General features: G+C 39.0%; 2 protein-coding genes and 1 pseudogene across 2 annotated transcripts; 2 read left to right on the forward strand and 1 right to left on the reverse strand.

Moving 5' to 3' along the window:
* Window positions 1-7,925: 7,925 nt before the first annotated feature.
* On the forward strand, window positions 7,926-8,981 carry LOC149991652 (melanoma-associated antigen B4-like). The gene has a single exon (XM_090264132.1). The coding sequence runs from the start codon at window positions 7,926-7,928 to the stop codon at window positions 8,979-8,981; it is 1,056 nt and encodes a 351-aa protein (XP_090120258.1).
* A 4,080-nt stretch (window positions 8,982-13,061) lies between these two features.
* Window positions 13,062-14,041, forward strand: LOC149991653 (melanoma-associated antigen B1-like). The gene is given in 2 exon segments (XM_090264133.1): window positions 13,062-13,221; window positions 13,224-14,041. Coding segments are annotated over 2 exon segments (978 nt in total).
* Window positions 14,042-44,428: 30,387 nt separating this feature from the next.
* LOC149991654 (charged multivesicular body protein 5 pseudogene) lies at window positions 44,429-45,259 on the reverse strand (annotated as a pseudogene).
* Between the last annotated feature and the right edge of the window lie 26,830 nt (window positions 45,260-72,089).

Genomic DNA, 72,089 nt, shown 5'->3' on the forward strand with positions numbered 1-72,089 from the left:
TAAAGCCCCCCTCACTCTCCCTTTTATCCCCATTTCTCCATGCTGGATACTCTGGAGTTACAATCTAATGCGATTATCTAAATGCCCGTTTTGTGATTTGTAAATATGCTAATACTGTCAACTTCCTTCTCAGAGATCCTCTAATTACATTTGCCCTTGAGACCCTCTAATTATATTTGCCCTTAAGACCCTCTAATTACATTTGTCCTTTGTTACTAATGGTTTTCTACCGGTTTGGGAGTCACTATTTCCTTGTTTCTTACACTACCACATTCTCCAGCAGTTCCACTATTGGTTATTTACGTAAAAATGAAACCACTAAGGTGAAGAGATTCTGTACCTCCATGTTCACTGCAACATTCTTTACAGTTGCCAATACATAAAAAAACCTACCTAGCCACTGATGAATAAATGGATAAAGGAAATGTGTATACAATTGCACACACACACACACACACACACACACATACACACACACCAAGGATGTGCCACTCAGCCACAAACATAAGAAGTCCTTCCGTTTGGGACAGCACGTGACGAACTTGAGGACATTATGCTAAGTGAAATAACTGGTAATTTTTAAAGGGTGTTCTTGCAACTTGCAGTGAAAGACAAATGCTATGTAGTATCGTTCATATGTGGAACCTTTAAAATACATAACACACACACAAGCAAGTGAACTGAGGTATGGAGAACCGATGGTGGTTGCCAGAGGTGGGGATGAGAGGTGGCCAAAAGCTACACACTTCCAGCTATGGATTAAATAGGATGGAGCGAGTCATGTACAGGAGGAACAGTAATATTAATACTGTATTACCTGTGTGAAAGCCGACCTAGAGACACCTTAAACGTTCTAATTACAGGAAGGGACAAATAATTTCATAAAAAGTTTGTGTTGTTTAACTTTATAAAAAATTATTGCAAATTTCACAGCTTCGCATCACAGACTTTTAGTATCTCACAGCTCCTTAAGTCAGAATTGAGGGCACATAGAAGCTGGGATTTGTAGGTCAGAAATCTGAATCGCTACAATCAATGAATCAGGCAGCTGGGTTCTCACAAGGACCTCAGAAGCTCCATCCACTTCCACGCGTGTTTGGGGCAGAATTCACTTACCGGAAACTGCAGGACGAAGGTTCGCATTTGCATGCATGCTGTTGGCTAGGGGTCATTCTCGGGTCACCCTTAGGTCTTCGCTCTGCTATGCAGCTCCTTCCATCTTGAAAGCCAGGAAGGGAACCGCCTCCTCACACTTCGGACTTACTTGGCCAGGAAAAACTCCATTCCATGTAAGGACTCACTATGTCTAGATCGTGGAGGATAATATCCCCATTTTAGAAGTATCAGATTTCGGACCTCAATTACATCTCCTAAATTCCTCATAGCAGTACCTCGATTAATGTTTGATGAATAACTGGAAGATGTACACCATGCATCAGGAATCTGGTAGGACCTCTTGGAATTCTGACTGCCGGTGTCCTTGCGGTATTGTGGTTATGTTTTTAATTAGGAGCTTTACCCTCTCAATGTTCATGGTAGGATAAATATTGTCCCTGATGCTTGCCTCAAAATAACCTAAGTGCTGAGAGTGGATTTAGATGAGATAAGGTTGGTGGTGTGGCGATTTAGCCAGAGCTGGGAAATGAGTGTGTGGAGCGTTGATTACATTATTCTCTCACTACCGCAAATGTATACACTTTGTCGCATGAATTATTCCAACGCACAGAAATTAAAACAAAACTTCCAAACTTTCTTATTAAATAAGTATGACAACATTATTTAGACCAGGTAGAGGTAGATCATAATTAATTTATTATTAGATAGCTTAACAATACTACTCGATTCCAATATTACTTAAGAACATTGAGACAAACATTCTGAAAATGCAAACTTGCGGGTTTGACTATATATTAAGAAAACTATGCATTTATCTGTGACCCAGTAATTTCATGTTTTTAAGATTACCCTGAATACATGCCCCAAACAACAGGAAAATACGTAAATGTTCATCAATATGTTTATTTAAAACACATCATCGTAAATACACACTGTACTCCACAGTTGTAAATAAGCATGAGTATGATCTTTTTGTTTTCTTATATATACATGTAATTTGTGATTTTTTCGGGCTAATGTCCATGACACCATGCTCGGTGTCTTCCCACTTCCTTATGAGGAGGTTTTAGAGAGAGAGAGAAATGGGAGAGCACGAGTCAGAGCTGAAGCCAGGCCTCCACTACTGCTGCCGTGGCCACTTTTCTGTCCAGAGCATGTCCCGAAACTCCTCCCATCCCTAGTGAACTTCTGAGGTACAGTGTCACTTTGCAGTTAAAGAAAGCAGCCATTCTGCAAACAAGTGAAGAGCTAAGACAGTGCATAACATCTCTGTGTTTCTGTACAGAACGGGTTAATTGGAATCTTACCTTCTCTTCTATCTTAAGCGTTCTTAATTTCATTTAGAGGAATACCTACCTTGAAAACTTAAGTTTATAAATGCATTGGATCACACATTTATTGGAGATTATCTGGTTGAAAAATAGGAATTCTGCTGTTATGTAAGAAATGAAAAGCCTTGAATAATTTCCTGTAATTCCATAACATTGGAATATGGGTTTTTGTGAAAAAGGAAATTATTTCACCGTAAGGTCTGTGTGATCATGAGATGTGAAAAAATTCAACCTGTAATCAATCCTTGGTTTGTTTTATTCCATTCAGTTTTTTTTTTTTTTTTTTTTTTTTTTTTTGTGAAATTGCAGTATATGGACCTGGATTGGCTCAGCTTATTCAAGAATGTAGAAGAAATTAAATCATAGTAAGTTTGAGTTCTTGTACACTCACTCTTTACAGGTCGGGACATAATTTAGCATGTGCTGTTTAAAAGGCTTCTGACTACTACTAGGAATGCTCAGAAAAATAGAGCCTACCTGCGCTGCCCATAGGAATTAGAGTCTAAGAGCAGCTGTCATGTAGAAAGCGCGGTGACATATTCAAAAGGATTTAAAGGACCAGTACAATTAGGGGTCAGAAGCAGGGAGGGAGGTTCCAGATCAGGGGTCTAGTTAAAGAGGCTGTAAGGAAAGGAAGCTAGAGAACGGGAAGCTGAAAGTCGTGAGATGAGAGGTGATGTGACATTCACAGCAGGGTGGGCTACAGGAGGCTGCAATAACGGTGAGCAGGGGCCAGACCCTCACAGAGTGGCTATCAAAGGTGAGACACTCGCAGAACGAAAGCTCCCCTTACCAGTTACTGTGTAATGATGAGTAAACCAGAGAGAAGGCAGCACTTGGGACAGCAATGGAAGGCATCCTTTGCTCCTGTCCAGTACAGTTTACCCTATTGTACAGAGTAGGTGTTTCATGCATATGATCTCCAGAGCGTTTCTGTGAAATATAGTGGTAATTTGTGTTTGGAAGCTCAGGTGGCACTGAGTCAGCACACTTTGGCCATGGTAGGGTGTCAGAACCCTTTTTGTAAGAATGGCAATCAAATCTTTTTGAGTGTGTGGTGTTGTTGCTATCATTTGTCAAAGTCCAAGAGAGTTGTAGATTTTAAGTGATGGTGAAATTAACAGAGATAAGGGGGGTTAGTAGGAAAAGTCAGCTCTGAGGGAAGAAAGATTCAGACATTGGAACAAATTCTAGCAGGTCTGAGTTATATTCAAAGGGAGAAACTCCCTCATACTCGAAACATAAATTAATGGAAAGAAATTTACTCAGAGTTCCCGGTAAACAAAATTTTGGATGAATTTACTGGTCTGCATACTAAATTGCACACATTCTCTCATATCCCCTGGAAATTTTTTTTTTTTTTTTTTTTAATGCTTTAAGGTGAGTGGTATTTTCTGAGGTTGAAATGATCCTAACCATGGACATCACAGATATTTCGCAAAATATCAGTGCATTCCAGACACTTTGCCACATGCTTTATATACATTAGCCACAATCTACCAGCTCTAAAAGACAGGGCTTAACAAACCCCTTCAGATGTAGAACCTGGGTTCACTGAGCCTGCTAACGTACCTGAGGTCACAGGGTTCATAAGTGACAAGACTGGGACAACATCCCCTGGACTGTACCTGTCCAAAGCCCACACTAGAGCACTCCTTCCAGCTGATCGTGAGTCAATTTATTCACATATGGCTACTAGTCCAAAGTTTACCTCAAGAGAGAAAAAGGAGAACCTTGTGACCAAAACACTGAATTGGATTCCAAAACTAGAACAATAAGGATACAAAAAGCTAAGAGAGATGAATAAAGGAGAGAAAAGATGAGTCTTAGTGACAATATGATCATCCACATACGCAGTATAAGACACCAAGAGAAGATCAATGCGGGCCTGACAGGTGTGGTTCAATGGGTTGGGCATTGTCTCCCATACCCAAAAGTCCTTGACTCAATTCCCAGTCAACTGACACACCCGGGATGCAGGCCAGGTCCCTTGTAAGGTGCCTGCAACAAGCATCCGATAAATATGTCTGTTGCACATTTACGTTTCTCTCCCTGTCTTTCACCCTCACTTCCCCTCCACCAAAAATAAATAAATAAAGCTTTTAAGAAAAAGAAAAGGTCAATCAGGGCTCAAACATAACTGAGTCTCTCCTTCTATGTTCGTTAAGTATGGTTGGTGTGGAGAAATAATATATCAGCTTTCTTTTCTCTGACAGCACAGCACGTGTCCTGGCCTCCGGTTTGTGCTGCGGTTTCCCCGTTTCGCATCAGTCATGGAATAGTGGCGCATTTACTGTAGATTTACAATAGGGGGATTGTCATGTGTCATTTTCCAGGAAGCACTTAATCGAGATGCAGGAGCCGAACTGGAGGACTCCCGTGTCTCAGGGCTGAAGAAACAATCACCCCAAAATACGGGGATCAAACAAAAAGCTCAGGAGGGTTATCTCAGATCCGAAGGAGTCCGAGGCTACAACAGATATGGTGAACATCGTTAGTAAGGAAGAGAGAGGAAGTTACGTGCCAAAACACTAAAGTCCTAGAGTCCCACCTGTGTTCTCTGTTCCTGGAGGGCACGAAATATCATGACCCTATCAAGATCACTCCGATTTCGAACTTGAAATTCTCAGGAAAGTGGGGGCATTCATGAAAGATGAGCAGAGTTAGGAAAGCAAAGGCCAAAGTTACAGGACTGGTCATCAGACGAAGTACGGACCCTTCAGTGGACTAAGGGTAGCACCCACAGCATGAAAGGTCTCACAATCTCCCCTCTGCTGTCGGGAATCCCTGGGAATCCCCTGGCAGAGACGTCAGGCAGATTGAGCCTAAGAAGTCTGAGTAAGATGAGGTCCTCCATGTACTATGTGTGGTTTCCGTTTGGCAGGAGAATGAGTGGGTGTCTAACAGGAATCCATTTGTGTGAATGTCCTGAGTGTTATGAGGGGACGTGCCAAAACCAGAAGGGACACCGCAAAAGCCAACAGGCCATGTAGTGTCCAGGAAATTTCTTAGCCTTGACAGACTCAGCAGCGCTACCACTGAGGAGTCCACGCATTCCACGTGGGCGGTCTCAGGGAGGGAAGGGCCTTGCACACTAGGATCCCAGGCCAGCTGTGCAAAGACAAGACCTTGCAATCAACCGAGGGAAAGCGAGGACTCTCAGCGCTAAAGGAGGGGATCGCCGCCACTCCGTGGGAGCCTCACGGGGTCCCGTCTCCCCGGGCAGGCCTCTAAGGCCCAGCGCGCACAGAAGAAGCAGTCCGCCCCAACTGCCGCACTGGAACTCAGCAAAGTGAGGACTTGGTGTGCGGCCAGGCCCACCGGGCTCACAGGGGGGAGGAGCCCGGGCTCTGGACACGCAACAGTGGATACCCTGGGTGAGGCCCTAGGGCCTAGCGGCTCCTAAGCAATAGGGTTCCATGGGGCCCCGCGCAGCACTCAGTTTTCAGGCGCCCTGGACAGCCCTCCCAGATAGAACCCACCGACTTCCGCTTTGGAGCAGGGGGCCTTTCCTGGCGGGCACGGAGCGCTGCTTTCCGGCTGCGGGTAGATCCTCCAGCGGCTCTAAACTCAAGGTGAGGACCTGAGTGCAGCCCTGCGAGAGTGAGAGTGGGCCCTTTCCATCCTCGCACCCTGCCGTCCGGCTCCGAGAGACCCCAGAAGAGCCGTCGGACTGAATCCGTCCCGAATGCGTTCATGAGAAGGCTGTCCTTGCTCTACGGGTGTAGCCGATTCAGGAGGCCTCGGCCCTGTAGGTCCGAACTGTTCTCAGGACGAGGGCCCGGGGTGCTTAAGAGCCCCCCTCTATCCTGGAAAGGGGCCTGCACAGCACAGCAGCCCCGCCCTCACCCCTAGGAGGCGCTGGGCAGAGGGGACAGATAAAACACAAAGCATCCTCTTCTCTAGCGGCTGCTAAGGGAGGGCTGCACCCGCTAACTCCCAAACTCAGCAACGGCGCCCCGAGCAGAGCTGGCAGACCCAGCCGGCCCCTCCTTTTCTCTGGCAGTGGTGTCAGCGATGTGAGGGCCTCGGTTTAGTGGACTAGGCCCACTTCAGAAAGGAGGAGCCAGTCCCTAAGGGGATTGAGGGTTGTGGCACTGAAGAGCTTGGGGGAACGTGCCAAGAAAGTAGGGACCCCCTGACACGTCAGCCCTGTTTTCAGGTCAGGAAGACTGACCTTCTCGCCACGACGAGTTGCGCTCACTTCTTCCCAGGCCATCCAGGGAGGGGATCGATCAGGTCAAAGGGGGCAAACCACCTGTCATGGGTGGCAGGGTTTCATTTACGCCACCTTTCTCGGAGAAACCGTTCAGGACTGTGGTGATGTGCCACAGCATAACGTGGTGACAAAAGAATGCTCCCTATTTCTCGTGCTAGGTGACATGAAGGATAGATGTCAGGCCCATTGGTCACCACCTAAAGGGAACAGGGCAGTGTGGGGAGTCCCCACAGTTTAGCAAAGAGAGAGAGAGAAATTATAACCCCGGCAGGAGTCTAATTTAGACTTGAATTGCGATTCCATTTGAAACCAACCACCATAGGGCCTTAACCTACGTGCAGCAGCCCACACACTTGGGGACGTGCTTTGGTGACATTAAGTCCAACTTCATATCCTCTTACTGGGTCTCGGGGAGGCCAGATCCTACTGTGTGCAGTTCTCCATCAGGAGCCCCACTGAGGATGTGGGAGAGGGGTGAGGCGACCGAACGACCCTGAATAAAGCGGCCCTCAAGGAGTCCCTCCCAACCCTTACCTGCCAGCCCAGGTTATGTCAGAGATGGACTGTCAGATTGAGCTTCCTCTTCATTTCTCTATTTCAGGTCTAAGAGAGGTGAGATCCTTAGTCTGGAAGTCCAGCCACCAGTAAAGAAAGTGGAGACGTGCCAGTTCCTCACAAGGAGCCAAGGTGAAGAGCTTGACTGACAGGTGAGGATCCGCATGAGCTCAGGAAACAGTGGAACCACTAAGCTCTCAGCGCTGGCGTCCCCAGATACAAAGGGGGACTGATGCTCCCCTCCAGTTCCTTCTGGGTCGCAGGGAGCGTTGAGGTGTCCACGTCAGAGTAATAGAGAGGCAGACGCCCAGGCTCTGCCCAGAGTTTACATGATAATACTAAAGGTGAACTGAGGGGTCCCACGTGCCAAACAACGGGGGATACGCTGATTCACTTCCTGTCACTTGAATAAAATCAAAGCACAGCTAGTAAGAGGCAGCCTGAGACTCTGTGTAACGGTTCTCTGGCTCCACTATGGGATTCATAACCGGGGACTGAGCTGAAGCAGGAGCCTTGGGGGGGTCTCTGGAGTAATGCCCTCAAGGAAGTCTACAGAGGCTTCCTTCAAAAAAACAAAAAACAAACACCTAAGGTTGAATTTACCTGTTGAATGTGCTCACTCCTCTCATCTTCACTCCAACAGGTGCCCAAATCACCTGTCCATTGGCCCACACTCTTGTCTGCTGTCCTGAACAAGAGCCATCATGCCTCGTGGTCACAAGAGTAAGCTGCGTGCTCGTGAGAAACGCCGCCAGAAGAGAGCTGAGACCCAAGGTCTTAAGGATGCTGGGGCCGCTGCAGGGGAGGAAGAAGACGCTGCTTGCTGCTCCTCTTCCGTTCTGGGGGACACGCCCTCTGGCTCCACTGGTGCTGCACCTCTCCAGGCACCTTCGAGTGCCCCAGACACCACCAGTGCCGCTGCACGTGTTTCACGCAGAAGATCTGCTAGAAAAGCCAAAAGCCATGTTGAGAAAAGTAGAAGTTCCCCCCAGGCCTCACCTTCCTCTGAGAACTTTGCCCTAAATCTCCTAAGTCAGAAGGCGTGTAAGTTGGTACAGTACCTGCTGTGTCAGTATACACTGGGGGAGCCCATTAAAAAGGCGGATATGCTGAAGATAGTACGCAAATGGTACAGGAAGAACTATTCTGAGGTTCTCAGCAAGGCCTCTGAGCTGATGCATCTGGCCTATGGCCTAAAATTGAAAGAAGTCGAGCCCAATGGAAATTTCTACACCCTCGTCGATGATCAAGATGACACTGGCTATGGGAATCTGAGCCCCGGCTGGAGATTTCCTGTAAGAGGAATTCTGTTGCCTCTTCTGAGTGTGATCCTCTTGAATGGGGGCCGTGCCTCTGAGGAGGAGATCTGGGATTCCCTGAATATGATAGGTGTCTATGATGGAACACATCACTTCATTTTTGGGGAGCCCAGGCAGCTAATCAACGAAGTTTTGTTGCAGGAAGAATACCTGGTGTACCAGAGGGTGCCCAACACAGATCCTCCACGCTACGAGTACCTGTGGGGTCCAAGAACCCATGCTGAGACCAGCAAGATGAAAATCCTGGAGTTCATAGCCAAGATGAATGAAAAAGAGCTCACTGCGTTCCCAAGCCTTTATGAAGAGGCTTTGAAAGATGAGGAAGAAAGAGCTCAAGCCAGAGCCCAAGCCAGAGCCCAAGCCAAACGTAAGAGCGGCCGTCGTTCCAAGGCCGGTGGTCACCCCACAGCCACATCCCGCCATTCCCCGCACCCTGAGTGACATCGAGATGGAGTCTTCAGTCTGGTGGGAAAGGAAAGGCCGGTGAAATAGTTTCTTAATATGCAAAATTTCTTGTTAGCTTGCCTATGTGGGGCGTTATGCATTTGCAGATGTGCTTTTGACAGAATGTTTTTTTTTGATTCAGAATGTAAGTTTACGAGTGGCATGGGTCATACATTTATTGCCGTGTGTCAGGTTAGCAGTAGGAGTTTCCGTTTTGAAACGCGAATTGGGAATCTTTCAGTCACTTTTGTGATCCGGAACAAGATAATGCGGCTTTAGGGTAGGACTGTCTTCAGCGGTGTGAGAGAAGTTTACACTGACCTAATAGGGAACAGTAGGTAGATATACAGAAGGGTAGATAAAGTAAAAGTTGGTCACTTGTTATAAATGTTTATTCAGTTATTGTTGGCATAGAATGTTAATCTGGATTCAGGTTTACGACATAGTGATGAGATATTTATATAACTTCGAAGGTATTCGGGCCCATTGCTCTGCAACCCCTTTGAACCATATGTGCTTATCACAATACTTTTTGTTATGTTAGCTGCGCTGTACCCAGCTGGTCTGTTACAGCCATGACAAGGATACAAGCTACATAACCATCTGTAGATGGATGCATAAAGTGGATATGGTACATATATAAAGTTGGTCATTTCTTGTTTGCTAACTGCATTTAGTCTATTGTTATGTGAATTGTAAAGCTCCGTACCTGAACTTGCTTCTGTATTTCAAGAATGTTTGATAATATAAACGGTAGTGAATCAGGCCTCTCGGTTCATGGCTTTTATTTCATACAGTCGTCAACGGAGCATGAGCTCTGTGGAAGTCTGCATGCTTGCATTGGGGATGTTTAGGCAAAGAAGACCACACACGGGTCCATGCAATTATAGATTGTAGAAGAAGCTAACATTACCAAAGAGGGTGAGATGCGCTGCTTCCTGAGGAGCAACTGAAAAGTAAAGAGGGGATGGAGATAGCATAGCACTTAGGTCTCATTGCTAAGCAGTATTTAGTCCCATTGGAAGATCAATGGCTGATCCGGGGTCACATCCAGTCGCTTGTGTCACCCTGAGTGAGGTCTGATGTGGAGCCTTCACATAGTGATGGGAATTCCTACTGACCAGTATTCCTGATGTGCACGGACATCTTGTTGACTTCTATTTTGAGGTAATTTTCCGGCAGTGTTCTATCACCACAAAGTCTGTTTAGGTTCAGAGTATAAGTGTATGAACGACAGGGCTCACACTCTGACTGCTGTGGATCCAATTTAAGGGCGAGAGTTTTGTTCCTCGACACGCACGCTGAAAATCCTTAAATCCCTTTTGTTTTCCTGAAGAAGACAGTGTGCCATTACATTGGGATCATGAAAAGCGACACTCAGAGAGATGGGATCAGAACCTAGGGAGAAGAAGGTAAAAGTTGGTCAGTTATGTGTATGCCTTACTCCAGTTTTGCTTTTTGTAAATTTAATCTTCATATACCTGGGTGGCCTTTATTTACCAGTGAATCAGTCGAGGGAAATATAAATTGGTGTAGCCCCTGTGGGAGACTGTGCAGATATTCCTTAAAGACTTAAAAGTTAAACTGTCACACTCCAGCAGTACCACTATTGGGTATTTTTGTAAGGAACACGAACTTCTATTTCTCTATCCCCATGTTCACTGCAATATTATCTCCAAGACATGGAAACAACCTACGGCCTGCTGCTGCATAAATGGATAAAGGAAAAGTGATACACAACCTTACGAACACACACACACACACACACACACAAACGCACACACGATGTGTCAGCCACAAACACAAGAAGTCCTCCCATTTGGGAAAGCACGCGAAGAACTCGAGGACATTATAGTAAGTGAAATATATAGTAATATTCAAGGGGTGTTCTTGCAACTTGCAGCAAAAGACAAATACTATATAGTATCATCCGTATGTGGGACCTTTAAAATACATGACACGCACATGCAAGTGAACTCAGATATGGAGAACCGATGTTGGTTGCCAGAAGCGAGGGTGAGAGATGGCCAAAAGCTACACATTTCCAGTTATGAATGAAATAAGACGGGGCATGTCATGTACAGGACAGACAATAATAGTAATACTGTACTACCTGTGTGAAAGCTGCCCTAGAGACACCTGAAAAGTTCTGATTACAAGAAGGGAAAAATTAATCTAGAGCAAAGGTTGTGTTTATTAGTGAACTGAGGGTGGATTCTAGGACGGGCCTCAAGTGAAGGTGAGGACCTGAGTGCAGCCCTGCGAGAGCGAAGGTGGGCCGCCTCTATCCCCCTACCCTGCTGTCCGGCTCTGAGCAGCCCCAGCAGAGCTATCAGACTGAATTTGGCCCCGGATGTCTTCGTAAAGCCTTCCTTGCTGTATGGGCATAGGTGATTCAGCAGGCCTACGCCATGTAGGCCCGAACTACTTTCAAGATGGGAGCCCTGAGTTCCTAAGAGCACCCCTCTAACCTAGAATGGGGGCCACACAGCACAGCAACCCTGCTCTCAACTCTAGGAGGCGCCAGGCAGAGGAGATAGATAAAACACAAAGTAAACTCTCTTCTAGCGGTAACTAAGGGAGGCAAGGGCTCCACCTGCCATCTCCCAAACTCAGCAAAGGCGCCCTGGGCAGAGCTGGCAGGCCCAGCCGGCCCCTCACTTTCTCTGGCAGTGGTGTCAGGATGTGAGGGCCTTGTTTTAGTGGACGAAGCCCACTTCAGAAGAGAGGAGCCAGTCTCTAAGGGCATTCAGGGTTGTGAGAATGAAGAGGATGGGGGACCATGCCCCAAAAGTATGGAGCCACCTGAAATCTCAGCCTTGTTTACAGGCCTGGGAGATTAGGCAGGTCACCATATGAATTCCACTCACTTCTTCCCCATCCATGTGAGGGAGGGGACCGATCAGGTCAAAGCGGGTAACTTCCTGTCATGGGCGGCAGGATTTCATGTTATGTCAGCTTTCTCTAGGAGACCATTGCGGACTGTGGTGATGTGCCACACCATACCAGAGGGCCCACAGAGAATCCTCCCTATTTTCCATGCTAGCTGCAGTGCCCATCAGTCGAAATTCAAGGAAAACAGGGAAGTGAGGGGAGTGGCCTCAGATTAGCAGAGAAAGAGATAAATCATGACCCGAGCATCAGTCAAATTTAGAGCTTGAATTGCTATCCTGTGTGGAACCACTTGTCTGCTTGCAATTATTAGTAGACCATATTTTGTCAGATAAAAGCACCTTCATGTCCTCATATTGGGTCTTGGGGATCTTGGCTCTTTTCTTTGAGGAATTCTCTACCAGGAACCCAATTGACGAATACGAGAGAAGGCTCAGGGAACCGACCAACCCTGAGTAAAGCGCCCATCTCAACTCTGCTACCAGCCCAAGGAATCTCAGGAAAGGGCTTCCAGGTTGAGCTTTCCCTTCATTTCTCTATTTCAGGTCTAAGGGAGGTGAGATCCTTAGTCTGTAGGTCCAGCCACCAGTTAAAGAAAGGGGAGAGGTGCCAGGCCCCACAGGTGTCAAGGTGAGGAATTTGACTGACAACTGAGGATCCCCATGAACTCAGGAAACAAAGGAGCCTACTAAACTCTTAGCAGTGGGGATCCTCTGATACGCGGGTGGACTGAGGCTTCCCCGATTTTTTTCCTTGGTGCCAGTGAGTGTTGAGGTGTCAACATCAGAGTAGCAGAGAGGAAGGTACTCAGGCTCTGCCCAGAATTGACATGATAATACTGCAGGTGAACTCAGAGGACCTTACAGAACAAAGGGAGCTTACAGACATCACCTGCTGTCACGAGTAAAATCGAGGCAGGAGTGGTAGCATGCGGCGTAAAACTGTGAAGGTTCCCTGTTTCCTCTATGGGATTCCTATGAGACAGACTGACCCTGAGAACAGGAGTTTTGGGTTCCTAGAGTAGCACCCACAAGAAAGCCTGCAGTCATCATTTAATGGTGACAAGTTGGAGCCTACCTGTTGAAGGTGCTCACTCATCTCATTGTTCCCTCCAACAGGTGCCCAAATTACCTGTCCATTGGCCCACACTCCTGTCTGCTGTCCTGAACAAGAACAAGAGCCATTATGCCTCGTGGCCACAAGAGTAAGCTGCATGCTCGTGAGAAACGCCGTGAGAACAGAGCTGAGACCCAAAGTCTTAAGAGCACTAAGGCCACTACAGGAGAGGAAGAAGACGCTGCTTGCCGCTCCTCTTCTCTTCTGGGGGATGCTCCCTCAAGCTCCAGTGTGCTGGTCCTCTCCAGGCACCTTCAAGTGTCCCAGCCAGCACCAGTGCTGCTGCAGGTGTTTCATGTGAAAGATTTGTTGGAAAAGCCAAAGGCCGCGTTCAGAAAAGTAAAAATTATTCTGGGGCCTCAACTTTCACAAAGAGCTCTGGCCTAAATCTTTTATCTCAGAAGGCTAGTAAGTTGGTAGAGTATCTGCTGAATCAGCATAGAATGAAGGAGCCAATTAAAAAGGTAGACATGCTGAAGATAGTCCACAAGTGGTACAAGAAAGACTTTTCTGAGACTCTCGGCAAGGCCTCTGAGTACATGGATCTGGTCTATGGTCTAAAATTGAAAGAAGTCAAGCCCAATGGAAATTTCTACACCCTCGTCGAAAATCAAGATGACACCAGTGATGGAAGTCTAAGCAAATGTTGGAGATTTCTCATAAAAGGCATTCTGATGTCTCTCCTCAGTATGATCTTCTTGAATGGCAACCGTGCCTCTGAGGGGCAGACCTGGGAATTCCTGAATAAGATGGGCATCTATGATGGAAAGTGTCATTTCATTTTTGGGGAACCCAGGCAGCTTATCACCGAAGATTTGGTACAGGAAGAATACCCGGTGTACCAGCGAGTGCCCAACAGTGATCCTCCATGTTTTGAATTCCTGTGGGGTCCAACAGCCCATGCTGAGACCAGCAAGATGAAAGCCCTAGAGTTTGTGGCCATGATCAATGATAGTGATCCCACAGCCTTCCCACATTTTTATGAGGAGGCTTTAAGAGATGAGAAAGAGAGAGCCCAAGCCAGAGCCAAAGCCGAATCCAGGGCTTGAAGATCTTCCAAGGCCAGTGATCGCCAAAGGCCGAGAGGACAGGTGCTGATTTATTCCAGGCGTCCCTGGGATTATCAGAACCCGGAGAGGGGTCTGGACTGACCCCAAGAAGTCAAAGGACTCAGAGAGTGGTTCTGACTGAATGCTCAGATTTAGGTCCAGACTGCCTGGAATGGTGTCAGATTAGACCAGGAAACAACCACAGAGATAAGGGAGGCGGAGAACTCACCCATAAATCTGAGGGCCGCTATTGAATGGGAGTAGATGGCAGTTGGGGGAGGGGTCGGAGGAAAAAGGAGGCAGAAGGGGTCAGCAAGCCAGAGGGGAACCTCGAGCTGTCGACCTATGGAGGTCTGAGTGACTCCAGATCCAAGGATTTGGGCCAGCTCGGGTCCAAGTCTGACCCAGGAGTCCTGATTGAGCCAGTGTCCCAATCCCGGGTTTCGGCACCATAATGTAAGAATGGTGTCGCTCAGAGATCCACGAGGAGGCAGCAAGCAGAGAAAAAAAGTTTAATGAGGGAATTAGCAAGCGGGGAGGCAGCTGTGCTGCGAATGGCCCAACTCCAGAGTCCTAGGGAAGGAGGGGCTGTTTTATAGGGGGAAGGAAAAAAAAAAAACTATTGAATTCAGTCATTGTCTCGCAGCTGTGAGTCTAGGACTCATCAAGGCCAAACGGAGCTCAGGTTGATGTACCCCATTATCATGGGGAACTCGCAGGCAGCTGCAGGCGGGCGTGGGAGGGGAGAGGGGGTATGGCATGGGAACCAAGGCTGTCAGAAATATTGAAAACCTATTTAGCTCCTGCTTACAAATATTCAAGATTCTCTTTTGAACATGTATTTACTATAGATATGAAAGTTGTAGCTTACATAAAATAGTTTCTTGGTAGTGGAAGGAGATACAACGTTTAGTTAATTTCTGATATTTAGTAGTTGACTTTATATGTAAAATAAGGGACTAATACAAACTCATAGGTTATTAGAATTAGAATTAATACATGTCACTTTCTTAATTATATGCTTAGTAATGATGATGCCCAATAGTCATAGCACGTGATATGTGTTAGACCTGTTTTAAGTGCTTTTCATGTATTAATTCAATTGATGCTCATAACTACTCCATGAGATTGGTGCTACATTTAGACCCCTTTTACTGATAAACAAATTGAGATACATAAAGACTGAGTAACTTTCCCACATAAGTGGAAGCCTTGCTATTAAAACATGATAGTTTAGCTTCAGGGACTACGTTCTTATGTTATTTTGGTAGTATACAGCAATTGAAGTAGTAATCATCATATATATATATATATATATATAGAGAGAGAGAGAGAGAGAGAGAGAGAGATGTATGTTAGATAATCTTTGAAGCTACATTAATCAAATCAAACATCTGATATAGCTATTCATTCACTATGGAAAACCAAAAGAAACAAATGAGTCACCTCCTGAAATAATTTAGCAGTGCAGTGGTGAATAAAACAAGAATGTATCCACAATTAGCAGTAACTTGAAGGAGAACTTCAGTAATTTCTATATTCTATTAGAAATGGAATTCTCTTTCACTTGGGATGATATATACCTGCCTTCCACACTGACTCTTGACTTAGTGGGGTGACTTACTTTATAGTGAAATATTAGCAGATGTGCACATGCCATTTAATGTGAGAACGTACCCTGGTAGGCACTGGTCCAACAGAGATACTTGGAAACAATTTTTCATGACTCCCCAGCATTTCTGCTTATCTTCTGAGCAAAAGGCATTAATAGCTTTGTTTTGGAATGTCTTTGCCTGGATGTTTGTAGAGCAAACAACTTTGGAAGTTAGAGATTGTATCTCCCTCTGAAACAGAGGGAAGACTCCTGACAAAAAATAATAAAGATAATGTCTCCTTCTGGGCAATGGTTGGAAAAATTTGCTAGGAACCTCCTTTTAAAATATTAATTTCCTAAACTTAGATTTCCTCACATGTGTGGAGACCCATTAGGTGCATAGCATCCAGCCAAACCTACCTCCACATTACCTCTGTGGAGTTTAGAGGTCAACAGAAACCAAGGAAAACATGAATCTCATGCTGTCTGCTGTGGTATGAACAATAAAAATAAATACAATAGCCCTGACTGGTATAGTTCAGTGGGTTGAGCACCAGCCTGTGAACCAAAGGGCCACTAGTGTATTCCCAGTCAGGGCACATGCCTGGGTTGCAGGCCAGGTCCATAGTTGGGGGTGCACAAGAGGCAACCACACATTGATGTTTCTCTCTTCTTCCTCCCTGCTCCTCTCTCTAAAAATCAATAAATACAATAAAATAATAATAGCAGTAATAATAAATAAGTTCTGTCGCCATCCAAGGAGTCTCAAGTCTTCAGCCAGCATCAATGGAACTGTGGCAAGTAACTTGTTAGCTGTCAAGTAACATAAACTCTCAGGCACTTCATAGTTATTGACAGAGGTTAAAACTCAAATGGAGCAAACTTCAGTCTAACTCATTGCCTGAAGTTGAATTCACCACACCAGTAGACTGAAGCAGAGTCTGTGAGTCCAGATGGGATCAGTCAAACCACAGTTGATTCAAAGTCAAGTGAGTGAGATAGTTATACTTACTATTTTAAGCCACTGAATTTGGAATAATTTGTTATGCAGTTATTGCAGCATTATCTGACTGACATCAAAACACTCTACCACTGTGCTATGGTAAGATTAAGCATAGGGTATAGTAATGGGAGAAAATGACAAGAATACCTAAGATGGAATTCTATACTCACTGACAAGTACCAGGGAAATTAAAACAACTCTAAGATTTTATATCATCTTACTAACATCCAGAAAAACAAATTATTTTCACTGCTTGCTCACAAGGATTTATAAGTTATTCTTTTTTTGATTCTTAGTTATTTTAACATGTAATAAAGGCATTACAAGCTAAACTGAGGTAAATATACTGAGATATATTGAGTTGAAAATTCCCAATTTAAAATATTTCTCGAGCTGAACCTATAAATCCTAAAATTTGGAGTTAATTATAGAAAAATATCTGACACTAAAATTAGTATAATAAGTCTTGGAGGAAAAGTATTATTAAGCTTTCTAAAACTACAAATGATGTAGGAAAGTCTATAGAGCAGAGTATTTACTTCATCAAGCAAGATGTTTTCTCTATGACATTCTGTTAAAATAGGCATGGGTACAATTGAAAAGAGTTGTTGGCCCCTTTTTTTAGAGTACCCATAATCATGAAACAGAAACCTTTCAATATTTCAAGGATAATGTTCAAAGAATTAGGAAAAAATGACCTTCTTAGGGTAGCTTATTTGGAATATCTGTTGTTCAGTGAAATACTTTTGGTTAATTGGGTATTTTTTGTTATGTCCAGTGAGTTTGTCAATTGATGATAAGAAAGTTATGGGAGTATTATCTTGGCAAAATAAGAAATGGGAACAATTATTCTTCTTAACTAGATCTTTTATGTGAAGTTTCCTTTTAATATTAATGCATCATATGCAATTCTATGTAAGCCTTTTTTTCTTAAGATTTATGAACTCAATTTTACATCTGCCATGGCTGCACACTGAAAACAAGATTGGCTTACTCTCCTTGTCTCTACCAACTAAAGAATTTAAACAGCAGTTGTCATTTCAAGATGTCAGAGAATGTATCCCATTCTGCTCAATGATAACATTCTGCTCATGAGTGTTGTAAATATGGGTGTCAATCAAGGATAATTTCTAGACAATGGCTTTCCCTACTGAGGAAAAATTTGAAAACTGAAGTAATAATGTATCCATCAAGAAATGTTCATTGAATACATGCTAATAAAATTATATAGGTTTCAGGTGTACAATTCTATTAATATATCATTTGTACTTTACATTGTATGTTCACCACTCCCAGTTAAGTCTCCTTCCATCACCATTTATGCTCCCTTAACCTTCTTTTATCTTCCACCACCCTTCTTCTCCTTTGGTAATCACCATGCTGTTGTCTGTGTCAATGAAGGGATTCTTTTCTTTCTTTTTTTTTTTTTTTTGTTTAATCCTTTCACCTTTCTCACTAAGCTCCCCAACCCCCTCCCTTATGAGAGGTATCAGTCTGTTCTTTATCTATGAATCTGTTCCTATTTTGTTTGTTAGTTTTACTTTGTTCATTAGATTCTATATATAAGTGAAATCATATGGTATGTTTTTTTTTCTGATTGGCTTATTTCACTTTCTATAATATTCTCCAGGTCCATCCATGCTATCCCAAAGGGTAAACTTTACTTTTTATGGCCAAGTAGTATTCCATTATGTAAATACACTACAGCTTTTTTATCCACTTATCTACTGATGGACACTTGAGCTGCTTCCACATCTTTGCTACTGTAAATCATGCTGCAATGGAACATATGGGATGCATATATTCTTTCAGATTAGTGTTTTGGGCTTCTTTGGACATATTCCCAGAAGTGGAATTGCTGGGTCATAAGGCATTCCATTTTTAATTTTTTGAGGGATCTCCATACTGCTTTCCACAGTGGCTGCACCAATCCACATTCCCACCAACAGTGCACTAGGGTTACCCTTTCTCCGCATCCTCACAAGCACTTACTGTTTGTTGATTTATTGATGATAGCCTTTCTAACAGGTGTGAGATGATATCTCATTGTGGTTTTAATTTGCACCTCTCTGATAATTAGGGACGTTGAGAATCTTTTCATGTGTCTATTGGCCCTCTGTATGTCCTCTTTGGAGAAGTGTCTATTCAGGTCCTTGCCCATTTTTTAATTGGATTGTTTGTTTGTTTTTGGTGTAGAGTTATGTAACTTCTTTATAAATTTTGGATATTAACCCCTTATCATATGTATTAGAAATTATTCTAATTCAAGTAATATAGATAAAAACATAGAAACATAAATATATATATTCAGACATTTATAGATATTATAAAGATAGATCCAGATATGTATATGGTTATAGATAGATATACCAGTTTAGCACAAGTTAATGAAGTTTTCAAGCCTCCCAAATGAACTATGAATACCCTTATAAGAAAGAAACGTCAGTATTTAGATGAAACTTAAACATGAGTTTTTAAATTATAAGTAGTTTTGAAATAAATTAATTCAGGTAGTGTTAACTAAATAATAAATATTTGGTGATGTATAAGTGAAAATTTTTAACAGCTGATAGAATTAATTGATACAACTAAATTTCTTTTAGTCTTGCACGTTTTTGTGGTATACATAACCGCTATGCCTGTGCTAATTCTGTTGAAGGAAGAGTATATTTCAGGAACATAAACACAGAAAAGAGAACTTTGTACACCTTCAAAAGTTAATGGGGATAGTATTGCTTACTTTTCTGAAACATGGTGAGGATTAAATGAGACTATGTAAATCTCTTGGCACAGGATGGTTGTTTTAAGTTAGCTCACTTCCTTAGCCCAACAGAAAACCTTACTTTTAAGGATGCAGTTATGCCAATGATTAAGCTGACCATAGGAGGAGTAAGAGCAATTACAAGGTGGTATTGATTTGTTTAAGAAGGATGAATTAAGCAGAGTCATAACTCAATATAAAAATAATTTATTCTTTAAAAAGAAGAAGTTTGTGAAAATAAAACACCTGTACATTCATAGTAGTTAATTTCTAAATTGGCTTATATTACTTTTAGATTTGAAATATTCCAGTCAATTTTTAAATGCATTTGTATAATTAACAGTAGCCATCTATATATTTAGAACTAAACTATATTTTTGCTAATACTGTAAATAGTATTTGCTGTTTCATTAAATTAAATAATATGCTATTGTTGCTATAGATAAATAGAATTGATTACTACAGGTTCATTTTCTATTATGTGACTATATAATCATATTTTTATTATTGTTCATTCCAATTATGTTCCAGCCAGTTCCTGAAACATGTTACATAATCTGGTCTCTTACTTTTCAAAAGTTAAAACTATTATTATACTTTTTTTGCCTTAAGGTATTAGCTAGAATTTCCAGAACAATGTTGAAAATAGCAGTAAGAAGAGACAGGTATTTTTAAATAGTTACTTAACATTAAACCTGTAAAAATTCACAATTGAAATAATTTTTAATCACATTAATGATGTATGTTTCAATCCAAGTTTATTAATCACTTTTATATTGAATTGTTATTCAGTTTAATCAAATGTATTTTTTTGATTAAGTTACAGGGTTATAGTTCTTTTATTATATCTATAGCTATACTGTATTAATAATTTTCATACTGTCAAATTCTGGAACAAAACCTATATGGACATTTTTATTATGGTTCAGTAAAACCATGGATTTATTAAATAAATATTTTACATTTAATTTAATTTATTGAGTTAAATAAATGTCTCATTAAAGTTATTGTCATTTTTAGAGGATATTTGCATGTATCTTTTTAGTAGCCAGCTTTTGCTAGGTAAAGTGAAGGTAACAAACCTCTCCAATATGTCCAAGGCACACACAACAAATGTTTTTTCCTCTCTCCCTGAAAAATTACATATTGACTACAGTTCTGTGGCTCCACTCTATTGTCTTCATCATCTTGGGATCCAAGCTGAGGGAGCAGTCCTTCTATTTTATATTATTAGAGGAAAAATGGCAAAAGGGCTGATAAAATTCAGCAATAACTCTGAACCTTCTGCTGGGAACTGCTAAACATGATCATACATTTCATTGATCAAAGCATTTATGTGGCCAAGCTTGATATTAACGAGGAATCATATTTCTGCCACAGGGAGATAATGCACATCACATGAGAATGGACATGTGATCTTCTTACAGGGAAGGAAGATGTAAATGACTAGGAATAATTATCAATCTAATCTACCAAAATTATCATAAGTAAGATCATTTGGTGAGACTCGTTTAAATTTTATCTTTGTCAGGTTTCATGTCTTTTTCCAGGTATGGTAATCTTATAAAATAAGTTGGAAAGTTTTTCAAATTCTTCTCTGAAATTATACATACACACAAATATAATACAGTCAATTCTCATTATTCTTAGTAGGTATTTTCTATAAAATCACCACAAGCACTGAATTAACAAATACAGAACCATTGCTCCTAGGGGAAATACAGAGTTAGGTTTCTGTAAACCTCTGGTCATATTTTCATTAACTAATCAATACATAAACTTGTTTTGTGTGTGTTTCTGTTTAAAGACACATTAGTTAATATATAGATGGTTCAGTAACATTTTAATCATAGTCAATAACACTTTAACTCATGCCTGAACAAAGTTTATATATTTTCTCTCTAAGACATGTCGTGACATTGTGGCAAATAGGAACACTAGACAGCACTTCAGTGCTACACTTGGGGGCCATTTTAAACTACCAAATCATCAAAAAGCACAAAAATGTGAAATAATGTGGCACTAAATATACTGCATTATGGTAGCTGAACTCCTCATTCTTTTCCCCCAGCCCAGCTCCTGAAAACAACCATTTTATTCTTTGTTTCTATGAGTTTGGCTGTTTTTGGATTCCGTATATAAGTAAGAACATATAATACAGTAGTCCCCCCTTATCCACGGTTTCTCTTACCCACAGTCAACTGTGGTCTAAAAATGATAAAATCTTGTGCCAACTCTGTCCTGCCCAGAATGTGAATCATTCACATTGTAGATACTTCCTGCCCATTAGTCACTTAATGGCTGTCTCAGTCATCAGACTGACTGTCATGCTATCACAGTGCTTGTGCTCAAGTCACCCTCATTTTACTTAATACTGGCCCCAAAGTACAGGAGTAGTGATGCTGCCAGTTCAGATAGGCCAAAGAGAATTCATGAAGTGTTACCTTTAAGTGAAAAGGTGAGTACAGTGCCATAAGATATTTTGAGAGAGACCACATTCCCATGACTTTTACTACAGTATATTGTTGTAATTGTTCTGTTTTATTATTAGTTTTTGTGGTTAATTTCTTACTGTGCCTAATTTATAAATTAAACTTTACCATAGGTATTTATGTATAGAAAATAAGCATAATATATACAGGGTTCAGTACTATGTGGTTTCAGGGGAACTGCTGTATTTGTCTTTCTTTGCCTGACTTTTTTCCTTTAGTATAATATCCTCAAGATTGTCCAAGTTGTTGTAAATGGCAGGATTTCCTTCTTTTTTAAGGTTAAACTGTATATAATATTTTATAGGTCCATTCATCTGTCAATGGATACTTAGGTTGTAAGATTTCGCTTTTAATTTTACAATAAATGTTTTCCACACACTTATCTAAATTACTATAAAGTTTTTAAAAGATGGTATAGTAAGGGCAAAAATATTGACTGATCAAGAGTCAATTCTGGTACCTCTGTGGATGCAACTCAATTCCTAAACATATGTAGGAAGTTTTTGCTGATTTTAAAGCAGCAAAATAATGGAGATCTTTTATGAGCAGCTGTAAGGTTGGAGATACCCAAGGAATGATTATTCCCTTCAGCTAATTACAGAAAATTATATATTCCTTAAATTCTCCCTGAGTTAAGGTGAACAATTGGATATAATTTACATTAATTTTTATCTCTATTAAAGAAATAAAGGCATATTATTAATTTTTCCATTAGTATTTTCAACATTATACATTTCTTAAACATTATTAACAGTGTTCAAAGAATTAGCCATATATGCTTAGATTATGATTTGTTGGGAAAAAATAAAGTCATATGATACAACTAACTAGAAGAGATGCTAATACTATTTTTAGGGTTTTTATTTTTGTCCATAAATTGAAAATTACAATATTGAGGGACTTAATATGATTTGACTTTAAGAATATGTCATTTAAAATTGCATAAATATAATCTAATTTCAAACTTAGCCTGCGAGCTAAGTGTCGCTGGTTCAATCTTCCAGTCAGGGCACATCAGAGAAGGAAAACTCTGATTCCAAAAAACCTCCGCTGCTTTGCGGCATACCTCTTCAGGGGAAAGGCTAAGGGAGTAAACCCCGACAGAAAATCCGGAGCCGGAGTCCCTAAGGCGGTTTGACGTTGTAGTCAACACCGGCAACTCCTGCGGCGCACCTGAAGCCAAGCTGTATTGACTCCGTCTTTCCCTTGGACCCTTCAGCTGCGAAGAGAGGGGGGGTCTGCTGCATGGGCAACAGCAGACCCTCCATATCACCCTGCCCAGGCTCTGTAGCTTCAGCTTCACTGGAGAGGACACTCCAGCGTCAACACAAGATGTCGATTCAACACGGGAGGAGACAGATACCGTGTCACTCCCGAGTCGGACTGCACAACCATTCTCGGCGGTGCAGATAGACTCTTAAGAAGCTACACCATCGTCTCTCAAGACGGACGGCTGCCGACGATTATACAATGATCCACAAATATCTCTAATTTTTTCCCTTCATTCAGTTTTCCTGATAAGGGTCAAGTCTAATCTAGTGAAATGACTTTCCAGCCATTATCAGCCAAAGCACCATCTGTCAGCAAGTCAGTTAAATTAATCTTTGCACTCTATAAAAAGATAAAAGGGACTAGTTATAATAACGCTAGCTTTGATAATATGGGCTCTCTATGTTAAAAGCTAGATCAACACTGTCAATTAATTTCACATGGATTCTTAAGCAACATTGTAGGGATAACAATGTTCAATCAATAAATACACTGAGTTGCATTAAAATAAACAGCCCAAAAGAGGAAAGTTTCCATACGATAGCATCATTCTGTTGAAAAATTCATTTCCTAAGTGAAATATCATAAGCCCAGTAAAATGACTACTTTTAAAGGATCATTTTGTAGATTTTTCTCCTTTTTCATTACAGTAAAATTGGCAACAGACCAGTAATATGGCACTTAAAGAATTAAGCTAAATCCATTTAATAAACCATGAAAGGGAGTCACATTCAAGTGATAAGTCTAGATTTCTGTTTTCTTATTGCTTATAGGTCTTATCACTTATAGGCTATGTTTTATTTCCTTCTAAAGGAAAAAGGAAAACGGTAAGAGGAAGCTACCTCCCTAATTTAGTACTCCAAAATACTTCCTTTATTCTTTGGCCCAGATCAAGGCTTTCCACTGCCAAGATGTCATAGAGTCCACTACACAGAGGAGTGAGATTAAGTGTTGGAGGGTGGGAAGAGGAGAAAGGAAGGCAAAAATGAAGAGCTGTAAGGTCTGCCACCTTTTCAAAGACCAGAGCTCAGTTAGTTTTATATGTAATGGTGCTAGAAGATTTTACATAGAAAAATGATTAATTTGATTTTGGAAATTTTAAAAACTATTAAGTCTAAATATTTTTATTTCCTATTTGAGGAAAAGTGACACAGTATATGAAGATAAAAATGGGGATGAAGAATGCAACAAACCTTTAAATGTTAGGGTAAAGGCTGACTTTGTGTGTTGAACATATTTCTACTCCATAACAGTAGTTTTGAATAGTAATTCATATTTTGTTTTGACCTCCAAAAGAACTGGAATCTTAGAATCAAAAAAATGAATATTCAGGAATTTAGAATTTCTTGAATGTAAGTAAATTAATTCACCAGTAGCCATGAGGAGCACTTCATTAAGCACTTATTGATGACTATTGATGACCTTTTATTGCATTGAAGGGCCAGGTTTCAATCCAATTCTGTAAGTGTCTCTCAAATGAGGATGCACAGGTGATTGCCCACTCAATATGTATTTTCCTACTTCCTCTTTGCTGAGAGTATTTACTTTTTTTTTACTAAATTTTAAATGTCCATCATGTTTGGGCAAGACTAAATCCCTACTCAGACCTAAGAGGTGTTTACTGATTGGCCTCAAACTCTATCATGACAGTTTTGTTTTACTTGTTAATTGTCCAGCAATGTGATGGAATTCTGGTCAGTAAGAAATGAAGGATATATGAGTAGGAATTTACAGGAAATTTTTAATCTACCTAAAAAAACAATCAAACAGGGACATTCTCTCTTATAAACATTTTAACCTGAATGTGATATGTAGAACTTATATTGTCATAATACAGCAACATGCTAATAAATGGAGAGAAGAAAGACAGATCCTTGATAATACCATTGAGTCACTGACTTTGCCTTGAAACCACCTACTATCCATAGTTTTATTATATGATACAAAATAGATCCATTTACTATTGCTCATTACCCAAATTATCTCATATGATACAAAATACTTGCTACATCATGGACGTGAGTTCCAAGTAATGATTTATTAAGCTAAGAGAAGTGGCTGTAGTAATATCATGGTGTTTATAATGTTGATGTGGAAAAGTAGATGAGTGAGAATGTCCAGGAAAATGTGAAAAATGAAAAATGGAGGTGCACTAGCCTAAGAATATATTAAAATTAAGAGCTATACCGAATAGAGTTATGTCCAATAATAGAATTATGTGTATATAGAAACTTACTATATCATAAAAGTATCATATCAAATTAGTGGAGAAAAGACACTTTAATAAATGAATTGGAACAATAGGCCAAGTTCCTTCCTTACACCATTAAATCCCAGAAGAATAAAACATTTATACAAAAAAAAAATAGAAAAAAAACAATTCAAGTACTGAAAAATATGAACAGTTTTCTACAACTGTCATCTTGGAATCGGTACATTCTTTCTGAGCACCATTAAAGAAATGACAAGAGTGGCTTAATAAAAACTCAGCAATGGAATTTCTATATTAACAGAAAAAAAGGAGCAAAAGTATATTATCATAATAAATAAAGAAAAGCATATATTTCAATATTCAATTATTTTTAAAAAGATTTTATCAGCTAAAAATAGGAAGAAACTTTATCAGAAAGATATAGTAACTACCAAAAATTTGTGCAAACATCATACTTAATGGTAAAAAGTTGAAAGCTTTTCACTGAGATCAGGAATAGAGAAAGATATTCACTCTCATTACTCTCATTCAACATTGTACATGAGGTCAGAACAGTAAGACAAGAAAAAGAAATAACTGTTGCAAGGATTTCAAAGGAATAAATAAAATACAATATTTGTCAACAATATGATTATATAAGAATTCCAAAGTAACCTACAAATTATTAGACATAGAGAACTTATCGAGATTGCTTTGTAAGAATTAATGCTCATATGCTATCATGTTAATACTTATATGCTATAATATTAATACCATATAAGAATTAATTACATTTTTATAAACAAACAACACAACTGGGAAATTAAATTAAAAATATAATTTGTAATAGCATGACAAATAATAAATGCTTAGGAATAAATTTGACAAAATATTTTTAAGAGCTCTATGGAGGAAATTATAAAATATTACAGATAATTTAAGATCTAAATAAGTGAGAGGATATACCTGCTCATGAACTGGAAACTTTAATATTCTATAGATATTAATTCTCCCCAAATTTATCTACTGATATAATGTGGTTCCAATCAAAGCATATACATTTTGTAATGGAACCTGACAGGTTCATACAATTTATATGAAAATGCAAAGAGGCAAGAATGTCAAGATATAGTACATGTACAATGGACACATATATAAATGTATATGGCACTGACAATTTAGTAAGAAATCAATGGAAACAACCCAATGGATAAATCAAATGTGGTATGGACACACAATTGAGCAGTATATAACAATGAATGTGAATGAATTCCAATAATCAAAATGAGTGGCTCATAGTTAAGCAAAATGTGTCAGACACAAAATACTATCTGATTTAATCAAGTAAAAATGTTTTTAAAACAGGTATAATCGATGTTGACAATGCTTGTTTAAGCAGAAATATCATGGATAAAAATAGGGACTATTACTACCAACATATGGATGGAGTTTTCCTTTGCAGGGGTGGAAGAGAGAGAGTAATGATTGGGATGGGGCATGAGAGAATTTCTTGGTGTTGTCAATATACATTTGTGATTAATTTGTCATAAATTATTGAGTTGTTCATTTGTATTCCCCGTACTTTACATATGCGATGTATTTCATGATAAAAATAGGTGAGTTTTGCTATATACAAATTTAAAACTTCTTACCAGTAAAAAATAAATAAATAAAAAGACAAATAGAAAGGATAAATATCGAAGTGAAAAAGATATTTCCCACATGTGATGGGCAAAGGGCTTATAAATCACCTAGATAGAGGTCTGTTCTTTTTTACTTGTGTTTGTGTTTCTCTGGCCCTCTAAAAACCTTACCATTTCAAGCTACCTTTCTAGAGGAACTAGCACACTAGAGTTTTGAAGCATAGTTAAATGTGCAGAAAATCTAGAATCAGTGTCTTGTCTTTGATAAAGAAGACATATCCTCATATATTTTCCCCTAACACCTTTTTCAAAGAGACTATTCAAGTAGGGAACACACATGAACTGAGTAGGTGTTTGAGTATAGAAATCACTGAGTTCAGATTTATCTACAATTTAGAGGAATGGGATGGGCATAAAAGGCTGTGTTTAGCATGTAGGAAATGGGGCTTAGCAAAATGAAAATGTAAAAGTGTATAAAGAAGATGTAGTATATAGAGACAATGGAATATTATTCAGCCATAAGAAGAAAGAGCATCCTGCCATTTGCAACATGGACGGATCTTGAGAACATTATGCTAAGTAAGATAAGTCAGACAAAGAAAGACAAGTACTGTATGATATTACTTATATGTGGAATCTAAAAGAGCCAAACTTGTAAAAACAAAATAGAATCATGGCTATCAAGGAATGGGATGGACAGAATATTGTTTAATGGTACAAACTTGCAATGAGCAGTGAGTAAGGTCCACAGAGCTAATGCACAGTATAGTGAATACTGACAACAATATTGTATTATAATCATTAAACTTGCTAAGAGACTAGAACTTGATTGTTCCAACCACTAAAATGAAATAACAATTATGTAATCTGATAGAGGCGCTAATTATTATTACAATGACAATTGTATTACAATATATAAAAAGTATCAAATTAACATGTTGTATGCCTTAAATTTACACAATGTTATATGTTAATATATTTCAACTAGAAAATAAAATTAAAATTAAATTATTTTTTTGAAGGAGTGGTGGAGATCAGAGGAAAGACTTTGTCTACAGGACCACTCTCATTTTCTCCCACCTTCTCACCCTGTTTTCATTGGTCCAGCCAGTGAATATCTTTCTCCAAACTAGTATTGTTGTATGGAGAGGAGAAGAAATTAGGGAAACAGTGGGAATATTTTCAAGAGGGAGTTAGGAAAGGAAGGATATCTCTAAGGTAGGAGGGTGTACATCATGGGTAAGAAATATTTAAAGAGACAGGCATGGGCACAATCATGAGTTAGGGTCTGTGTTCAAATGACCCTAATGGCAATATATTTTGAGAGCAGAAAGTCACTGTGAGGTAGATTGGGACACCATGGATACAAATATAAGGTCAATACTATACAATATCTGTCTGCTCAATAATGCACACACACAAAAAAACCTCATTGCAGGATGTTAGGCCCAATAAACTCACAAAGAGTATCAACTTCTTACATTAAATTGAGGGTAGGGACAGAGACAAAAAGCCACAACATTTTGGTATTATAATGAATTGTTTATATTTCATTAAATTTAATATTTAAGATAGTTATTATTCTCATTGAACATAAAATTCCCATCTTAACATATATCAGTTTATTTATTTCAGATTTTATTATCATTTTCTTCTGGTTGAGACTCCTGGAACTGTAGTTTAGATCATTACTGAAAGTAATGTTCTCATGCAAAAAAAAGGGGGTGCACTAAGAAAATTCTTTCAGACATGAATTAGGGGTTAATGACTTAACATTCAATACCTTAACCAATAACTTGGAAAAAGAAAGATTGATATTTTAGGTCAAATCCAGCAAAATAGATGCCCATACATATTTAACCTATAGCATATAGTATAATCACTGGGGGGAAAAGTTTTCCTGACTTTGAAAATAATTCTGTGACTGATGTTTGAAGTATTTTCATCAGCAACTCTGTGAAGACACAGTTTGAGATCTGACAAGTTTGTGAACTTGACTTATATGAAGGTTGTAATTTAGGATATAATTGGGAAGTGTTAGCAAGATGTTAAATTGTCTTATAGACAGTTTGACAAAGGCATGGTCAGAAAGAATGTTAAAGATCAGCAGTAGAAGTCATAAAACCTACAGAAGAGATACTAAAATAATAATTTTTAAAAGATCAATGCTAGTTTAGCCATCATTTCTACCTCAAATAACTTAATCTGAAGATGTGTTCTATTACATGAAAAAACATACATGAGAATGTTTATTGTAGATAGCATCAATAGAAGAACAGATAAATAATTTTAAACAAGGAAGCACTCCTATATCTATGAAATACTACTATAGAATGATTATTTCAACAAAGGTACATCTGAGTAATGTTCTTCTCATATTTGCTTTCAGGAAAAATTATTTTAGAATAATTTATTGTAGAAAAGTCAGGTCTAGGATCCCAAGACCCACGCCCACCCCATCCTTGCCATGAAAGCCAATGAACTCTGAGAATGACACAAGCCTATTTGTGCCTTAAACACAATCTTATATAGATCTTACGTATTGTATTATCTTTACTACTAGCCTATTGCAAATGCAACCTGAACGTTATACTTAATGACTTTTTTCATGTTTCCCTAAATATAATATAATATGAATCTATCTAATATCTAAACACTATTAAAATATATAACATAGTGAAATTCTTATATGTATATTGATAATATAGGGTGGGCAAAAGTTGGTTTATAGTTGTGAATATGTAAAACACAGAGTCTATTCTTGTATTATTACTTATTAAGAATTGTTTTATTTTCCATATGAACAACTGCAAGCCTACTTTTGCCCGACCATATGTAGAGGTGTTATACATATGAGGGTCACATCATAATGTTCTGCAATTTTTTTCATAAGGTATATCTTACTCTTTACTTGACTTTTTACTTTCTTAATCATATCTTTTGGTGGATAGAGGTTTTAATTTTAATTAGTCCTATTTTAACTATTTTTTCCTTCTGATTAGTATACTGTTATGTATATTGTTAAGAAATATTTGCTTACCCCCAAATTTATAAAGTTATTGCATGATGTTATCTTCAGGGTGTTTTATTATTGTACCTTTCATATTTAGGGTTCCATATAATCCATCTACAATATATTTTTCACATGGTTTGTGGTAGTGGCCAAGATTTCCTTTTATTCATTTATTCATGTTAATATCCAGCTATACCAGCACAATTTATTAACAAGATGATCCAATGTGATACCATATGTATCACAAATCAGGTGACTGTGCACACATAATGCTATTCCTAACTTTATACTGTTTCTTTCATCTATTTGTCTATCCCACTGTGCTAATTACTTATAAAAAGTAGTTTAAATCTCCTAACTTTATTTATTGTCGGTATTGTCTCACCTAATCTTGATCCTTTGCATTTCCATATAAATTTTAGAGTTAGCTTGTCACACTGTCCCCCTGCTGTGGAATGAACGTGTGTGTTTCCCCAAAATTCATATGTTGAAGCCTAATCTCCAGTGTGTTGGTATTTGGAGTTGGGACCTTTAGGAAGTGATTAAGAAATGAAGGGTTAGTAAAAGAGACCCCAGAGAACTCCCTTGTTTTTCCTGCCATGGGAGGACAAGGCAAGAAGATGGCTGTATGAACCAGGAAGTGGGCTCTCACTAGACACTGAACCTGCTGGCACCTCAATCTGGCACTTCCCAGCCTCCGGAACTGTGAGAAAATGATGTCTGTTGTTTATAAGCCGCCAGTCTATGGTATTCTGTTATACCAGCTCAAACAGGCTAAGAAATCTCGGTTCAATTTGCTTAACCTTATGTCTTTCAGACTATGAATATATTTTAAGACTTTTCATTCAGGTCCGTTTAAATTTATTTTGAAGTGGAAACTCTGACTCCAAAAAACCTCCGCTGCCTTGCGGCATACCTCTTCAGGGGAAAGGCTAAGGGAGTAAACCCCGACAGAAAATCCGGAGCCGGAGTCCCTAAGGCGGTTTGACGTTGTAGTCAACACCGGCAACTCCTGCGGCGCACCTGAAACCAAGCTGTATTGACTCCGTCTTTCCCTTGGACCCTTCAGCTGCGAAGAGAGGGGGGTCTGCTGCATGGGCAACAGCAGACCCTCCATATCACCCTGCCCAGGCTCTGTAGCTTCAGCTTCACTGGAGAGGACACTCCAGCGTCAACACAAGATGTCGATTCAACACGGGAGGAGACAGATACCGTGTCACTCCCGAGTCGGACTGCACAACCATTCTCGGCGGTGCAGATAGACTCTTAAGAAGCTACACCATCGTCTCGAGACGGACGGCTGCGGCCGCCGCCGCCGCCGACGAAATATATCAAATGATACTTTTTCATCTCTTGGTTTGATCATATGCTTCTTTAATCTGCAAACTTAGTGATTTATATTAATTAAATTTTAAATATTAATCCATACTTACATTCCAGGTACAATTGGTTCTGACCTTTCATATATCTTTGAATTTGATTTGCTGATATATTGTGCATTTTTTATGCATCTATATTCATGAATTAGTTTGGGAGGTAATTATCATTTTATTGTGCCTTTGTCAGATTTTGACATTAGATTATGTTAGCTTTGTAAAAGAACTTTGAAAATCTTCCTTATCTTATGGAAGAGTTAATATAATATTAGTGTCACTTCACTTGTTCCTTAAGTATCTGGAAGAGCTTGCTGTAAGAATCGGTTTTGCATTACAGGCTCAAATTCTTTATTAGATATAGCTTTTCCATTTACTCTTACACAGTGTTTGTAAAATATGTTTTCAAGGTCTTACTTCGTTTAAAATTTAAAAGTACTGACATAACCGTTTATAATAAATTCTCATAATTTTTCAATGTGTACAGAATCTATTGTAACTTTCTTGGGGATTTACAGAAATCCTTTTTTTTTTTTTTAATTTCTAATAAGGTTGCCTTCTATCTTTTTTCCTTGATCCCGGGATTTATCAATTTTGTTACATTTTTAAAAGAATCAACTTTTGGTTTTGTTCATTTGTTGCATGTTTGTTTTGCTACCCATTGGACCTCCTCTACTTTCTTTGGATTTAATTTGTTGTTCTTATAACTGCTTGAGCTAGAGTTGTAGAATATTGATTTTCAAACTTTTAAAATACATGCATCTGAGTCTGCAAGTTTTTATCTATGCATGGCTTCAGTTTTATCCTGCATGTTTTGATATGGCAAATAAGTTGTCACTAAGTTGGGCTCCCTTGGCTTCTGACATTTTCCTGTTCTTCTCAAGTCAGGATAGTAGGTTAACCTTAGGTAACTAGCCTATTACCTTGTCCATGAAGAGTGGGTTACACAGAGGCCTAGGTGGGTGCTGTAGAAGGGCTAGGAATGGGTAAGAAGGCTTATTTATCCAAAGATATTGGCATTAAAGCCCTGGCTGGTTTAGCTCAGTGGATTGAGCGTCGGCCTGCGAGCTAAGTGTCGCTGGTTCGATCTTCCAGTCAGAGTACATCAGAGAAGGAAAACTCTGACTCCAAAAAACCTCCGCTGCCTTGCGGCATACCTCTTCAGGGGAAAGGCTAAGGGAGTAAACCCCGACAGAAAATCCGGAGCCGGAGTCCCTAAGGCGGTTTGACGTTGTAGTCAACACCGGCAACTCCTGCGGCGCACCTGAAGCCAAGCTGTATTGACTCCGTCTTTCCCTTGGACCCTTCAGCTGCGAAGAGAGGGGGGGGTCTGCTGCATGGGCAACAGCAGACCCTCCATATCACCCTGCCCAGGCTCTGTAGCTTCAGCGTCATCGCAAGATGTCGATTCAACACGGGAGGAGACAGATACCATGTCACTCCCGAGTTGGACTGCACAGCCATTCTCGGCGGTGCAGATAGACTCTTAAGAAGCTACACCATCATCTCTCGAGACGGACGGCTGCCGACGACGGAATTTCCAGGAATTTTCTAATTTTCATTGTGATTACTTGTTTGATCATAGTTTATTTATAACTATATAGATTAATGACAAATATTAAAAGACTTACTTTCCTGTTTATCTTTTTATTACTGATCTAGTTAAATTCCACTTTCTACAGCAAATATAATCACCTTTGAAAAGTACTGAAATGTGTTTCATGCTCCATTATATGGCTAATACTGGTAAATTTCTAAGTACACTTGAGTAGAGTATGCCTTGTAGTTTTGGGATCCAGCATTCTATATATGTCAATTAGGTCAAATTTATTAATGGTGTCATTCAATTCCAATCAGAATCCCAGCAATTTTTTTTTTTTTTTTTTTTTACGTATTGGTAAAAATCTTATCTAAGTGGGGAGAAGCAGAAAAGGTCAAATCCATCTCACTGTATTTTATTATTCTTATAACATTGGCCTCTGAGTACTGACCTTTCTTATTGCCCTCTGAATGTCTTTAAACAGCTCTTTGTATTTATTCCAGCTTTTATAACTGTTCTTAGTAAAAGGATTGCTCTGATGTAAGTTACTCTGCCAAAACTGAAATGTAGCTCCCCAAACACCATATTTTCACTGATGGCATTACTATTTCCAATGGAACAAGCTTTTTTCCTAACAATATCACAAAGTAAATTTATTTCTAGCCTGAAAATGTGTTTTCCAGGTGGCTTGAATTTATTTATTTATTTATTTACTTACTTATTTTTTATTTTTTTGGGTTTTCAATTACAGTTATCCCATTTTCCCTCCATTTCTCTCCCCACCCAGCCCACCCCTTCTCCCACAATCATATCCCTCCCCGTTGTCCATGTCCATGAGTCATTTATACACGTTCCTTGACTAAACCCTTCCCTTACTTATCCCCCTTCTCTCCCTCTCCCCTCCCCCCTATTGACTGCTATTCTGCTCTTTGTCCTATTTAGTTCGTTTGCTTGTGTTGTTCTTTAGTGTCCTGTATTAGGTGATATCATATGGTATTTTTCTTTGTTTGCCTGGCTTATTTCACTAAGCATAATACTCTCTTGTTCCATCCATGTTGTTGCAAATGGCAGGAGTTCCTTCTTTCTTTCTGCTACATAGTATTCCATTGTGTAAATGTACCACAGCTTTTTGATCCACTCACCTAGAGATGGGCATTTAGGCTGTTTCCAGCACTTAGCTATTGTAATCAGTGCTGCAATGAACATAGGGGTGCATAAGTTCTTTTGAATTAGGGTTTTAGGATTTTTCGGGTATAATCCTAGCAGTGGAATCACTAGTTCAAAAGGCAGTTCCATTTTTAGTTTTTTGAGGTAATTCCATACTGTTCTCCATAGTGGCTGCACCAGTCTGCATTCCCACCAACAGTGCAGTAGGGTTCCCGTTTCTCCACATCCTCGCCAACACTTGTTTGTTGATTTGTTGATGATGGCCATTCTGACTGCTGTAAAATAGTATCTCATTGTGGTTTTTATTTGCATCTCCCTGATGGCTAATGATGTTGAACATTTTTTCATGTGTCTATGGACCTTCTGTATGTCCTCTTCGGAGAAGTGTTTGTTCAGGTCCTTTGCCCATTTTTAAATTGAGTTGTTTGTTTTCTTGATGTTGAGTCATATAAGCTCTTTATACATTTTGGAAATCAATCCCCTGCCTGTGATGTCATTGGCAAATATGTTTTCCCATATGGTTGGTTTCCTTTTCATCTTGCTGATGTTTTCTTTTGCTGAGCAGAAACTCTTTAGTTTGTTGTAATCCCATTTGTTTATTTTTTCCTTTATTTCTCTTTCCTTAGGAGATGTATCCGTGAAGATATTGTTACGTGAGATATCTGAAATTTTCCTGCCTATGTTTTCCTCTAGGACTTTTATGGTGTCATGGCTTACATTAAATTCTTTGATCCATCTTGAGTTTATTCTCACGTGTGGTGTAAGTTGGTGGTCTAGTTTCATTTTTTTGCAAGTCCCTATCCAGTTCTCCCAGCACCATTAGTTAAAGAGGTTCTTCTCACTCCACTTTATGTTCCTTCCTCCTTTATCAAATATTAGTTGACCGTAGAGGCCTGGGTTTATTTCTGGACTCTATTCTGTTCCACTGATCTATATGTCTGTTCTTATGCCAGTACCAGACTGTTTTGATTACAGTGGCTTTGTAGTATTGTTTGATATCTGGTGTCGTGATTCCTCCTGCTGTGTTCTTCTGTCTCAAGATTGCTTTGGCTATTCGGGGTCTTTTTTGGTTCCATATGAATTTTTGGACTATTTGTTCTAGGTCTGTGAAATATGTCATTGGTATTTTAATAGGGATTGCATTGAATCTGTAAATTGCTTTGGGTAGTATGGCCATTTTGATGATGTTGATTCTTCCCATCCAAGAACATGGTATTTGCTTCCATTTATTTGTATCTTCCTTAGTTCCTTTCTTCAATGTTACATAATTTTCAGAGTACAGGTCTTTTATCTCTTTGGTTAAGTTTATTCCTAGGTACTTTATTTTTCTTGTTGCTATAGTAAATGGTATTTTCTTTTTTGTCTCTGTCTCTGATATTTTGTTGTTGGTGTACAGAAATGTCTTAGATTTCTGTATATTTATTTTGTACCCTGCTATTTTGCCAAATTCACTTATTATATCGGGTGGTCTTTTAGTGGAGTTTATAGGGTTTTCTAGGTATACTATCATGTCATCTGCATATAATGATAGTTTTACTTCTTCTTTCCCAATTTGGATGCCTTTTATTTCTTTTTCTTGTCTGATTGCTGTGGCTAGGACTTCCAACACTATGTTGAAAAGGAGTGGAGAGAGTGGACAGCCTTGTCTAGTTCCTGATTTCAGGGGGAATGCTTTCAGTTTTTGTCCATTGAGTATGATGTTGGCTTTAGGCTTCTCATATATAGCCTTGATTATGTTAAGGTATGCTCCCTCTATTCCCATTTTGCTGAGTGTTTTCAACATAAATGGGTGTTGTACTTTATCAAATGCTTTTTCTGCATCTATTGATATGATCATGTGATTTTTGTCTTTCATTTTATTTAGGTGCTGTATTATATTTATTGATTTGTGAATATTAAACCATCCTTGCATCCCTGGGATGAATCTCACTTGATTGCGGTGTATAATCTTTTTGAGGTATTGCTGGATCCTGTTTGCCAAAATTTTATTGAGGATTTTAGCATCTATGTTCATCAATGATATTGGCCTGTACTTTTTTTTCTTTGTTGTGTCTTGACCTGGTTTTGGGATTAGGGTAATACTGGCTTCATAGAAAGAGTTTGGGATTTTTCCCTCTTCTTGAATTTTTTGGAATAGTTCGAGGAAGGTAGGAGTTAGTTCTTCCCTAAATCTTTTGTAAAATTCACCTGTGAAGCCATCCGGTACAGGGCTTTTGTGTGCAGGGAGATTTTTGATTACTGTTTCAATTTCCTTCTTTTTATTGGTCTGCTTAGACTTTCTACTTCTTCTTGATTCAGTTTTGGAAGGTTATATATTTCTAGAAATTTGTCCATTTCTTCTAGATTGTCAAATTTCTTGCCATACAGTTGTTTGTAGTAATTTCTTACAATCGTTTGTATTTCTGTGGTATCAGTCGTGATTTCTCATCTTTCATTTATGATTTTGTTTATTTGGGTCTTCTCTCTTTTTTTCTTGATGAGCATGGCTACAGGCTTGTCGATTTTTTAAATTTTTTCAAAGAACCAGCTCCTGGTTTCATTGATTTTTGTGGATTGTTTGTTTAGTCTCTATGTCATTTAATTCTGCTCTGATCTTGATGATTTCCTTCCTTCTTCTTGCCCTAGGCTTTGTTTGTTGTTGTTGTTCTAGTTCTTGTAGCTTTAGGGTTAGATTTTTTATTTGAGATTCTCGTATCTTTTTCAGATATGCCTGTATTGCTATGAACTTCCCTCTTGGGACTGCTTTTGCTGTGTCCCATAGGTTTTGGGCTGTTGTGTGTTCATTATCATTAGTTTCTAGAAATTTCTTGATTTCTTCTTTGATGTGATTGTTAACCCATTCATTATTTAATAGCATGTTATTCATTCTCCATGAGTTTGGGTGTCTTTAATTTTTTTCTCTGAGGTTGATTTTTAGTTTCAAGGCATTGTGGGCTGAAAAGATGCTTGATATGATTTCAATTCTCTTGAGTTTGTTGAGGCTTGTTTTGTGTCCTATCATGTGGTCTGTCTTAGAAAATGTCCCATGTGCATTTGAAAAGAATGTATATTTTGTTTCTTTGGGGTTGAAAGTTCTATATATATCAGGTAAGTCCATGTGGCTTTGTGTGTTGTTCAATGCCTGTATATCCTTGGTGTTTCTTTGCTTCGATTATCTGTCTATTGTCAATAATGGAGTGTTGAAGTCCCCTACTATGAGTGTGTTGTTGTTAATATCCTTCTTGTGGTCTTCTAGTATTTGCTTTATGTATTTGGGTGCTCCTATGTTGAGTGCATATATGTTTATCAGTGTTATATCTTCTTGATGGATTGTTCTTTTAAGTATTATGAAATGTCCTTCTTTGTCTCTTTTTATTGCCCTCGCTTTGAAATCCGTTTTGTCTGATATGAGGACTGCTACCCCGGCTTTTTTTTCAGGTCCGTTTGCTTAGAATACTTTTTTATATCCCTTTAATTTCAGTCTATGTAAATCTTTTGTTTTGAGGTGTGTTTCTTGTAGACAACAAATATGTGGATCCTGTTTTCTTACCCATTCTGTTACCCTATGTCTTTTAATTGGAGCATTTAATCCATTTACATTTAAGGTTATTTTTGACGTGTATTTATTCATTTCCCTTTGTACCTCTGTTCCTCTCCTCTTTTTTTTTTTTTTTCTTAGAACATTCCCTTTAGCATCTCTTGAAATGCTGATTTGCTGGAGATGTATTCTTTTAATCTTCCTTTGTCTGAGAAACTCCTTATTTCACCTTCCATTTTGAATGAGAGCCTTGCTGGGTAGAGTATTCTTGACTGTAGGCCTTTGTTTTTCATTGCTTGAAATATTTTTGACCATTCCCTTCTGGCTTGTAGTGTTTCTGTTGAGAAATCGGTCGATAGCCTTATCGGAGCTCCCTTGTATGTTATTTGCTGTTGTTCTCTTGCTGATTTTAGGATTCTCTCTTTGTCTTGGAATGTTGCCATTTTAATTATGATGTGCCTTGGAGTGGTTTTTTTTTTTTTTTTTTTTTTTTTGGTTCCTCTTCATTGGAATTCTCTGTGCTTCCTGAACCTCTATAACTTTTTCTCTCATCAGCTTGGGAAAATTTTCTGTCACTATTTCTCCTATCAGTTTTTCTATTCCTTGTTCTTCTGATCCCTCTTTAATTCCAGTGATTCTGATATTGTTTTTACTTGTGCTATCCTGTAATTCCCTTATTTCTTCTTCTTACTTTTTCAATCTTTGTTCATTTTGCTGTGTTGTGTGGGAATTTTTCTCTACATTATCTTCTAGCTCACTAATCCGATCCTCTGCTTCGTTTAGTCTGCTTTTGACTGATTCTACTGTGTTTTTCAGTTCAGAGATTGCATTCTTCAATTCTTCCTGGTTCTTGTTAATAGTTTCTATGTTTTGTTTTTTTTTATGCTGGTGTAGTTCTCTGCAAGTTCCCTGTAATTTTCTTGGAGCTGCTGGTAACGTCCTTGGAGGTTGTCATAGTTGTTTTTAAGGTTGTTGAGTATATTGAGCTTCTTCACCACCATTGTTTTGAATTCCGTGTCTGACATTTGGACTATGTATATTCCATCTACCTCTCTTTCTGGGGAGTCCTCTTTTCTTTTCATTGAGAGTTTATTTCTGTGTCTTAGCATGTTGGATTCTTCTTGTTTGTTTTTATTTTTGGGGGTTTGTCTGCTTTGACTTCCCATCTTTGTGGTATGAGATTCTTTATAGGAGATCTGGGGGTTTCAGTGGTACAGTCTCTTTGATCTCCTGAGCCTGATGTTCTTGGGGTACCCTTTATGTCGTTTGTTTATGCTGTCTGGTTATATTTCAGATGCTCTTTGGTAGGATCTTCCTTCTGGCTAGTTGATTGAGAGTCACTCTATCCACTCTATCCACTATGTCTTGAGTTCTTTTTGTGGAGATGCTGTTAAAAACATAAACACACAGCCCAGGCAGGAGATCCACACTCTCAGAAATATCCCCCACCCTCTATCCTGCTATTGTCAGCCAACGAGCCAGTATTAATATATATGTAGAGAGATTAGAGCTTTTATACTATAGGGAGAATAAGTGAGAGTTGTTTTTAGGGAGGAAAAATATGATTTTTGAGAGAGGGGACAATAGATGGGATGATAGATTAATAATAGTTGAGACTATGCAAGACAGTAGGTAATATTTACATTGTATGTTAATAACAATAGAAGAAAAGGATAGAAAAATGCAGAATATAGTAAGAAAGTGGGATTTTATAGTATTGGATTTATATAGTAATTATATTCCTTTTATTTAGAGTGAAAGGGAGGCTAAACTAGACACACAAACAAATAAACAATGATTAAAAAGGAAGGATGAGAAGGAGAGATTATATGAAAAGAATTAGAGATATAGTTGTTGTTGTTGTTGTTTTTGTTGTTTTCCCCTTCCTCTCTTCTCTTCTTTTTTCCCTTTCTTAAGGAAGGGGGAAAAAAAAAAGGAATGTTTTTACTCAGTTCAGCCTTTGTGTGTCGCTGCGTCCACAACTGGTCTAATGAGGAGGGTTAGAGGTTCCTGTTCCTTGAAGCAGCGGTGTGCGCCTGCGGTGGCCGGCACGGCGTGTTCCTTTGGCACCCTTGGAGTTAGCCGAGGTGCCTTTGCTCGCATGCCCCTGTGCCCACAAGGCTGCCAGAGAGCTAGCCTCAGTCCTGCCAAACCACGCTCTGGGAGTTAGTCTCTTGCCTCTTAGGGTGGGTCCCCAGACACTTGTGCACAGTGGAACTGATCACCTGTGAGTCCCGTGATGCAGGCGCCCACTGTTCCTGCATCCACCTGCGTAGGAAGGAGCAGAGCCTGAGCAAGTGGTCTGCGCTCAGGCCTGGCACCCACTGGAGCTGGCTAAGGGTGTCTGCGCACAGTCTTCTGCGTGTTCAGTGGGCCCTCCCTGTGCCCGTTGGGGCGTGTCTGAGGGGCACCTGGACTCGTGGCTCCGCGCACCTGGGCCAGTGAATGAGGGCACTTCCCTATGCGTGCCCGCGCGACCCAAGGGGAGGGTTGGGGAGTGGACGAGCATGCCTCTGTGCCTGTGCTCCTCCAGAATGGCCTACCACCCCCAAACTCTCTACCTCTCTCCGCAGTCCACAAGAGAAAAATGTAAAGGAAAATTATGGTCTCATTTGCACAGTAGTACGCTATCTCCTGTCCTTCAGCGCCAATGCCACTTGGTTGATCCCCGTCTCTGCCAGCGGACAGAGATCCTGTCTCCTCCCGACTCCTCTCTGGGGAAGCCTGTGGTCACCAAAAAGCTTTTGTGTACTTTCAGCCACAGCTCAGGCAGCCATCCCAGTCAGGAATCCTGTCTTGTCCCTTTTTCCTCCGCTATCTTCACTAAACAGTTTGTTCCCAGATGGTTTTCTCTAATACAGCAGTGCCAAGGCTCGACTCCTGCCAGTGTCCAGCTGCTCACTGAGATGTTCTGTCTGCAATTAGTCCAAACTACAGATGGGTCTCGGGAGCCTGAAAGCACAGCCTCCCCTCACTCGTCCGCTATCTTCTCCCTGAATTTATTATGTAATAATTTAACTAGAGTATTTCTAGAAAACAGAATGGATAATAAAAGAATAAAATCAAAGTTTTCCAAGCGTATAGAGATTATTCACATGCAAATAATAACAGCAGTTGCCTCAAGTCATTATTCAGGAGGGCTCACCCAACTACAGATAGAGGCCATTGTTTTTCTTTGGGAGACATATTGCTCATGGCTGAGTCAGAGCTAAACAAACCTTCCAGAACATAGGAACCTCACACACACCAGCACCAGTAGTTTTTCTACTAAAGCCAAAATGGTCAGTTCTGCTGTGTGTGGGTATGGTGACTATAAATGCTTATGTGTTTGCATGAATGTGCCCATCTGACATGACTGTAGGTATATATATTTGTGTGCATGAAGTTTGTGTAATGGCTTTTATATACTAGCCAGTTTATATGTAGGCATCTGGGGAGAACTATGTGTACTTGCAGATAGTTGTGTGGGGGCTAGTCCCATCAATACACATGTGTACACATGGCATGGTTCAACATGTATTAGTAGGCTACTGTGTTCAAAAGGCTGGGCTCATGGATCTGGGGTGGAGGTATCTAAAGATGGACATATAGGAAGAGAAGAAGGATCACTTGATGGTGTAAAAACTGAACATTAGTATGCTTTGGCACTTCTATGCCCATCACACTGTGACCTATCACCTAATCTCTAATTGTTTATGCCCATTCTCCTAAAAGGTCTTCTTCATATACAGAAAGCATTTCTATTTCTGCAATCTAAGAAAACCTTACTTGAGCCCTGATTCTTGGGAGACTCCCTAATTCCTGCCATCTTTCACCCCCCAGAATATGGACCTCCACCTTTATGTTCTTAGCTATTGTTCCTAGTTCAAACAAAAAGACTTCCTTGGACCACATGCACCTATCTGACTACAAATTAACCTCTTTCCATAGACTCTTGTTAGATCCATGAACTGTATCAGGCAGTTAAATGCTGCTGGGGCATGCTATGATCCTTTGTGCATTATTTTCTACAAGCACAACACACATTTACTGGTCATTCACTTCTACCTTCTATTACAGTCCCAGAGTACCTTTCTACTATTACAGATTCAAAGGAATTTATGGCTGAGTCCACATAGAGTACAATAGCAACAGTCATTCACAAAGGTCATTATGAAGTATCTCAATGCTATGTTCATTCACAATTTCTAGAGGCAGCAAAACACTCCTGTATTTCAAACCTAAATTCAATAATAATATATTTTAATTGTACTGTATGAGAGGAAAGATAGGGAGTGTTTTGATATATTTAGTATGGTAACTCCTTATATATTTCCTGCTCTACTCAATTAATATTACAGAAAAATTCAAAAGAAGCTTCAAATACACTCATAGTAAAAATTGTAATCTCTAGAATTTTAATTTTAAAAGTCCATTTATAATTTTTAAAAAATAAAAAATCCCTGGAAACAGTTTAAAATAAGAGATTTGGAAATTGGCTAAACCATGTATGAAATGAATGTAGTGACCACAAGGAGACATTATGGGTTCACTGAAAACAAGTAAGACTAAAATAATCTCATGTTCTACTTAGAAAGTATTAAATCAGTATGTTAGTATTCTGAATGAATGCTATTGGCAGTATTTCTCAATTTCAATATGATTCATGAAATGTGACTTTCAGAATCATTATGGAGAAAATGGAGAAACATGTAATAAAAGTAATTAGATAGATTTGCATCTGGTTGAACCTCCAGATCCAAAGATTATTAGTTAATGCATCAGTTAACCTAGGTCATGTGTCCTGGTAAGTAGCTATAGATCCTACAGACTTGGTAGTCTTTAGAGGAGTGTTGTTGCTCCTAACCTTCCCTCTGGTTTCACCTACTGGTTGATTGTGCACTAATGCATGGTTATGGCATTCGTCTTGCTTTGTTTTTACATTGAACATCAGTTATTTAACAGAGCTGTGATTATATAACTTCATGTGTGTCCACTTAGCCACTTTCTGGTGCATTACTAACAATTAGAACGTTCTATCTTCAGGACCTGGGTTATGCTCCAAGTCTGTAGGTACAAGCTAACTGAGTCCACTCAGGAGAATCCGAGAGTAGGGAATCACTTTGTATTAAATACCATGCAATTCCTTTGAAATAGATTATTTTGCTCTCTTTTCTGAGGCTTTTTCTGCATCATCCATTTATTCTGATTCCCTTCATATTTGCAGATTCATTTTTTCTTTTATGTATTGTCTTCTGGTTTACCTCATTTATTATAGTAACACTAGCACAAATGTTGGCCCCGCGTTGACTAGAGTTTTGTAAGTTATAAGTATACCTTTATGTGGCATTTTATTTAAATAGACAGGGAGGTTGTGACTATCTTTGGCAGATGAAAACACTAAGGCTCAGGGACATTAAAAATACTGATCAAAAAAAAAAAAAGAATACTGATCAAGCTGTCACAGATAGTTCAACATGAAGCCTGGGCTCCAGATCAACCCCCCTTTTTTTGTAGCATTTCTCTCTTTCTCTCTCTCTTGATGTATATATATATACATATATATACAGTAGTTCTTCTCTATATCGTGGTTCACTTATCATGGCCTCACTGTGTCGTGGGATTTTTTAAAATATAATATTTAATTATTTATCGTGGCTTTTTCACTCTATCGTGGGATTTTGTGGTACTTTATACATATGTTGTTAAAGTTACATAGGTTTAAGAGTGTAGAATATGTTTAAGAACATAAGTGCTGTTTTTAAAAGTGTGGAAAAGGTTAATAAGGGAGTGGGAAAGGTTAACAAGGGACTGGGAACGGTTTATAAGTGTGTGGGAAGGGTTTATTAAGCCTAAAAATATATAAATACTAAAATAAATGTAAGGTTCCTACTTCGCAGATTTTCACCTATCGCGGGGGGATCTAGAACGTAATACCCGCGATAAGTGAGGGAATACTGTGTATATATATATATATATACACACACACATATATATATACTTTATTGAGGTATCATTGACAAATAAAATTGTGAGATATTTAAAGTGTTCATTGTGATCAGTTGATTCCAGCCCAGTCTTCTGAAGAATAATCTAGGTCTCTTTCTAATCATCATACTGCTTAGCAGAAAAGCCCCAATGTCCTCAATGTTCTAATTGCAAGGAGCTTCTTGAGTGCTTTCACCTTCTCTAGCTGTGACTCAAACACATCAATTTTGATCAACAGAGTTGTGGAGACAAATATGCTCCTTGCCCCATGGGTCACTAGGACAAATTCCTCAGAATGTTACAGAGAGAAAGGGAGTTCTTTCATGTTTTTTTTTTCTTTTGAAAAATATTTATTGAATATAAGTAAATGACTTATACATTAAACATCAGGAAATATTCATTACTGATTACAAGTCAGGTTGTAATACTGAAGGAACCAGACTCAAAACATCCACTCATGACACCGTGATAATTCCATTCCAATATTGGACACAGTACTGATTACTCACAAGACACAACAAAACTCATCAGAAAAGACCATCACTTTAACCAAACTATAATACCACAATAGAAAATGATTTTGAATCATAATGTGGACAGTTCCAGTAATTCTATCAGTCTTATCAATTTATCAGGTCAATTTGACATTGTGGAGTTATACTATCATAAAATCTAAAGAGTCCCATTTCCTTGGTTTCATTTCAAATTATTATTAAGGAATAAAATCATACATACCCATTGATACTTTTAAGTAAGTTAGTCTTTCATAAGGAAAAAGGAATAAAAATGTAGTACAAAGAAAGTATCCCCCAAATGTTGAGTCTCTTAATGGGAAAAAAAAAAAAAAAAGAGCAACGTAATTAACTTTTCCTTTAAAGAAAAGAAAGAAATCTTAATCTGTTATGGTAAATTTGGAAAGATAAATATATCCTAGTCCCAGAATAAGTATTTATTTTACACGATGTACTTGAACGATGCAAGTCTATGAGGCAGGGATCTGTGGCAATCCAAAATCATCCACCAGGACTCCATCCTTATTGTTTGTGTCAGTGGGAACACTCTGGAATTGCAGGTGCAGATGCTGCTTCATTCAAGTAAGAACTGTCTTCATCAGCCAGAAGCTCATCATCCAGAGCATCCAACTCTGCTTCTAGGTCATCTTCATCTAACTCTGGGGTGCCATAACTACAACTTGTGCTTCCTGGATTTCGTTTGCATCTTCCATCATATCCTCCAGCTGGTCTTGTAAATCCTCAATCTGGTCAATTTTCACTTGCTTGTATGCCTTCTTCATTTCCTTTACTCCCAGTTTCATAGCATCAACCGTGGTCTTGGTGTCCTTCAATGACTGGATGGTGTAATTGGCTTGTTCCATGTTAAATGACTGTTGGGTGAGATTGTCCCGCTGCTGCTCATACATCCTCTTTTGTTTTAAAACCTGCAAGGCTTTCTGCTTGACCATATTCTTTGCAGGACCCTCTCTCATCTTCTTGATCTGATCCTTATACTTCACTAACTCAGCATCCAGTCGAGAAATCTTCTTGTCAATGGATTCTGCCTTGCTGTCCACCGTGCCAATGCAGTCAGTCAGGCTGGGCGGCGGAGCCTTGGGTTTCACTTTCCCGAAGATTCGGTTCATCTTGACTGGCCGCGAAGAAAACCCAAACAGTGGAACAAAGACCAGAAACGGAAGTCTTTTTCATGTTGCTGTAAAACCCAACAACTAGTTTTGAGGAAAACAGGTTTTTATTTACAGTATTCCAACCTGGGGAGGGAAGTGAGCACTTCAGCTCAAAGCCCTGTTCTCCCACGGGACCCAGCACTTTCTTTGCTCCCCAAAAGGCTAGAAGCCAAAACCAAACCCAATAGTTCCCCATCCCTTATCTGTCAGCTGGATCTGGGGTACGATGTCATCAGCCTCCGTATAACAGTCCGGGAAAACATGTGCTTTGCCCTTTCATTGATTATAATGTTACATTTGTCCCAATTTCCCTTCCCTCTGCTCCCCTCCACCCAGTGGCCCCCCTCCCTCCAGTTGTCCCTCCCTTTTAGACCATGTCCATTATTGTGCATATAGTTCTTCTCAACCTCTCTCTGTCTATTCCATTCCCTCCTACCATGATCCTTAATTCTTATATTATCTCCCTCCCTCTCCCCGTTCCCCCTCCCTGTTGACCTCCCCCCAATATGTTCCCCATACCTATAGTTCTTTTTCCACTCTCGTTGCCTGTTTAGTTTGCCTTTGTTTCAATTCCCTAGCTTCTGTTGTTGTTTCTTGTGATGCACTTTTCATTTTAGATTTCATAGTTTTGATCCTCCTTTTTCTAAACCAGTCCCTTTAACATCTCATATAACAGTGGTTTGGATCTAATGAACTCTTTCAGTTTTGTTTTGTCCTGGAAACACTTTCTCTGCCCTTCTATTCTGAATGACAATTTCGCTGGATAGAGTATTCGTGGTTGTAGGTTTTTGCTTTTCATTATTTTGAATATTTCTTGCCAGTCCCTTCTTGCCTGCAGGGTCTCCCTTGAGAAGTCAGCTGATAGTCTAATTGGGACCCCTTTGTACATGATTCTTTTCTTCTCTCTTGCTGCTTTTAAGATTCTCTCTTTATCTTTAACTTTTGACATTTTGATTATAATGTGTCTTGGAGTGGTTCTCCCTGGGTCCAGTTTTTTTGGAACTCTCTGTGCTTCCTGGACCTGTAAGTCTATTTCCTTCCCCAAGTTTGGGAAGTTCTGCTTTATTATATTTTCACTTAATTTTTCAATTTCTAGTTCATCTTCTTCGCCCTCTGGCAAACCAATGATTCTTATGTTGGGCCTTTTATAGCTGTCCCAGAGGTTTCTGATCCTCTCATCCTTGCTTCCCATTTCCTCTCTCTGCACTGGTTCACTGTTTGTTCCTTCTCTATGTTCTGGTTTGTTGATATGAACTCTGGATTTTTTTTCCTCACCATCTGTCTCGTATGTGGTTTTGTTCCTTTCATTATGAGTGTTTTTTGATTCTTTCTCATCTTTTTCCAGATCTTTTGTTAATTCTGTAAGCCACCTGATAACAGTGGCCCTGAACTGAGCCTCTGACAGGTTTCTTATTTGTTCATCTGTCAGATTCTTCATCTGTTGCCTGGTGAGCAGCGCCACTGGGATTTCTATAGTTGTCTGCCTCATTTTGACAGATGCGTTTTGTTTTCTTGGGCCGACTATAGGGGGCAGTGCCTGTGTACTCGTCATGACCCAGCGACCGGCGGCAATCCGCAACCTTTTTCGCTGCGCTGTGGCCCTTTGTCGTCACAACCCAGCGACTGGCGCCTATCCGCAACCTATTTCGCAGCCCTGTGGCGCTTTGTGTGGGGGCGGGGGTCCAAGATGGATTCACACAGTTATTCCGCTAGGAGACTGGGATCCGTCCTCCCGCCCTCTGGGCTTCACTGTTCAAGGCGATGTGGTGGTTGCTTTCCCCAGCGTTGGGGTTGCAAGCTGCCGGGGGTTCGACTGCAGCCTGGATTGCTCCCTGCCGCTGGGATTGTTCTCCCTGCCGCTGTCCCTGGTGCGACCGCAAACAGCACCACCCACTTTTGTTCTTCCTACCTGCCCAAAGGGCGCCGCTGGTTTATAACTTCATACGTTGGGCTTCCGGGTAGTTTTATTTTCTGGAATTTCTAGTTATCTTTTGTTTTGAAGTAGTTGTATTCCTCTCTAGTTGTAGAGGGAGGCCGAGCATGTCCGTCTAAGCCTCCATCTTGGCTGGAAGTCTCTGCTTTGCCCTTTCAAAGCCACATGGTATTCTCCCTTTCAAAGCAGCATGGAGTTTTTCTATTCCTTTCAAAGCTGCATGGAGTTCTCCTTGCTAAAATGCCGCCTATTTTTAAATCCCTGATCGAGTCCTGTCATGCAGTGGGTGTGGTAATCAGTTCTGACTGTTCACAGAACTTTGTGCAGGCTCTGTACACTCTTTTCTCACTATTTCATAGTCAAATTCCCTCCCATCTCCTTTGGGCCTTGGAAGAACCAAATCTATTTGCATAACTAGACACTAACTACCAGCCATAGTTATGCAAAGGTATCTTAAAAGCTGTTTCCTCTTCCTCATTCCCCAACCCGCAGGCTCTGAAGATTTTGGGGGACCCCCCACTCTAACAGGAACACAGACTCACTGGGTCTCAGTTTGAACTAGAATACAGTGTCTTTCCCCCACCCCAAAACTTCTCTAGTACTCACATCAAAAAAAAAAAAAAAAAAAAAAAACCAACCTTAATCCCAACAATTTCTACTGAATAGATGCTGCTTGTACTTAGCATTACCTTCTTCTTTTTTTTAAAGTACATTTTATTGCTTATGTTGTTACAGTAGTTTCAATATTTTCCTCCCTGCTCCCTTCCGCCCAGTACCCCCCTTCCCTTCAGCAATCCCACCCCCCTTAGTTCATGTGCATGGGTCCTGCATATAAGTTCTTTGGCTTCACCGTTTCCTATATTATTCTTAACTCGCACCCGTCTATTTTGTACCAACTGATTATGCTTCTTAATCCTTGTACCATATCCCCATTTCCCCCCTCCTCCTTCCAAGCTGATAACCCTCCAAATGATCCCCATACCTATGATTCTGTTCCTATTCTGGTTTGCTTAGTTGGATTTTGTTTTTATTTTTTAGATTCAGTTGTTGATAGTTGTGAGTTTGTTGTCATTTTAGTGTTCATAGTTTTGACCATCTTTTTCTTAAGTAAGTCCCTTTGAAATTTCATATAATAATGGCTTGGTGATGATGAGCTCCTTTAGCTTCACCTTGTCTGGGAAGCACTTCATCTGCCCTTGCTTTCCAAATGATAGCTTTACTGGGTAGAGTAATCCTGGTTGCAGGTTGCCTTTCATCACATTGAATACTGGTTGCCAGTCCCTTCCTGGCTGCAAGGTGTCCTCTGATAGACCAGCTGATAGTCCTATAGCCACCCCCCTGAAGGCAACTCTCTGTCTCTCTCTTGCTGCCCCCAGGACTCTCTTTTTATCTTTCACCTTTGGCATCTAAATCATGATGCATTCTGGTGTGATCCCCTCTGGGTCCAGCTCGCCCGGGACCCTCCGTGCTTCCTGGACCTGTATGTCCATCTCCTTTGCAAAATTTGGGAAGTTTTCCTCATTTTTTTCAATTCTTGCTTCCTCATACTGCTCTGGTTGACTGTTTTTTTCTTCCGTATGTTCCAAATCATTGATTTGAACCCCAGTTTCCTTCCCTTCACCATTGGTTTTGTGTGGATATTTCTTCATTTCACTTAGCATAGCCTTCACTTCTTCTCTTATGCATTTCTGTCAAGCCTGTGAGCATCTTTATCACCAGTGCTTTGAATTCTGTGACTGTTAGGTTGTCTATCTCCTCATCTGCTAGGTTGGTTATCTCTTCGTCGCTTAGTTCTCCCACTGGAACTTTGATCTGTTCCCCCTTTTGGGCCATACTTCTCTGTCTCCTCATTCTGACAGGCTCTTGTATTTGTTTGCCTCAGCGTCCCACGTAGAGCTGTCACTCCTGTTACATTGTACGGGGCGGAGCCTTAGCATTACCTTCTTCTTATCTGCTAACAGCAAGCTGCCACAGTATGTCAGGAATGAAGAACATTTCCAGGGCTCCTTCAATACACAAACACTAATATTCAGCACCACCATCGTCACATTCATCATCACAAATGATACTTATTGAAAAATAACCATGGCAAATAACTTTGCTGGGTGCTGTATCTTATCTAGTCCTTCTCAGTCTTGAGAGACAGGACTTCCTATATTTTAGACTATAAGTCAGCTGAAACTTATAAAAGCTAAAATAAATCAACAAAAAATAATAGAAATTATCAATTGTTGAACTCGGATTTGAAACTAGGGTCTCATGCACCTGGCACCTCTTATAGGTACTCACTTCATACAGTACAACAGCAATATACATATTATCCCATATTTCCTCTTGCTCTTATCGTATTGTAGATTTCTTCTTGAAATGAAATATGGAACCAGATGATCTCTTGGCCTTTCCAACCCTTACATTCTATTATCAAAATTATAAATCTTGTCCTACACAGGCCTGAGAAGTAGCAGAGTTTTGATAAATGTGTGATGAGCAAGCCAGACCCCACACTTGCATGATGAGAAACATTAATTCCAGAGCTTCAACCAAGAGGGTCTTGCTTTTATTTTGAAAGAAACTTTATTTTACAAGGTAAACCTGATGGAAGCGTCAATGATAATATTTGCCAACATGGCTCAGCAGACTTTAGCAAAGAATTACCAATCCTTTGTCATGAGGTAAGGACATTGGAAAGAGGACAAGTGTAATCATCCCCCTGAACATCAATCCAATGCTGCAGGTTTTGGATGATTTGCTGTACATTCATTTTTTCACATCATCGTTTTTGGAAGTTTAGGTTGTTAGCTAGCTATGTGGCTTGCAATTTGAGGGACTTAAAAAGAAAATTCTTTAGAAAAAGGAACTCATTAAGAAAACAAAATTAAAGTTAATTAGGTTGTTAAATATTTGGGTTGAATAACCTTAAAATGATCACATTATAGTAGATAATGTCCAACAGAAGCATGTAGGATAGTAGTTTTCTCTAATGGTGCATGAACATTTGCGTGTACTAAGTACAGTTAAGAAAACCCTGAAAATAAGAACAAAAATGGTACAATCTTGTTTCTCATACAAACCAACTTTGTTGATATGATACAATATAATACAAGTGTTGATACAATATAACCTTTAATGAGGTTGCAGTGAAAGTATCATTTGATGGATGCTTAAGTTTTCAGATTTCCTCAGTTATAGAAACAAAATCCAGTTTCAGTGACAGCCCAAAATACCTTATACCTCTATCTAATTCTGTTGCTCTAATGCTACTTCCACAAAAAATTGCTGCTAACACTGAATTAACAAATTTTATTTTTACTGTCAGATATTTTATGTGCCTGTCCAGATGCAATTATAAATAAAAAAACCAAAATTATAACCAACATATTCTGTCTAAAATAACCATTACTTTTCTTAAAATGTTACTAAAATAATTATCAAATAATTCTTTATTGATTCTTTTGAATTTGAATACATGGAGTAAATCTCACTGACTAAAATCAAAGTCATAATAACTAATCGATAAGCATTTAAATTGATTACTAGAAGGTGAGTGAAATTACTATTTCCAAACTGGATGCACAATTCATTAAATCATATTGGTCATTGTCTACTATGGTTATGAAAGAAATCTATTTTATTTAAGATTAGATGGACATAAGATGTTATGCAAATGTTCTACTAATATTCTCAATGGCTTATTTAAAAAAAAAATCTCCCAAGAAAATTGGAAAAATCATGCCTTTCAGTTTGCTCCCAATATACAGAATCAATGTGTTACTCTCTACCTTTGATAAGCTACTCAATGAACTGTAGTATTCATTTCTACCTATGGTCATGTCAGTTCAGGCAGAAGTGTTATTCCATTTATCAGTAAAAGTATAACACTGAACAGTGATTTTATTATGTATGAACATGCACCAATGAGTGACAGAACTTATTGAATTAGAACTCAGAGTTCTGGGCTACTCTTTCTTTTATTGAAAGTCAGAGCTGCTTGGTTTTCAGCTCCAGGTGATAAGATACTTATCTGCACCCCTATCTCAAGCCAAAAATCTAACATAGTGTGGCTTCAGGGTGCTTACAGTGAGTGGATGCCTCTGCACAAGGCATATGGAGATAAGAACATTGTTTCTCCCTGTGCATAGGGTCTTCAGAGACAACGGCATCCTTGTGTTTATCAGATGCTTAAAGAGAGTTGCAGGGAAGTCACAGATGAAGAGCGTAAAACTCCCATTTGTGTAATTCCTAGATTATATATAAGCTCCTGGAGGAGTATGGGTCACATATTGACTTTTCATATCTTCTGACACAAGTTGAGCTCCCAGCAGGCATTCAGTACATTCTTGCTGACTTCGTTTAATTGTTTTGACTCCTGGACAGCATAATAGCATACAAATAGAAAGTATATATGAGGTGTATATGCTGAGACTGGCTTCTGTTTGCAGGAAATAATCATGGGTGAGATGGAGAATGAAGGTAGAAGTGTGTGTGTGTGTGTAGGAGTGGGTAAATCCATCCCTTCTTTGTTTCAGGAGCTCATATTACTGCCAGTTTCAAAACTGCATAAAAAACAAATCTAAAAGCATTTTATACACTCCATTTATTTAGTAGATGTCTCCCATTTTGGGGTAGGCCAAAATTCTATAATAGGGAAATTATTTCAAAATAAACATGTAACACCTGAATGCAAAACATAGAATAAAAATAAATTCAGTTATATGGTCATGAGAGTATTCTGGAGTTAAAAGAGACCTCAAACATCATTTATTTGAACTCTTTCATTTTATGAATAAGAAAATTAAGTCTCAAAGAGGAGAAATAACATCCTTTAAGTCAAACACCCAATAAGGACTAAGTATCTTGACTTTTAATTTAGTGAGCTTTGTACTTCATATGGTGCCTTGCATGTTATTGGGTCACTTTCCCGTTTCTAATCTCATGTGGGACATCAGCGAACTCACAGAAGTGACATGGATGGGAAACATCTTTTCTCTCCTCTTCATTGGGTATATATATATAATTTCTTCCAAGCCTTGTGATTTAGGAAGATACTTCTAACCCATTTATATATTTTATAATCGGTTTTTATAATCATTTACTTAATGATTTGCAATTTTAACTTTTAGACATTTCAGGAGGTGGTTGATCATTCTCTCTTAATTTTGTTCATATTAGAGAGATCTGTCTGTAATGCAGAGCCTTTTTAAAGCCTCTGACTTCTTTTTGTCTGAAAAAACATTCAGGATACTTTATACTCTTGTAGACATAGAATATTTGCTTTTGGGGAAACATTTAAGATCATGCTTATCAAAATCCAGAAGGAAAGCCACACTTCGCTTTGTGTCTGGAAATCATAGTTGCCCAAACAAATAAAGCTATCATTTTTAATAATATTATTATCAATAGTTTAGGATTTTCACACTCAAATTTTCCTATCCTGCATCCTTTTTGTATCTGATTTTTGTTGCTTCCATTTCTGTATGTATCATTTGCTAGTCATTGGTAATCATCAGCCTGTGCTTAGGAAATCAGAAAATCAGCTCAACAAAATAATAAAAACACATTTATCTACTATTAAAAATAGACATGGGACAACTCCTCCTAAATTTGCATGAAGAGTGGCAGTTATAGCTGTTTTCTCATTCCCATAATAGGATGTTCAGTTTCTCACGGTGTTATCACCTGCCAAACCATTTCCTCCAACTTCCTATTGCTTCAAAAATACAATCAATTTCCTTAATTTAATGTTTTCTTTTATTTTGTAAATAAAGTTTTTAATAATAGTCTTCTTTTAATCATCAGAAAAATGGAGGTAAATGTATTTAAAATATATATTTTTAGCACAAACAGGTATTGAGTTCAAGATGTGTAAGATAATATATACTTTGGGTCACAATTTAGGATCTGTATTGTGTATTTTCTGAAATATATCTGCAAAACATTTTAATAATACTTTTGGAGAACTCAAAACTCAAATTATATTTAAGAATGTCTTTGGACTGAATAATGGCAGAAATATATGACTATAACTCCTGTGCATTAAGAAAACAAAAGAATCACCCTTTTGATAACAGAAATGAAACTCCCATCAAAGGTTTCCTAGCGAATCCCTATCCTAATTCTAATGCCAGGGTAGATTCAATGAAGTTTATCTACTTTATATTGTATATTACTATATAGCAGCCTAAGAGCCTCTCAGTTGCTAAATTATGCTTGATTTATATTGCGCTCTTAGGCAACTAAAACTCAGAGAATTTGTTAGTTTTGTTAGTTGGTTGGTTGGTTGGTTGGGTTTGAGTTTTTGCAAAAGAACTTTAATTCTTTCTTATTGTACAATGGATGTTTTGAATGTAAATGATAAATGTTGTCATGCAAACTATTAGTTATGCCCAAGCTCTAGTCATCTACATATAAAAACTCATACATGCTCTTTGTCTTTAATTCTCTCTCTCTCTCTCTCTCTCTCTCACACACACACACACACACACACACACAACAGTTGCCTATTTACCTGTTAGCACTCTTTGGAAATAGTTATTTGACAGACAATGCTAAATATTCTATTCTACCATGCTAAATTTTCTTGAATGGCTTTGGAAATGATTTAGCTACACTTAAAATCTTAGAAATCCATGGCAGCATTTTCCTACCTTACTTTTTTTGGATTCTTGTGAAGAAAAGGAATGGGAATATGACTTGTCCTTCATAAAGCTTAAAAGCTCCTGGTGACCACTGATGCTTTCACTTGTTCTTGTGTTCACAAAACATGAGCTTGGTCATCAATTTGTAGATGACTTATATTTAGAAACCAAAGTCAGTTATATTTACAAGTCAAATTCTACCATTTTCTTTTAGGTACTGGTGTTCTGACATCTCATTTCCATGACATCTTAAACATGACTAAAATAGTTCTACCATTGCTTCTGCAAGAATTTTATACAGTGAAAGTCATGTGGTTTTAATACAATGCTATTTTTATACTTTAAGGTATATAGAGATCACTTGGGATCTTACTAAAATGCAGATTTTGGTTCAGTGTATGTGAACTGGGATTTGATATTTTTCACTTCTGGCAAACAGGTGATGCCTCTGCTGCTGGTCTATGGACCATAATTTGTATAGTAAATGACTAAGCAATGATTCTTAAACTTGAAGGCCTTTAAAAAACATATGTCTGAGTCCTGTCCTCTGAGATTCTCATTTAATTGATCTGGGAAATGGTTTGGACTTTCGGAATTTTAGAAGTCTCCACCTTATTCTAATGTGCAGCTAAGTGTGGGAATCACTGGTCCTTTCAGCCCTCTCGGTACCAGTGCATTTTCTTTGATGTACAGAATAGAAGCAAGTTAGCAATTGCTCTTTCAAAAGCAACAGAGATGCTACATCTGCTTTACCCATTCATCTACTGATGGGCACTTTTGGTAATTGTAAATAATGCTGTGATGAACATAGGGGTGCATATATCTTTTAGAATTAGTGTTTTTGTTTTCTTTACACAAATACAATGGAATATTACTCAGCAATAAAAAATGAAATCTTGATTTATAATGACCTGGGTGGACCTAGAGGGTATGACGTTAAATGAAATAAGTCAGACAGAAAATAAAAATACCATATAATCTCATATATATGTGGAATGTAAAAACAAAACCAAACAGGTGAATAAACAAAACAGAAACAGACTCAAAGATACTCAGAACAAGCTGATGGCTGCCAAAGAAGAGGGTGGGGGACTAGGTGGGAATAAAACATCTAGCTCCAGTCACCCATAGGTGCCTGATACATACAACAATTAGCCAAAACAAGGGGGGGGGGATGCCAGTGGTAAAAACAATCTCATTTGCTCATTCATTTACTTATTCATTCATTTGTTTGTTCATTAATGAGCACTCATTATATGCTGAGCACTGGAGGAATTTCTCCCTCATGGAGTATCTGTTCCAGAGGGAAGAGGCCAAAGGGAAAAAAAAAAAAAAAAGCAACAGAGAAAATGGCTTTCATGGTGCATATTGATGCTTATAATAAGGTACGAGAAATATCTGATCATATGTATGCCCTGTTCTACTGCTAGTATGCTAGGACCCTGCAACCGTCAGTGTGGTCTGAGGACTATCATTAGGGAATTGTTAGAAATGAAGAATATTGAGACTCACTCAAAATGTTCATACTATAACCTGCCTTTCAACAAGATTTTCCAAATGGTGATTATGCCCATTAAATTTTGAGACTCACTATTCTAGGAAACTCTGCTCCCTGGGCAATTTCTCTGTGCCAAAAACACAGTGCACCAACCAGCCCCATTAAAAAGGCCCTGGAAGCGAAGAGGGGAGAGATGCAGCCAATCAAAGGTGAATAATTGAAAAAATGCTTAACAGGAACTTGCAAGTAAATTCCAAAATAAACCCACAATCAGGGTAAGTTTCAAATCTCTCAAGAAAGTATTTATGTAGCAAATAAAAAGTAATAATTATGATTGCCAATTTATACAGCATTCATTTTTTCTTTCTTTTGGTGATTAGTTGTATAGGTGGGCTTTGCAGCATTACAGTTCCACATCAGTGATTCTCAACTGGGAGCAATTTTGCTCACCAGGGGACATTTGGAATTTGGGTTGTCACAACTAGGGAGGGTATGGGATAATAGTACCTAAAAGGTAGAGACCAGGTATACTGCTACCAAGAATACATCCTGCAATGTATGCACAGGAGAGACCCCCACAGCAATGATGTGGCCCCAGATAATCAATAACAACACTGAGGTTGAGAAACCCTGCTCTAGAGCATATCAATTTAGGAAGAAATATATGATTTCTTGAAGTGGCAAAATCTCACTTGTAAAAGTGGAGTAAGGCAGTTAAAAATTTCCTCTGGAAAATCATTTGATGATGAGGATCTGAATGATCAGGATGATACAACTATTTTTCATTTCTCATTAGCGTCCAAAGTGTCAAAACCCAGTAATCATTTAGTAAACAGTCTCATGCTGGTAGCATTGAATTAGGCACTCCCCAGAGGTCAATTCCTGACTTTAATTACTTGCAAGATTAATTCACAATCTGTAAAATGCACAATTGTGAAACCTTCTGAGAAGTTCTCCTGGTTGTGCTTTGTTGTCATTTCATGTGATTGTGTTTATGTTGTTGGGAGTCGTTGAAGTTCTGCTGAGGAAAATTCAGTGCGGCATCAGTCAGCCTTGAACATGGATAGGACTCCTTGTATGGAAAAGGTCTATTCACTGTCAGATCCAGGACTTGATACTGAGGTGCACAATAGGAAGTGACAGATGCACTTCTTGGGAATATCAAACTTGGAAAAAGGTAGAGGTCTCGTAGCAGGGATCTGACAGGCTTATGCTGTCAGCCTCCTTAATTTCTCTGCCTCCTACTTAGGCTTTCTCTACATCCTCTGTTTCCAAAGTTCACAACACATCCTTTAGGGGGGTTTCAAGTGATCGTATGGTGTGTTGGAGGAAAGTATTATACCTTCCAGTAATAGTGTTCTGTGTAAAAATGGAAAGTTGTAAGGCTTACTAATGACTGAGATATGACTTTCATACTCGGTTTGTCTACCAGATGTTCACATGTCACACTGTGTAGTCTGTCCACAGTCATGACTTAACTAGTTAATTTTCTTTCAATGTAGGGAGACATATTGTGGTTTCAGTACACTCAGCTATGTGATTCTACCATCTTAAATGGTACATTGTTTGTTGGAGGGGAGTATGAGCATAATATCTCTGCTTTCCATCAAGATTCATTGGTTAACTTCTGCATAGCACAAAAAGAAAGTAGTTAAAAATAGATATAAAATTTTTCTTTTATAAAATGAGTGGAATTACTTTGCAGCCCTTTTCAGGGATGACCAGTGACTGTCAGTAGTGTTACCTCACAGGCATTTAAAGACACACATAAACACACACATGTAACCTGTCACTTAATACTAAGTGGGTTTTTATAAAGAATAAGGCAGTAGTTTTGAAGATAATTCATGCTATGCAGAGAATGTTATACAAAAAACCTGGGGTGTGGCATTTTTTCCCATTTCTAGGTTGTTTTTTTGCTGAAAAGGATAGACATCATCATAGAACTTCTGAGATCTAGTTGCTTTAATAACTAGACTTAAACTTCCTAAATTATTTGAAAATCTCCCTGAGGAAAAGTTTTAGTGGAATTTCAATGTCTCTCGTCAAAATATTTTGTTCTCCCACAGAGGTTCACTGGTTAACTTTCCACAGAGGTTTACTGGTTAACTCCTGACAAACAACAAAAAGGCATAGTTGACATTACAACTATTATGTTTTTTTTAAAAACAAAAGATATGTGTTAATGTGCTGACATTTTCAGAGATGATGAGTGACAATTAGTAGTTCCTACCTCATAGGTTAAAAGACACAGACACACTCATATTTGATCCATCACATATCATAAAATTCACCCTGTTAAAGTGTGTAATTCCATGATTTTTCACTATATTCACATGGTTATCCAAGCATAATCACAATCTAATTTGAGAACATTTAGATCACCCCCAAATGAAACCCATACCCTATTCTCACCTACCCCCACCCCCAGGAACTTGATCATGAAGGGCCACATATTGAGAATAAGCAAAAATAACTTACCTATTTACTCCAGAAAATAGTTTCTCCTGGAATTTAAGGTTGTGAATCAACTAAGAGAATCCTAAGCTTTTATATCATAAACTATGCCCAATCTTAAACAGTTCTCCACTTCACAAGGACAGTCTTAAAATCACTAAGCCCAGACTCTAAACTTATAAATATTGTCTCCTGACTTCTTTTCTGAGACATTAGTAAGACTCTTCCAAGTTCTAGAACTAGTCTAATAACTTTGCTTGATCCACAGAAGTTCTTCCTTTCTGCAATGAGTCTGATAAACTTAGCTTTGAGCAAGCAACAGATGTTTCTGGTAGACTCTTGGAATCTACAGTTAGCAGTCTCCTTACTCTCTCACTTGGGCTTCTTAGGCAAGAGGCAAAGAACCCCAGCTCTTTCCTGGAAAACACTCACACTTTCTCATCATTGTCACACTCCTGGAATGCATGTTGATTCCAGTATAGTTCTTTTTCCTTCATTTTGCCACCAAAGAGCTCACCTTCCTTTCTTACCTGCCTTTGTGGTTTCCTAGTAAGTAGTGAAATTCTAGTCTATTGTCACTTGACAACCTCAAGGAACATATATAAGGATCGTGGCTCCTTTAAAACCATCTTCTTTAAGCTTGAGCTAAGATCAAGCTATACCCACTTTGGGTTTGGTAGGGAGCAAGGGGTGAGATCACAGAACAGCAACAGCTTCTGAAGAAAACTCACAAATTCACTCTCCACAATTTACTCAACTGTCTAATATCCTTAGAGAATTTGAAGAATTGAAAAGTGAACAATTTCTAATTCATTTGAAAATTTGAATTTGGTTTGGCAACCACATTTTGGAATATCATATTTATTGTGTCCTCATGCATCAGTCAAAACTCCCATTGTGATATTCAGCTATAGTCATGTTTTGGGGTAAATGTACCTAATACTTCTTTTGCTAAGAAGGGTGTGCTGTTAAAAATAAGTTTGGGGCCCTGGTTGGTGTGGCTCAGTGGATTGAGCTCCAACCTGTGAACCAAAGGGTTGCCAGTTCTATTCCCTGTCAGGGCACATGCCTGGGTTGTGGACCAGGTCCCCAGTTGGGGGCTTGTGAGGGGCAACACATGATGACGTTTCTCTCCCTTTCTTTCTCCTTCCCTTCCCCTTTCTCTAAAAATAAATAAAATCTGTTAAAAAAAAAAACAGGGCTTTTTAAAAACATAATCAGTTTGGGGATCAATGATGTAGCCCAGTGCTTCTCATACTTAATGTACAGCTAGAACCACCTTGAAAATCTTGTTAAAATGTGAACAAGCAGGTTCTAGTTCAGCAGGTCTGGAGCAGGGACCAAGAGTGTGCATTCTTATCAAGCTCCCAGGAGAAGCCAACACTGTTGGTCCTCAGACCACACTTGGCATAGCTAGAGTCCAGCCAGCCCGCTGTCTCAGAGCTGGATAAGATTGTGAATTCTCTGAGCTGGAAAATGGAAAACAGAACAACCAGAATGCATTATCTCATCCCTCTGCTGTCCAGGCAAGGAGATGAGGAGCAACAATCTCGATCATGTCTTGGGCAGAATATGAGCTGAGCACTGGTTAAATTGAAAAGTGGTGGTGAAGGGGCCTGATGGGTAATGTAAGACACAGTAGGCTGGAGAAAAGAATAGGTCAGAAAAATAGAAGAATAAGAGAGAATAATGGGAGGAAGAACACAGGCAAGACCAATATAATCTGGCATTTCTGGTTTCATTGGGTGAACACACTGCCAAATGCCAGCTTCGCTGTGCTTCTAAGCAGTTTTTGTTGTCATACATATTAAAAGAACTTGATGAGGAGGGAGATAGTCTGATAATTGGGAAGACATAGGTCCAGCCCGACACAACTTACTGATTCTGTTCATTTCTGCTTATTTACACAGCCACTGTCACTATGCCTCATTTGGGAAATTTTATTTTGAGAAGTATCCAAACTGATAGTGAAAGTATTACAGAAGTTGAAAAAACAGAATTATGAAAAAGTCAAGCCTACATAAAAATATATTTATCTTGTAAGTTTGCTGGAGCTAGAATTATTTCCAGTGTTTTCTCTATCAAAGACTACTCACCATGTTTTTGTTTGTGTAGTCAATATGGAAAATTTGAGGAAGGTGTAGAGTTTGCTCATTTTCAGCAGTGTCTTTTGGAAGAGCAAAAATGATACTGAATAAAAAAGAAGTGTCCATGAGCAGGAATTTTCACTTCTGGACTTCTGTGTTTAGGAGGAAGTGACCATGTTCTATCAAGATATCTCACAAGCAACAGTGACAGAGCATCTCACCTATGTACATTTCCCACTTGTCAATAAGTACACTTAGACCAACTGTTTAAGTGAGGCACTATGCAGGCACCACAATCAGCAGCGGTTAAGGAATCAGTATTTTCAGTCCAGTGACATAACCAAAAATAGGAAAAGAAAACAAATGAGAAAAAAAAACAGTATATTTTCACTCTATTCACTAAATGAGAGAAAAAAGTACTTTTACTTTTCAACTTTGAAAAAGTTTATAATGGTTCTAGTTGTAAGAAGCTATAGCTCATTTCAGAGGTAACTTATTGTCTTGAGAGGAGACAAATAAATTTGACTGTATCTAAGCAACATGTGAGGTTGCCATAAAATTAAAATATTTAATGTATATAAATATATGAAGTCTGTCCAGAAAGTATCCAGCCACATACTATGAAAACTAGAGACCTTTATTGAAGAAGATACAAGATACAAGAAATATTGTACAACTTCCAGCCAAGATGGAGGCCTAGACTGACACACTCTGTCTCCCTCCACAGCTAAGAAGGACTACAACTACTGCAAAACCAGAAACAACCAGAAGTTCCAGAAAATAAAGCTACATGGAAGTCCAATATATGAAGTTATAAACAAGTGGTGCTCGTCCAGATGGGTAGGAGGGGCGAAGCCTGGGTAGAGAGGTCAAGCTGTGCTGGCGGCGGCAGCTGCGGCAAAGGTGGCAGGATGGCAGTAAGCACAGACACCCATATTTAAGGGGAGGTGAGAAAAACCTGGGGAGCACCCCCAGCTGCAGACCAAACCCGTCAGCTCACGATTTCAATGCCAGGGAAGGCAGAAGCCCATTGCCTCGGACTGTGAGGCCTAGAGGGAGTGGGGACGGAGGAGGAGGCTCCAAGTCTCTCAGTGGAGAGTGAATGACAGGAATCCATCTTGGACCCCCGCCCCCACAGAAAATGCCACAGCATGGTGAGAACGGTCGCCCAGTAGTGACGAGTGCACAGGGCTCCATCCACTATAGCATAGGAGGTGTGACAGCCGCACCCAGGAAGCAAAAAACTGCCAGGATGGCAGGGATCATGATAGAGATCCCAATCACGCAGCTGAACAGACAGCAAATACAGTATATGATCTATTGAACCAGCAGATAGATAATCTATCTGAGGCTCAGTTCAGAGCTCTGGTTATAAGAAAGCTTACAGACCTAACAGCGGATCTTAAATGAGATGGGGAAGGAATGAAGGCTAGTCCTGCTGAAATGAATGAAAACACATATGAAACAAGTGGTGAGGGAAGGAAAACCAGAGATCAAATCTACAAATCGAAACATAGGGAAGGAACAAATAGTCGACCAGTGCAGAAAGGGGAAACAAAAAAGTGAGGAAAATGAGGAGAGGCTCAGAAACCTATGGGACAGCTATAAGTGGGCCAATATCCAAATCATAGGGTTGACAGAAGGTGAAGAAGAAGAACTAGAAATTTAAAAATTATGTGAAAAATTAATGAAGCAGAAGTTCCCTAACTTGGGGAAGGAAATAGACTTACAGGTCCAGGAAGCACAGAGAGTTCCAAAAAAATTGCACCCAGGGAGAACCACACCAAGACACATTATAATCAAAATGTCAAAAATTAAGGATAAAGAGAGAATCTTAACAGCAGCAAGAGAGAAGAAGGGAATTATGTACAAAGGGGTCCCATTATGACTATCAGCTGATTTCTGAAAAGAAACTCTGCAGGCAAGAAAGGACTGGCAACAAATATTCAAAGTAATGAAATGCAAAAACCTACAGCCATGATTACTCTATCCAGCAAAGCTGTCATTCAGAATATAAGGGCAGAGAAAACACCCTCCCCTCAACACCCCCACTCTTATTAGGGATTTCTGGACCCAAGGGTATGTAGGATGATGATCATGTCCAGGTTGAAGCAACTAGAGGGGCTCGAGACCTTCACCCATTGTCCTTTATAAGATTATAAAGGGTCTTAAGTCCGAGAGGGAGGGATTGTTATTTTTTATTGTTAAAATAATTAATTAATTAATTGTTTTTTTAAAAAAAAGAAGAAGAGAATATATGAAAGGGTGAGGCAGGAGAGCTTGTATGTATGACCCATGGGCATGGACTGGGTGGGGGGATTGTTGGGGGAGGGGGGTGTTGGGCAGAGGGGAGCAAAGGGGAAAAAATTGAAACTATTGTAACAATATAATCAATAAAATACACTTAAAAAAAAAAAAGAGAATGCATCCAGGACAAAGTAAAACTTAAGGAGTTCATCAGATCCAAACCAGTTATACAAAATGTTAAAGGAACTTGTTTAGGAGAAAGAGGATCAAAACTATGAACATGAAAATGAAAATTGTATCACAACAACCAAAACAGAAGCTAGGGAATTGAAAAAAAGGCAAACTAAGTAGGCAACGAGAGTGGGAAAAGAATTATAGGTATGGGGAACATATTGGGGGGAGGTCAGCGTGGAGGGGGAAGGAGGGAAAGAGAAGGAGATGGTACAGGAATTAAGAAGCATAGTAGGAGGGAGTGGAGTAGACAGGAAGATGTTGAGAAGAACTATATGCACAACCAATGGGCATGGACTAAGAGGGGGCAACTGGAGGGAGGGGGGTTACTGGGTGGAGAGGAACATAGGGAAAAGAAATTGGGACAACTGTAACAGCATAATCAATAAAGCATATGTAAAAAAAAAGAAATATAGCACATAGGACAATGATGCTTCAGTCCCCTTCAAACTAGGCACCTTGGGATTTCACAGTTCTCCCAATTGCCATCAGCTGCCCTGTCATATTCTCTGGAATCTTATCAACAATCTGATACCTCTTCTCTTTCAAAGGTGATTTTAGTTTTGGGAAAAACCAGGAGTTACAGGGCACAAAATCTGGACTGTAGCGAGGCTGAGTCACTTGGATAATTTGATGTTTTGCCAAAAAACTGCATGAGATGTGATGCATGAGTGGGCATGTTGTCATGATGAAGCTGCCAATCACCAATTTTCCATTGCTGCAGCCTTCTAAGTCATCCAAATAGTTTCCACAGAGGAATGTTCAAGGTTGACACAAAGTTTGATGCAAATTTGTTACCTATTCACTCAGTCATTTTGAATGCTCACTCAATGGCATGCACTGCCCCCACTGACTAGTACAGTGCAGTTGTCATTGTTCACACATAAACATTCTAGTCCACTCTCCTTGGCTGCCAGGTTACATGGATGTCACACAAACTGTTCTCCTTATATTAACAACGGTTAAACTTTTTCCAGACAGACCACACACACACACACACACACACACACACACACACACACACACACTTTTTTTTTACTCAATCTACCTAAATATACCCCAAACTAGCATACTATCTGAAATCTATGCCTTGGTTAGCTTTTTCCCAAGTTATTATATTTATATGCTGGTATCCTCCTTATTGTCATTTCTGTCTTTTCATTTGAGAACAGTGTTATTAAGTGGTTTGTGATACAAAAAATAAATGCAAATGAATCATGAAGATTCTTTAAATGAATCATAAATCTTATCAAAATAGTTGAGTCATTTGTGTCTTCCTCCCACAGGGGCAATATAAAAATTCATTTAGTCTTATTTTTTTCACTTCCTCTAACAGCATCTGGATTTTTTAAAGCTGAGTAAACCTTCAAAGCATTTCCATCTAAGGGATTGAGAACTTCTGTTTCTTACCCTAGATGGGCAGGATGGGTGGGATTGGCATGCTCTTATATTACAGTTTTAACTTTCTTGTGCATAATGAAACACAAAAGGAGAGGAGAAAATAAATTATGACCACATACATTAAAGTAATTAAAACCTCAAACTTCCATTATTTCTTTAGCTACTGATTATAGGTCTTTTTCCCACTATACTTGTCCGTATTTCCCCTGATAACCCATTCTTGTCACAAAGCCCCTACTTCTGTTGATTACAGGTTTTGTACATTACAGAATTTTCAAGAATTTTAATCATGTTGATTTGAGGACAATCTTGGAAGGTACTCTATTGGGAGAGATGTATGTATAGCAAGTCATTGAAACCAAGACAATAAACACATAAGCAATTAATGCCCACATACAGATCCTGGGATGTGATAACACTGGCTGCTTAGTGCTGTTTCAATTGGAGATTTATTGTGCCAGAGGAATATACTTCTGAAGGAGAATATCATAGATTTCTATTGCCCACAGACTTCCGGTCAAGATGGAGGCATAGGTAAACATGCTTTGCCTCCTTGCACAACTACAGCAAAAATTACAACTAGACAACAAAACAAATACCACCAAGAATTTTCAGAAAATCGAGCTGTATGGAAGTCTGACAACCAAGGATTTAAAGAAGATGCATTCATCCAGAGGTATAGGAGGGGCAGAGATACAGAGTTGCAAAGAGAAACACAGAGATGTGGAGAGGAGCAGAAAGGTATTGAGATGCAGAATAACACGGAGAGGCTCAGAGATACAGGACAGGTGGTCACACATCCACATGGGGTAGATAAAAATTGGGAAGGATACCTCAGGAGTGAGGAATCCCTGCTTCAGACCAGACCACCCAGCCCAGGGTTCTAGCACTAGAAAGATAAGTCTCCATAGCTTATGGCTATAAAATTAGTGGGGGTTGGGGCAGCAGAAGAAACTGTGGGATTCTCAGAAGACTCTTCTTAAAAGGCCTGCAACAGACTTAGGATGTACAGACTCATTCTCTCTGGGATTCGGCACCAGGGCAATAGCTGGAAGGGCACCAGTGGCATACAGGGAGAAATTGAAATGACTGGCAACAGGGAAAGTGCCAGGATACAGTTTCCTTCTGGGCAAAACTACAGAGGCCAGGCAGCAGCATTGCCCCCTCTCTGAGACCTCCTACACACAGCCAAAGAGCAGGTTGCCCCACCCTGACAATAATCTAACACTCTGCCTCATCCAACTTACAGATGTGCTTTTCTAAAACAGGCCACACTACTAAAACAAGAAGTCAAAGCAGCTCTACCTAATACAAAGAAACAAGCACAGGGAGACTGCCAAAATAAGAGGACAAAAAAAATATGGCCCAAATGAAAGAACTGAACAAAACTCCAGAAAAAGAACTAAACGAAATGGAGATAAGCAACCTCTGAGATGCAGAGTTCCAAACACGGGTTATCAGGATGTTCAAGGAATTCATTGGGAACTTCAACAGCATAAAAGAGACCCAGGCATAAATGAAGGTTAAATTAAGTGAAATAAAAAAAATCTATAGGGAAACAACAGTGGAGGGGATGAAGCTGAGAATCAAATCAACAATTTGGAACATAAGGAAGGAAAAAACATTCATCTGAACAGCAAGAAGAAAAAAGAATTCAAAAGATAAATAATTGGGCAGGGAAGCATATTTAAATGACAAATGATCAATGCTGAGGCAGAAATCTATATTTCTTTTGAAGTTTGTTCCAATCTTATGAACTGGAACCTTTCTGTCTCTACAGGGCTTACCGCATACATAGTTTCTGGCCCTATAGGTTCTCAATGAGTCCTAAATGCTATTTAGAGAAATAGTGTTAATTTCTTTCCTAACAAGCACTGTATGTATTCTGTGAAGACAGAGTTCTCCTAATGTTTCTCCCTCAATGCTGTCCTTGACAGGTGGCTCAAATAGTTGAACTACTGAGAATTATCTATTTTCTGCATATAAATAAGTGACTCAAACTCTGACTCGTGTTAAATAGCATCCCACATTATATCCTGCCTTGTTGAAGAAAGTGCACTGTTTTCTTTTTGAATACTAAGGTATTTAAAATAAGAATAACTTCAACAATACAAACCCACAATGTTTGAATAATTTTATCTCAAGTTATAAACAATATTTTGAGTGATGCCAAATTAATTTACAAAAGGAAAGTGATTTTCTGACTAGTTTTATGAGAAAGACCAATTTTGGCATTGGAACATACTTGTGAGAAATAACAAAAATGTTAACATCCTACTATAGAATTCTAAAAAAATCCACCATAAGCTATTTTAAAGTGTATGTAGGTTTATATTTTTGGTGTGGGACAGAAGATGGGTGGGTGGATATAGGTGGGAGCCAAGGAGCACAGAGAACACACTTTATTATTCATTATGACTCAGTGGAGAAAAATTGCTAAAGGAGTCAGGCTATAGCCAGCAGAATTAGCAACATTTCTTTCTGTCAAGGATCCAGTGATGCATGGGAACTCATTCTTGGGACTGTTCTGTGAAACACAGAATAAAATTTCAACAACATCAAAGAATGTTACCACTTAGCAGGGATTTGTGGTTAAGCAACATCTTTCTTAGAAGTTACTTACTAATCTTTATTGATGAGTATATAACTTAGTTATTTAACTCCCCATGGCTTTTCTTTTGGATATAGCTACATGAACTCTAGACTATGTCATAGAGGTGGTCCTTCTAAGTTTTCAAGGTTGGCTGATACTTTATGAAGACTGACCATTAAGAAGACATTTTGAATATCTTGATTCTTAGCACCATCCAAGCATTGAGAGAAATGGGATCCCAACATTAAAAATGTTTTGAGACATAATTCTAAATGGTTGAAACAATTATTTCTTTTAGTCTGATAAGGATAAAATAATGTACACTTACTTCATTTTTCACACAATTAGATAACCAAATATACAAAATAAAATATTGAGTCGCTTGATAAGTGTAATATTAATGGCAAGTTTAGATGAAAAAATAATGACACATTTTAACCCAAGAAATTATGAGTGTTAACTGGGAAATTTGGGAAATGAAAACTTTAAGGTAATTTCTGCCATTGAAACCAGACTCCTCCAATATTTAGATCAGAAAGAAATAAAGGATATTGTTCCTATGTGACAATAATATGACAAGAGTCGTAAAGATGGCACAAAATAAGTCATCTATTTACATGATTTGTAGTGATCAGGAAAATCAACAAGGTGAAGGAGGCCAGTTGGCCTTACAGATGAGTAGATTTTAACAGAAGAATGATGAGGACTGAATTCTATATGATATAAATAACATGGGAACAGAAATGAATGCAGTAAAAACAATGCATCACCAGAGAATGGTGAGTATTTAAGTCCAGGTGAATCACAGGGCTCTTGCACCAGAGTGGCAGAAAGAAATTTTCCTTTGGAGCATTTTGATAGGTAAAAAAATATGGGCACATTTTATGTATATTTGACTTGTTTTTTAAATGGACACTCTCCTTGAGGTATTTCAGGAAGATAAATCTGAAAGTATAAAAAATTGAATTGAAAGTAGGAGGCTCTGGAAGTCAATCAGAAAAATATTGAAATAGCTTTTTCATGAAATGATAAGGTGTGAGTTTTGATGGTGACAATGGCAGAGAAAAGACAACAACCCTGTGAAAGATCATGAAAAATAAAAATTAATTAGGATTTAATGACTTGTCTTGGGAAAGAGAAAACAAAAGTCAAAACAACAGAATTTCAGACAATAGTGACTCACTGATCCAAGTAATTTAAAGAGAGAAGCAGAAATTATAGGAAAGGACATGGTTGTTTGTGAATGACCTATTGAACTTTAACTAGAGTAATTCTGTCAGTGTCTATAAGATAATAAAATGGCACTTTCAATAGTAATTTTTTCCTAAAAATCTATCTTTAACATAAAGAACATGAATACTTGTTAGTTCTTGGTGGCAAAAAACAAAGGTGTTAAAGCTGTGGTACATTTACACAACAGAATACTACTCAGCCATAAAAAAGAAGGAAATCTTACCCTTTGGAACAGCATAGATGGATCTGGAGATTATTATGCTAAGTGAAATAAGCCAGTCAGAGAAAGACAAATACCATATGATCTCACTTCTATGTGGAATCTAATGAACAAAATAGAAACAAAAGCATGGATACATGGAAGAAACTGACAGTTGTCAGAAGGTAAGAAGGAAGGAGAACTGGATCAAGTAAAATGAAAAGATTAGCTGAAGAACATATATGCACAACTGATAGATACGAACAACAGTGCTGTGATGGCCATAGGGAACAGAGGTGGAGGCTAGGTGGAGGTGGGCAAGGGGGGTGGAAGGGGATATCTGTAGTAGTGTCAACAGTAAAAATAAAAAGAAAAGCAAAAGTGTTATATTTTTCTCTGTAATTTTATAAGTATTTTTAACTTTAGAGATAAAAAAAAACCCATGAAGTCATTAAGAATAAATGAGTATGTTAAGGAATGAGAGCTCAAGGAGGAATATGTCAGTTTATATCCAGTTTGGGAAAAGATGAGACTATGTGCAGATAAGAAGAAATTGTCATTTAGTACATGAAAATAAAAATATGGAAGTTAGTAGAGAAGAAAGAACTGATTAAACAATATCACAGAAGTGGTTAGATTTCAAGGAATCAGGAGATTAGTGGCATTGATAGGACAGTGGGACTCCTCTTTCTGAATAAGGAGGAAGGCTGAAATCCATGGAAGCATTTCGGAGAAATGAGGAGGGAAAATGATTAGAAAGTAGATTTTCTAATCATATGGACTCAGTCTTTCAACTACTTTGTAGATATATCCATTAAGATTAAGAGATGTTGTGATTAAATTATACCCTTTAGGAGTATATGAAGAGTTTGAAATGGCTTCTGTGGTCATTTTAATAGATACTTAAGAAGTATATATAATTTTATTGTTGAGCATAGAAGGAGCACTTAGGGTTATAAAACATTACTTTGTAGCAGATTTTCAAAGCAAATGATCATAATTTTCTTCAGCTCATCTCTTGATAGCAAGGGCTTGGTAATTGGCATGTCAAACCAGGTTTCCATGTGAGAAAGAAAATAAGAGCCATGAGCATTGGCAACTGGTAGTTAGCTTTGTTGCTACCAAATACACTACAGTAGATTTTTGCTAGACATAGTTTCATAGAACATCAACATTGGAAAAGGATTCTCTCACGGTAATAAAACAAGACAAAAACAAGACTACTCTGTGATCATGCTGCAACAGAAATTTTAATGGCAACAACAAAAACAAAACCCTTGTATAACTGTACGAATGACCAAACATTCCCCTTTCTCTGCTAAGTTAGGTGAACACTACCTACTGTGCAGTGACAATTCTAGCCCCCTGCTCAATTTCTTCTGCCAGTTAGAAAAAACTGTTCCTGCTTTCTACAACATATAGTCCAGAGCTTCCCTAAAATCAATTAGCATAAAACTCAAATCCTAGAATAATCAATCCTTCAACTCCTTCTTTTTGGAGGGTTCCATTATTATTCATGGTTGAGTCTCCCTGTTGCAACAATCAAGGTAACCTTGTTGACTATAGGTGTTTCTAGTGGTCTCCTGCTGGAGGGCATAACATAGAGAACAAAGGTTGACACTTTCATCAATAGCTCAATTAAGTTTAAGTACAAACTGGTAGAGCACAAGTGAAACCACAAAGGAGCTGGTGGATCAAAAATGTGGACAGAACTCACAGCAATGGTGAAAATTTGTTTAAGGTGTGAGTGACTGTGGAAAGGGGAATAAAGGGCAGACTTCACCATGATGATGGCAATTTATACTGAGCACTTGCTTACTACTTATAGCTCCCATTACAGATTGTTGTATTCAGTAAACTGTACTCTGACTACAGACTAATTTTTATTTTCAAGATGGAGCTTAGAGCAAGTTCTTTGATCTCAAGATGAGTATACCTTTTCACATCAATTTGGACTCAGATAATATGTTAGGAACACGAGGATGCTGTGGTGTTTCCTCTCTCCCCACTTACATGGAAAGGAAGAAAAGGGAAATCCCTGGTCAAAGAGGGGAGCTGAGAGGATCATTTTCTTTCCTCTCTAATAGGATAAAGCAACTAAAATTAAATGGATTTTATTTATTTTGTATTCAGATACCACCCTCAACCACCAGTTTGTCAATGGAGAAAGAAAGTCACTAAATACTCAATGTGGTTTAAACTTATTCTTATGAAATAATACTGACGAGCATCATTCAGAAAAGTAGATTATCAGATTTGGAGCAAAATATTTACTCTTTCAGAGAGCCCCACTTCCCCTTGGTTCCCCACCACCACCACAGTTGAGAAGCTCCCTGTCCCGCAGCTCCCTTGGTGAGGATGAAAGAACTGACTCAGAAACAAATTACCTGAGGAGAGAGAAGGGTGAGTGTCTCTCATAGGAGATCACCGACCACTCTTTCCTCAGTCAGGGTTTTTATTGAGTTTGCTGCATGCGGAAATGCACGGGGTAAGCATGCAGACCCCCACCAAACGGTTGGGAGTAACAACAAAGGGGAGCATAAATCAGCATAGGGAGATAGGTAGCAACTGTGAGGCGCCGAGGCATATATCGTAGAAGTTCAGATGTCTCTTTTTAGTTAAACATTTTGTTCTCACATTCTACTGACAGGGATTTGGGACTACACAGAGCAAGCAGGCTTCATTAGCTTCAAAGAGTACATTGTATTCCTATTCTACTTCTAATGCACACAACCACCCGGAGTGTGGGACTGGCAGTACGGCATGTGGGGCGCATTTGCCAGCCAGTTAAGACTTATAGGCCTATGTTTTGGTTCTGGTTCCACACAGCAGCTACAGCCCTCTGTACATACATACTGGTCTCCCACACACAGTGGTACCATTGGAGGGTACCTGGGAAGAAGGGTTTTAAGGATCTCTCTGACAGGTAAAAGAAACAAGGTCCTCAGGTGCAATGCCTTCTAGTCTCCTGGTCTCTGGAAAAAGATTCCTTGTAAACATGGGTGTGGTTAACCTTGCTGATTGTCCCAGCTTAAGTCTCTAATTGGTTCAGTTCTAATTGGTTTTTTTTAACTTGGTCAGAACAATTGGACCTCAACTTGGTCTTCACTGGTGGCAGGTTCCTGATGGCAGCTGATCTCCCATCACATGCCCCCTTCGGAGGCCAGCCAGATTTCACTCTGTGCCATGTGGGAATTGGGGCTCGGTCAGGGGAGGAAAACGTAAGGGCTTCCCTCTGTCAGATCCCATTATAGACCAAGTTCCCAGAGTCTTGTTCAAGGTTGGTGGGAGAGAGGCAGCCCAAGAGGTGATGCTTTCCTACATTTCTCAATGGAAAGTGAAAGCAACGGTCTCCTTCTCAGCCTTTAATGTTATTTTTATTTATCAAAACTGCTTTCTTTCTATTATCCTTCAGCTACAAATGGGGAAATTGGTGACTGCTTTCTTACTTCCCACAGTTCCTTGTTTCCCTCCTCCTCCTAATGATTTCCTAGCCAGAAACGGGCAATATTTCGCTATAGATCTCCTGTGCTCTATAATCCCCTGTGCTCTATTTACTGGGAAGTAAATATAAGAGCCTAAAGTCCTACATGGGTGTGGTAAGGAATAACTATGAACTGAATTCATTAGGTTGACTCTTCACAGGCTAAAATTTGGACAATACATGCTTGCTGAAGACAATACTAGATTTGCAAGGCTGCCACCTGGTGGCTTAATCCAATTTAGATTATTAATTAATACTACGTCTTCTGTAACCAGTCACAATTGCCTCTCAGGCAGATGGATGCCTACAAAAAAACTAAGCCAATTGTAGTTTACAGAAGCAATTAAAAAAAAAAAAAACTAACCTTTTACTGAGGAGAGCTGACTGATAAAAAAAATTGTGTCAATATGTGATAGCAAAAGAGCAACCAGGAAGAGCACTAGGGTTTCTGGCATTGTGTATATTGACATATTCTATTGGAGCTGAGTGTTTGGTGTGGAGGTGGCGCCCTCTGATTATTTTCTCTTACTGAAGGGATATTTCACTGAGAGAGACAGTACTTCCAAAAGTTTTACATCCCAAGAGATCTGCTCTCTTTTTTAACATCAATGAGCACAAAAGATGATGGTAATATAGGTTTTATATGTATATTTTGGATTTATTCTTTAAAAATTTGCCTATAGTCATCTCAATGAATGATTATATATTTCAAATCTACAATCTGATTCACTTTCTCTATAATTCTCTATTGTGTCTGTTTGAGAACTATGAGGAAAATGCCAAGCATAAAATATGAGCATTTCCCTAATCAGAGCAGAGAAGAGAGGGTTTTAATTAGT

This window comes from Furipterus horrens, unplaced genomic scaffold (genome assembly GCF_987537825.1).
Source record: "Furipterus horrens unplaced genomic scaffold, mFurHor1.1.pri manual_scaffold_17, whole genome shotgun sequence".
Lineage (NCBI taxonomy): Eukaryota > Metazoa > Chordata > Mammalia > Chiroptera > Furipteridae > Furipterus > Furipterus horrens.

Bases quoted from the DNA above. Each gene is read 5' to 3' on its own strand.
- LOC149991652 (XM_090264132.1), top strand. From the start codon at position 7,926: ATGCCTCGTGGTCACAAGAGTAAGCTGCGTGCTCGTGAGAAACGCCGC.